The sequence below is a fragment of the Protopterus annectens genome, chromosome 16.part0 (assembly GCF_019279795.1).
Source record: "Protopterus annectens isolate FY-2018-M chromosome 16.part0, PAN1.0, whole genome shotgun sequence".
Lineage (NCBI taxonomy): Eukaryota > Metazoa > Chordata > Ceratodontiformes > Protopteridae > Protopterus > Protopterus annectens.
The window spans coordinates 54,836,829-54,908,917 of record NC_056750.1 but is presented as its reverse complement, the minus strand read 5'-3'; positions in this window follow the sequence as shown (position 1 = coordinate 54,908,917).

Here is a 72,089-nt window from a genome sequence, read left to right as displayed (position 1 = left end):
TTGTTGCAGATGTCTTGAGAGGTACATACCAAATGGGGGGATTGTATTCTATAATGGGTCTAATGAGGGATAAGTACAGTGGGAGAATGACCTTTTTTTTCTGGATGAAAAGCCCTTAGTGATGAGGTGTGCCACATAGAAGGATTTCCTGACTGTTGTGGCAATGTGGTTATCGAAGGTGAGACCACTGTCCACATGTGTCCTTAAGTCTCTTATCACACTTTCAGTGTTTAGTGTACTGCCACCTATGTGGTAATTCATGGGTACATGTTTTTTCCAAAGGGGATAACTATACATTTCTTGGGATTGAGCTTGAGCCCATGGCTCTGGCACCAAGCATATGTTTCTGTAAGACCCTTTTGTAGAGTATCCACATCATTTGGGGATTCAATAATGGCTCCCAGTTTGCAGTCATCTGCGAACTTTGTTAGCCAGAGTCCCTTAGTGTTGGCCTGTACTTCATAGAAGTAGATGCCAAACAAGAGCGGTCCCAGGACTGACCGCTGAGGTACTCCACTTATCACTTGTCTGGAGCTGGATTTGGAGTCAGCTACTTTTACAGTCTGGGTTCTGTCAGTTAGCCAGTTGGCAACCCATCGAGTGACATAGGGATTTATGCCCACCTTAGTAAGTTTATCCATGATTCCAGAGTGGGGCATGGTGTCGAAGGCCTTGGCAAGGTCCAGATAGGATGTGTGGACAGCCTTACCCTCATCCACAGCTCTGTAAACTGATTCAAAGAAGTCAATCAGGTACAGGAGACAAGATCGTCCCTTCCTGAACCCAAACTGGGTGGGATCTAGTGTTTAAAGGTTGTCAATGTCTTTGTTTATAAGTTCCATGATAATGCGTTCCATGCCCTTGAAGATCAGGCTCATCAGACTGATGGGATGTTAGTTCCCATGATCCAAGTTGAATCCCCTCTTGTGGAGTGGGATAACTGTAGCTATGTGCCACTCAGTGGGTATGAAGCCTGAGGTGAGGCTATGATTAATCATGACACTTAGTTGAGGTGCCAGTTAATTTTGTAGTCCATGTAGTACATAGTCCAGGATGTCATCTGGTCCCATGGATGCTGTATTCTTAGCTTTGGAGAGTGTGGTTTCTACCTGTGTGGCCATGATTACCAGAATTTGGCAATCTTTTGGTATTGAGATGGGCCCTTTTAGGGGTGAAGTTGACATTAAATCGATCTGCCAGGATATTGACAATATCCTTGGGATCACTATATTTAATGCCATTCTGTTGTAGCTGAGAGCAGATCTGAGCCTTGCCATTTAGATTTTTGACATAACTATATAATGCTTTGCGGTTGCCTTTGTAATCTTTGGCAATTTTATTTTTGTAACTAGCTTTTGAGGATTCTTACTTCTTACTGAGGCTGGTAAGGGAGTTTGTTGCTTCCTGCTATTTTCCTCTTTTCTGCAACAGTTTCTTCCTTCTGTTGTATAGATTATTTATGGCAGAGGCCACCAGATTGGCTTCCTTTTTTTGGAGGAGAGCATCTTGCTTTGATTTGGGATGGCACCATTCATGCACAAGTGGATGTGCTTGTACAGTGCCTTAGTGTAGGATTCAGCAGTCGAACTTTCAGATCCCATCTGCATGGGTGTCATGAAGTTTGTCGCTTCTGACTTGTGTAGCGTGAAGTTAGCTTTGGAGACATTTTTTACGGAGGCTTCCTTACAGGGGGTAGGGTGGGATGTGGATGTCAAGGGTGATTTGCTTATGGTCAGACCTGAACAATGAGGGGGTGACCACTTCTGTGGAGCATCTATCTCCCATGTTGCTAATGACCAGGTCTAGGATATTGGAGCCTCTGGTGGGACAATGGATTAGTTAATCCAGGGCATTAGAATTTATGAATTCTAAGAACCATTTGGAAAAGGTGTTGGTACCCAAGTAGTTTTCCCAATTAATGGCAGGGTAGTTGAAGCCACCCAGTATTAGGGTGTTTGGATTTGCCTTAATATTTTCCAGTATGTTTAGAAAGATGTAGTGAGAATCTTGGGGCATGGTGGGGGATCTGTAGCAAGCTACAATTTGGATTGGAGTCTTAACTAGTGTTAGTTGCACCTGGAGAATTTCTGATGCATTGTATTGAGCAACTAGCCTGTAGGTGTGAATATCCTTGGTGAATATGGACACTCCTCCATCTTTAGTGTTTCGGTCTTGGTTTGCTGGCCTAAAAGTGTGGTAAAAGTTGTAGCTTGGTATTGCAGGGGGTGCTCTCTGGAGCTTTGAACCAGGTCTCAGTACTGCACAGATATCAATGTTCTCCATTTTTAAGAGTGCCTCGAGAGAGTTCATTTTGAGGTTTAGACTTCTAGCATTGAGTAGCATTACCTTCAGATTTTGCATGCTTGTATCTGTTACAGTGGTGGTTTTGTCCTTTGAACCTTGCCTAAAAAAGCACTATAGGGGTGGCAAGAGGTTTAGCCAATAACCTGAATCCCAGGGGTGACAGATGCAGACCATCTATGGCAAAGCATTGTGGCTTGTCGATCATGTCTTCCCAGGCAGACAGATACTGGATCCCCTTTGAATGACACCAGAAGCTTAGCCAGTTGTTGAAGTCACTCATTTTGTCCTTATACTGTGGTATCATTCTGGGCAAAAGCTGGATGCTACTCAGGGCAAGAGTCTTACGTGCCTGGGGCACATGATCCGAGAACTCTTCCATGTCTCTTTTCATGTAGTCCAGGGAGGTATGTCTCAAGTCATTCACTCCAACATGGACAATGACAGAGTCATATTTGTACTTGTGGAGTGACTTGAGTGCATGCGTTATGCGGCAGATCCTGTCACCCGACAGGCAGCTCTCTGTAATTTTCTCCTTGTTCAGCCTGGTGAGTGGGACATCAGTGTGCTTGACTATAGAGTTACCTATGACTAAAGTGTTGGCTTCATTGTCTTGCCTTAGGGGCTGTTGTTGGGTGGCACACTGGTGTTGTGAGCTATGTGTCACTTTGGCTGTGACTGGTGCTTGTTTGCATTTCAGCTTCGGAAGTCCTTGTTGCTTGGGCAGGTTAAGGGCCTCCACATATGTGGGCATAGTGTTGCTATGTGTGGGTGTTGATGATGTGGGTTTTGAAGGGCTATGTGTTCCTTGAGGTGTAGTGCAGGTGTTAACCTTCTCCTCGTGACTGTCTAGCACAATCTTGGCTGGAGAAAGCTTTGCTTCCAGTTTGGCTATGTAAGTGCATCTCTTGCAGGTTGTATTGTTGGGTGTTAGGAGGAGAGGGTTGTCTGTGCACATGAGGCAGTTGCCGCATTGCCCCAGTATGCCCAGATTTACCAGGTGGACAGGAAAAATCATCGGAAGCTGACCCTTGGACATGCCTGTTTAGGTGCTTTTTTTGTAAAGTACAAGAGCTGTTTTCCCTTACCTTTGCAAGGTACTTTGCAATTATAGGCCGTTTAGTGCCTACGATTAATTTCTCCTTATTGACAAGGAGAGTTGAGTGCTTGTATCAGTTTCAGGCTTTCTAGTGCTTTCCAGGAGGTTCTACAGCAAGTGCTAGTCACAGTGGTAAAGATTTTAGTGCTACTACTGGGAAACCAGCTAGTTCTAAGGGAAAATTTGAAGAACGGACTTTCTAGCACCTGGAATACTTTAAACGTAGTCCTGCATTGCTGCACAATGTGAAACATGGGCAAACACATGCATTTTTAAGCCAGAAAGTAGAAAGGGATAGAATTTAGCCCAAAAAGGCTAATAAAATTACAATTTTAGAGCTGAAAACCACTCGTCTAGTGTTAGATAGGCAGTACACGTACCTATCCCATCTCATTACTACTGTGTATTACACTGATACATGTACCTATCCCATCTCATCACTACTATGTATTACACTGACACATTGATACATGTACCTATCCCATCTCATGACTATTCTGTATTACACCACTGAATTGATACACGTACCGATCCCATCTCATGGTTACTATGAATTACAATGATACAACGATACATGTACATCTCATCACTACTATGTATTACACTGATACATTGATACACATACCTATTCCATCTCATCACTACTATGTATTACACTGATACATTGATACATCTACCTATCCCATCTGACTACTATGTATTACACTAATACATTGATATATGTACATATCCCTTCTCATGAGTACTGTGTATGACACTGTTACATTGATACATGTACATATCCCATCTCATGACTACCATGTATTACACTGATACATCGATACACGTACCTATCCCATGCTATCCCTACTATGTATTATACTGATACACATACATATTCCAGCTCATGACTACTATGTATTACACAGAAACATCTCATGACTATCTATTACACTGATAAATCAATATAGGTACCTATTCCATCTCATCACTTCTATGTATTACACTTATACAGTGATACATGTACCTATCCCATCTCATTACTACCATGTATTACACTGATACATTGACAAATGTACCTATGCCATCTCATCACTGCTATGTATTACACTGATAAATTGATACATGTACTTATCCCATCTCATGACTACTATGTATTACACTGATCCATAAATACATGTACCTATCAGATCTCATCAGTACTATGTGTTACACTGATACATTGATACATGCATCTATTCCATCTCCTGACTACTCTCTATTGCACATATGCATTGATACCCATACTGATCTCATCTCATGGCTACTATGTATTACACTGATACATCGATACATGTACTTATCCCATCTCATCACTATTATGTATTACACTGATACATTGATACACGTACATATTCCAGCTCATGACTACTATGTATTACACTGATACATTGATACATGTACCTATCCCATCTCATCACTACTATGTATTACACTGATACATTGATACATGTACCTATCCCATCTCATGACTATGTATTACACTGATACATTGATACATGTACCTATCCCATCTCATCACTACTATGTATTACACTGATACATTGATACATGTATGTATCCCATCTCATGACTACTATGTATTACACTGATGCAGTGATACATGTACCTATCCCATCTCATGACTGCTGTCTATTACACTGATACATTGATACATGTACCTATCTCATCTCATGACTACTATGTACTGATGCATTGATACATGTACCTATCCCATCTCATGACTATGTATTACACTGATAAATTGATACATGTACCTATCCCATCTCATGACTACTATGTATTACACTGATACACTGATAAATGAAAGTTTCCCATCTCATGACTACGGTGTATTACACTAATACATTGATACATGTACCTATCCCATTTCATGACTACTATGTATTACACTGATACATTGATACATGTACCTATCCCATCTCATGACTATGTATTACACTGATACACTGATACATGTATGTTTCCCATCTCATGACTACTGTGTATTACACTGATGCAGTGATACATGTACCTATCCCATCTCATGATTAAGATGATATACACTGATACATTGACACATGTATCTATCCCATCTCATGACTACTATGTATTACACCGGTACATCAATACAGGTATCTATCCCACTTCATCACTAGTATGTATTACACTCATTATTTGATACATGCACCTATCCTATCTCTTGACTATGTATTGTAGTCATACATTGATACATGTACCTATCCCATCTCATGACTACTATGTATTACACTGATACATTGATACATGTACCTATCCCATCTCATGACTATGTATTACACTGATAAATTGATACATGTACCTATCCCATCTCATGACTATGTATTACACTGATACATTGATACATGTACCTATCCCATCTCATCACTACAATGTATTACACTGATACATTGATACATGTACCTATCCCATCTCATGACAATGTATTACACTGATAAATTGATACATGTACCTATCCCATCTCATGATTACTATGCATTATATTGATACATTGCTACACAAACATATTCCAGTTCATGACTACTATGTATTACACTGATACATTGATACATGTACCTATTCCATCTCATGACTACTATGTATTACACTGATACATTGATACATGTACCTATCCCATCTTATGACTACTATGTATTACACTGATACATTGACACATGTACCTATCCCATCTCATGACAATGTATTACACTGATAAATTGATACATGTACCTATCCCATTTCATGACTATGTATTACACTGATACATTGATACATGTACATATCCCATCTCATGACTATGTATTACACTAATACATTGATAAATGTATCTATCCCATCTCATCACTACTATGTTTACACTGATATATTGATATATGAACCTATCCCATCTCATGACTGTATTACACTGATAAACTGATACATGTACCTATCCCATCTCATTACTACAATGTATTACACTGATACATTGACAAATGTACCTATGCCATCTCATCACTGCTATGTATTATTCTCATACATCGATACATGTACATATCCCATGTCTTCCCTACTATGTGTTACACTGATATATTGATACACGTAAATATTCCAGCTCAAGACTAATATGTATATCACTGATACATTCACATGTACCTATCCCATCTCATGACTACTATGTATTACATTGATACAGTCATACATGTACCTATCCTATCTTATGACTACGTATTACTCATTAATGTATTACTCATTAATACATGTGCCTATCCCATCTCATGACTACAATGTATTACACTTATACAGTGATACCTGTGCCTATCCCATCTTATTGCTACCATGTATTACACTGATACGTGCCTATGCCATCTTATCACTGCTATGTATTACACTGATAAATTGATACATGTACCTATCCTATCTCATGACTACTATGTATTACACTGATACATTGATACATGTACCTATCCCATCTCATGACTACTGTGTATTACACTGACACATGTACCTATCCCATCTCATCACTACTATGTATTACATTGATACATTCATACATGTGCCTATCCCATCTCATGACTACGTATTACTCATTAATGTATTACTCATTAATACATGTACCTATCCCATCTCATGACTACAATGTATTACACTTATACAGTGATACATGTACCTATCCCATCTTATTGCTACCATGTATTACACTGATACGTGCCTATGCCATCTTATCACTGCTATGTATTACACTGATAAATTGATACATGTACCTATCCTATCTCATGACTACTATGTATTACACTGATACATTGATACATGTACCTATCCCATCTCATGACTACTGTGTATTACACTGACACATGTACCTATCCCATCTCATCACTACTATGTATTACACTGATACATTGATACATGTACCTATCCCATCTCATGACTACTATGTATTACACTGATACATTGATACACATACCTATCCCATCTCATGGCTACTATGTATTACACTGATACATTGACACATGTACCTATTCCATCTCATGACTACTATGTATTACACTGATACATTGATATATGTACATATCCCATCTCATGAGTACTGTGTATTACACTGATACATTGATACATGTACATATCCCATCTCATGACTACTATGTATTACACTGATACATTGATACATGTACCTATCCCATCTCATGACTACTATGTATTACACTGATACATTGATACATGTACCTATCCCATCTCATCACTACTATGTATTACACTGATACATTGATACTGATTCTAAAGACAACCACAAAGCATTCTGTAGCTATATCAAGAATCTCAATGGGAACACTCAGATCTGCTCTGAGTTACAGCACAATGGCACTAAATATACAGAACCAACTGATATTGCCAACATCCTGGCAGATAGGTTAAATGCTAACTACTACCTCCTCACCCCGTAAAGGACCCATCTCTATACCGGAAGAATGCAAAGTACCTGTAACCAAGGCTGCACAGTTAAAAAACACACTCTCCAAAGCCAAGAGCACAGCATCCATGGGACCTGACAACATCCCAGGCTGCGTTTTACATGAACTATGGAATGAACTGGCACTAAGTACCATGTTCAGTCATAGCGTCACCTCAGTCCTTGTGCCCACTGAATGGCGCACAGCAACGGTTATCACACTCCACAAATGGGGAGCCACCATGGACCCCAGGAACTACCGCCCCATTAGCCTGATGAGCCTGGTCTGCAAGGCTATGGAGCATATCATCATGGAACTTATAAACAATGACATTAGTAATCTCCAAACTCTGGACCCTACCCAGTTCGGGTTTGTAAAAGGCAGAGCATGTCCCCTAAACCTGATAGACTTCTTTGAAGTGGTCACCAAAGCTGTAGATGAGGGTAAGGTGGTACACACAGCCTATCTAGAGCTCGCCAAGGCTTTTGAAACCATCCCCCACTCTGGAATTATACGCAAACTCACTAAACTAGGTATAAATCCCTATGTCACAAAATGAGTTGCCAACTGGCTCACTAACTGAACCCACATTGTGAAAGTAGCTGACTATAAATCCAACTTCAGACCAGTGACAAGTGGAGTACTTAATAAAAACAGCAACACAAGCCCCCGGACACAGTAGAATCCACTCACGGCTTTTAATAAATCTTCAGAAAGTAAACTTAAAGCACTTTTCATCTGCTCTCAAAGCAGACTTCATCAGAAGTGTTTTTTACAAAAACAATTCACAATTTAAATAGTCTTTAGCACCAAAAACACGGGATAATTAAGACATTAAAGAAACACTACATAATTAATCAGGAAACATACTCTAAGCTGAAAGTGTATACAAACTTACTCAAATGTAAAAATATGTACTATGATTCAAAATAAAAAATTAAAAATTACTTATATGTGTACACAAAAACATTCCCCAACATATTACTACATTTACATATTTTTTGTGAATTGACAATTTTGGCCAAAACAGTTTGAATTATTATTAGTGGTATTTTTAAATTAGAGAGTCTGCTTCAGACAAATAGCATATCTTTTAAGGTTGTACCTTATTGGGGAATGTTTTACTTTGCGAGCAGATGAAAAGTGCTTTATGTTTACTTTCTAAAGATTTATTAAAAGCCGTGAGTGGATTCTACTGTGTCCGGGGACTTGTGTTGCTGTTTTTATTAAGTTATTTGTGCTTTCATTTATGACAAGTGAAGTACCACAGGGTTCAGTCCTTGGTCCTCTCCTGTTTGGTACATACTTCTCTGAAGTGCAGGCTAACACAGAAGGTCTTTGGCTAACAAAGTTCGCAGATGACTGCAAACTAGGAGCCATAATCAAATCTCCTAACGATGTGGACATCTTACAAAATGGCCTCACTGAAACAGATGCCTGGTGTCAAAGCCATGGCCTTAAGCTCAATGTCAAAAAGTGCATTGACATCCCTTTTGGAAAAAACTCTGTACCCATGAATTACCACATTGGCGGTAGTGTACTTAACACTGAAAGTGTGATAAGAGACCTTGGGACACAGGTGTACAATAGTCTCTCCTTTGATAATCACATTGCCACAGTAGTCAGGAAATCCTTCTACATGGCACACCTCATCACTAAAGGTTTCTCATCAAGGAAAAAAGAGGTCATTGTTCCCCTCTACTCATCACTCATTAGACCCATTATAGAGTACAACGCCCCTTTTGGTATGTACCTCACAAGACATCTACAACAACTGGAAAGGCCACAGAAATACCTCACAAAGAGGATTACCAGCCTCAAACAGATGCTCTATGCAGACCGTCTCAAAAAACTCCAGCTTTACTCTGTCGCATATCACCTACTCAGAGGCAATCTCTGCCTAACATACAAAGCTATGTCAAACCCAGAGCTGTTGGACATGCTCCACGTAAAGAAATCCCAATCCCTCTGAGCTACACACTCTAGGGACATAAACCTTGTCACCACAATAAATAGAACATGCTGTATGGATAGATTCCTGTCTCAGAGATTTCACATACTCTGGAACAAACTACCTATCTATATCAAACAAAGCTCCTCATTAGCACTCTTCAAGAAAAATATTGATGATTGGATGGGAGGTAGGAAATTCACCCCGGAGATCACTTCTGTGGTGCTGCTTAACAGGGGCAAAGGAAAATAATTTTCTTGGGTGGCAAAAGCCAGGGTACCATTTGGCTAGGCTTATGTAGGCCCTATGGCCAATAGCCTAGTACCTCCCTATGAACCTATGAACCTATGTGCCTATACCAACATGACTACTATGTATTACACTTATACAGTGATACATGTACCTATCACATCTCATTACTACTATGTATTGCACTGAAACATTGACAAATATACCTATGCCATCTCATCACTGCTATGTATTACACTGATAAATTGATACATGTACTTATCCCATCTCATGACTACTATGTATTACACTGATACATTGATACATGCACCTAAACATCTCATCACTACCATGTATTACACTGATACATTGGTACATGTACCTATCCCATCTCCCGACTACTCTGTATTACACTGATGCACTGATAAACATACCAATCCCATCTCATGGCTACTATGTACTACACTGATACATTGATACATGTACCTATACCATCTCATCACTACTATGTATTACACTGATACATCGATACATGTACCTCTCTGATGTCATCCCTAGTATGTATTATACTGATACATTGATACACATATATATTCCAGCTCATGACTATGTATTACACTGAAATATTAATACGTGTACCTATCTCATCTCATGACTATGTATTACACTGATAAATTGATACATGTACCTATCCCATCTCATCACTAGTATGTGTTACACTGATACATTGATATATGTATGTATCCTATATTATGACTACTATGTATTACACTGATGCAGTGATACATGTAGCTATCCCATCTCATGACTGCTGTCTATAACACTGATACATTGGTACATGTACCTATCTCATCTCGTGACTAGCATGTATTGCACTGATACATTGATACATGTACCTATCCAATCCCTTGACAACTATATATTTCATTGATACATGTATATTTCCCTCCTCATCACTACTATGTATTACACTGATACAGTGATAAATGTACATATCCCATCTCATGGCTACTCTGTATTACAGTGATGCAGTGATACATGTACTATCCCATCTCATGATTGAGGTGTATTACACTGATACACTGACACAGGTAACCATGCCATCTCATGAATGCTATGTATTACACCAGTACTTCGATACATAGATCTATCCCATTTCATCACTACTATGTATTACACTGATACAACGTATCAATACAACAATACGATCTTAACTGATACAACCGATGCCATTTTCTTCAGTCTTTCTTGCCGTGCATTGCCGAAAGCAGAAGCAGTTCACAAGTGCCAGTTGGCCGACTCCTGAAATTTTCGTGTTCGAGTTTCAGATCTGAAGTCTTCAATAAAGCTAAGTACCCCATTGGGGAAACTTTTTTCTTGCTCCAGACTGATGTCAGAAAAAGTTAATAATTGTATTTCTTGTGGAAAGCAAATACCTCATAAGGACTTTCACTCTTACTGTATTCCTTGCCTAGGCCCTGATCACAACATTTCAGGTTGTCAGTTTTGTGCTAGATTTAACCAATGCACTGTTAAGCATCGGTATGATTTTGCATTAAACTATTTTGGATGCAGGTTTAATTATCCAGAAATGTTGTCAGATAGCCATCTGACTACCGGTGTTCACAAAAAACACAAAGAAAAGGAGAAAGATAAACAACCAAGGCCCAAAACCGATGAAGAAACTTCTCCTAAGCCAGTCGCTGGTTCACTGGTTTGGTGGTTCTCAGTGAGGTGCTTTCACAGCCCCTGATGTCCGCTACTTTAGAGTTGCAGGCCACTACCTACTCCCACATGGAATCAGCTATGCCACTGAAAACTCAAGATATTGGAGCCTCGGACACTGTTCCCTCAGATGGGTCCAGAGCCACTGAGCAGGCACTGGCTTCTGAGGGTGTATTTAGACCTAAACAACTTTATATCAAACCGACTTCAGCTTCAAAGGCTAAGACTAAAGCACCTTCTAAAACAAAGAAGCAAACTCAAGAGCCACATGGACAGGCCTCTATGCTCAAATAACAAATGCTGAAAATGGCCGAAGACTTGATTACCTTGATCAGTGGTTCCCACCCCCCTCCTGATAAGATGCCTAGGCAAGAGACAGACTATGAATCTTCAGATCAGGTTTCTATTTCTTCTGATTCCTCTTCTGATCAGGAATATTCTCTTCCCCCCTATGAGGATTCTGATGCTGAAGAATCTATACCTTCAGCTTCTTCTCCTGAGGACTATTCTTTTGGGGAAAACTTGCATACCATGAGGGAGCATTTCCACTGGGAGAGCCAAGATTTTTCAGAATCTAAAAAGAGGCTCAGGGACTTCCTTTTACTACCTCAACACAGGCCTCTAGCCATTCCACCTGTGTTAGATATTGTAGATGATGTGTTTTCAGAGTCTAGTCTGACCCCTGAGTCCTTACCTCCAGCTCCTGTTAAGCCTGACAGATACTATAGGGTTCCTGACTATCATAAATTCCTTTTCAAAAACCCTGCTGCAGACCCAGAAACTCTTTCACAGGGTCCCAAAGGAGCTAAGGCTTCCACTGCAAAAAACCCTACCCCCACTGACAGAAATTCTAGGGCACTGGATAGATGAAGAAAAAAGGTTTGCACATCTGCTACATTGGTTATAAGGGCCTTAAACTGTCAGTTGCATATGCTCAAATATCAGCAACATGTCATGGCATTGCTTAAACTGAAAATGTTGCTAAACTCTGAATGTGCAGAAAACAAAGAAATGCAGGATTTATTGCATGCAGCTGAACAAGTTGGAAAGCATACTTTGCAATGTGGGTTTGAGTCTTTGGAGGCCTCCTGCAGGGCCGCAGTTATGGGTTCTGTAATTAGGAGACATGCTTGGTTAAAGGAACAAAATCTGCCTGATCATGTCAAAGTTAAATTATTAGATGCCCCTTTACAGCCTTTACAGCATGATACTTTGTTTGGTGTTAAGGCAGAAGAGGTGTTAAAGAAAATGGATGACAAAGCTAAATCTATGCAAACTGTCAAAGATTTTTTACAAGTACAGCCTCCTAGGTTTAGTAAACACTGGCCTACAAAGAATTGGTCCTTTCCTGTGTCAGACAGGCCTCAAAGGGGCAGATCCAGATGCCCTAGAGGCAGATCCCAGGTGCAAGGTTCATACAGGTCAAAGCAATGTGGTGCTTCTACCTCCAATGTTGGAGAAGATAAATCACAACCATACAGGAAACAGTCCCAATGACTTCCCCCTGCCTGCACCAAGCACTTATCTCCTGGCAGCACCCTTAGGGGGGAAAAATAGCACATTTTTTCTCAAATTTGGCACATTATAACCCAGGACAAGAGGGTTCTAAACATAGTGTCACAAGGCTACAAGTTCCACTTCCATACCCTGCCAAAGGCAAACGGATGGCCAGATCTGCCAAAAAATCAATGGGCAGAGGCACAAAAACAAGTCTCATTCCTCATGGACATGGGGGCCATTCAACAAGTACCACAGCAAGAGCAGGGACAAGGATTTTACTCAGGACTGTTCTTGGTACCAAGAAAGGACAAGGCCTGGAGATCTGTACTGAACCTATCTATTCTAAACACATTCCTGGATATACCAAAATTCAAAATGTTGACTTTGCAGCAGCTTCTGCCCATGCTGGGCAAGAAGGCTTGGCTTGTGACTTTAGACCTAAAAGAGGCATACCTGCATGTACCAATCAAACAATCATGCAGAATATACCTCAGATTCAAGGCTGGCTCAATGCATTACCAATTCTCTGCACTGCCCTTTGGCTTATCTACTGTGCCCAGGGTCTTTACAAAGTGCCTGGCACCAGTAATTGCATTCTGCAGACAAAGAGGAATACAAATATATCCTTACTTGGATGACTGCCTAATTCAAGCAGAGAACAAGGACATTCTTCTACAGCATCTGGCATTTGTGAAAAGACTTCTAACATGCCTAGGTTACACAGTCAATGAAAAGAAATCAAAACTAGTACCCTCTCAAGAGATAATATTCCTGGGTGCAAGCTTGAATACAACTGCCAAGATGGTTTATCTCACGCCAGACAAACAAAGGCAACTGACTACCTATTTCAAAATATTGGCAACAAATGCCCAGTTATCTGCAAGAAACATTCTGCAGGCTTTGGGCTTCATGGCATCCTGCATCCTACTAATTCCATATGCAAGACTGCATATGAGGAAACTTCAATGGTACCTAAAAAGTGTTTGGACTCAACATTGTCACAGCCTGGAAACAATGATTACTCTCATTCCCTGCCTGTAACAGGAGTTTTGATGGTGGGTGAAGGCTTGTCACCAGAACAAGGGACAGCAATTCACATTACCCCCAGCTAGGCAGAACCTAACAACGGATGCATCAGATTATGCCTGGGTGCCCCCATGGCAGGAAGATGCATTCAGGGCACATGGTCCGCAAACCAAATGCATCTACATATTAATCAAAAAGAGATGCTAGCTGTTCAAAATGCCCTGACAGCCTTCAAAGACCTACTTCATCCAGGCCAACTACTGATAAAGACAGACAATACCACGGTCATGTGGTATATAAACAAGCAGGGGGGCACACATTCTTACCCCCTTTGCAGACTAGGCATGGATTTGTGGGACACAGCATTGACTTACCAAGTACATCTGCAGGCTCAATTCCTGCCAGGAAAGGAAAATACTCTGGCAGACGAACTAAGCAGAAACCTCATGGATCCCCACAAGTAGCAGCTGGATCCACAAGTCTTCAGCATGATAACAAGGAAATGGGGATGCCTGGACATAGATCTATTTGCCTCCCCTCACAACTACCAACTAAAAAGATTCTGAAGAAGAACTTATCACAGACAAGCATGGACAATGGACGTCTTATCTTTCTGCTGGAAAAACCTGTCAGTATATGCCTTTCCTCCACTGCCTCTCCTCCCCAAGGTACTCCTAAAGATCAGACAGGAGAAGCCAAAGATGATACTGATTGCCCCAGACTGGCCCCACCAGTACTGGTATCCTATTCTAATGACTTGTCTCAATGCCCAACTTGAACCTTACCTCAAATACCTCATCTACTGTCCCAACAAAACAATCAGATCCTGCACAGCCAACTCAGGACTTTAAACCTGGCAGCATGGCGGATAATGTACATACAAAACACACCTCTCAGTAAATCTGTGATGGGTGTCATTTTGGAAGCCAGAAGGCCTAGTACTAGAAAATCTTATTCTGGAAAATGGAAGAGATTATGTGCTTGGAACCAGGCACAAGGAACTGATACAGCTGTACCAAATATTCCTCAGATTTTGCAATACTTAACTGAGATTCTGGACAAAGGCCTATATTTTTCATCAATTAAAATTCATGCCTCTGCCATTTCAGATCATTACAATACAGACCCACCAATCTTTTCTCATCCTTTATTAAGGCAGTACCTCAGAGGAGCCAAAATTGTAAGGCCTCCAAGGAGATCACCAATATCTGCATGGGACTTCAACTACGTCTTGGAAAAACTCAACCTGCCTCCTTTTGAGCCAGCTGCTACTGCTGACATAAAGTTTTTATCTTGGAAAACAGCTCTGCTCCTAGCAATAACTTCTGCAAGATGAATTTGAGAGCTACAGGCACTCATGGCTATGGAACCTATGATCATTTTTTATCCAGACAGGGTCTCTCTAAGGACAAACCCAACATTTATGCCTAAGGTGGTGTCCAGTGTGGCTTTTAACCAAACTATTCATTTGCCAACTTTTTATCCAAATCCACAGAACAAGGGAGAGAGAATTCTGCATTTTTTTGGATGTACACAGACAGCTTAGATTCTATTTGGACAGAACCAGTGTTTTCAGAAAGACAGAGCAATTACTAGTGGCATATGCTGCAGGATCACAAGGAAAGGCTATCTCAAAGCAAACTATTTCAAAGTGGATAGGCCACTGCATTCATTTCTGCTATTTACAGCATGGCAAGCCAGTGCCTAAGGGCATTAGGTCACATTCAACCAGAGCTGCAGCCACTTCAGCAGCCTTTCTTAGGGGAGTACCAACCAAAGACATTTTAGAGGCTGCTACTTGGAGTTCAGTGCACACCTTTACAAAGCATTATCATTTGCCACTCTACTCTAAATCCAGGGCAGGCTTTGCCACTGCAATTCTGCAGGGCCTCATATCCACTCCTAATGCTGTTTAGCTCCAGCCTCCCAACCATACCTTTGGGACTCTACCCAAATGTAATCACTGCAACAGTGAAACACGAAGAACATAGTACAGTTGTGTACACTTACCATAAATGTAGATGTTCGAGTGTATTCACTGTTGCAGTCCAGGTTACCCACCCGCCATCCCCCTTCTTTCTACTGGAACTTATCTTTCCTACTTTGATTTATACAACCTGTGTGGTGTATTTGCTTGTAGATGAAGGTAAAGTTTATATTGGCGCATGTATTTTTATACATATATAAATTGTGGCTACCCTTTAGGGGGCACCTGACATCTGGGGCAAGAAAAACTGAAGAAAATGGCGTTGGCTGCATCTTTTATACCCCTGACAACCTGATGTCAGGGAAGGGGTGACAGGAACCGATGCAGGACCCAAGACTTTGGAATTCAGGCCGACTGAGGGCAACCTGCCAGCAGGATTTCCCATACATGCACCTATCCAATTTCATGACTATGTATTGCAGTGATACATTGATACATGTACCTCATTACTACTATGAATTACACTGATAAATTGATACATATACCTATCCCATCTCATGATGACTATGTATTACACTCATACATTGATACACGTACCTATCCCATCTCATGACTACTATGTATTACACTGATATATTGATACATGTACCTATCCCATCTCATGACTATGTATTACACTGATACATTGATACATGTACCTATCCATCTCATGACTACTATGTATTACACTGATACATTGATACATGTACCTATCCCATGTCATGACTACTATGTATTACACTGATACATTAATACATGTACCAGTCTTTTCTTATGACTATGTATTACACTGATAAATTGATACATGTACCTATCCCATCTCATGACTACTATGTATTACACTGATACATTGATACATATATGTATCCCATCTCATGACTACTATGTATTACACTGATGCAGTAATACATGTATCTATTCTATTGCATGCCTGCTGTCTATTACACTGATACATTGATACATGTACCTATCTCATCTCATGACTACTATGTATTGCACTGATACATTGATACATGTACCTATCCCATCTCATGACTATGTATTACACTGATGCATTGATACATGTACCTATCCTATCTCATGACTACTATGTATTACACTGATACATCAATACATGTACCTATCCCATGTCATCCCTACTATGTTTTATACTGATACATTGATACACGTACATATTCCAGCTCATGACTACTATATATTACACTGATAAATTGATACATATACCTATCCCATCTCATGATGACTATGTATTACACTGCTACATTGACACATGTACCTATCCAATCTCATGAGAATGTATTACACTGATAAATTGATACATGTACCTATCCCATCTCATGACTACTATGTATTACACTGATACATTGATACATGTACCTATCATATCACATTACTACCATGTATTACATTGATATATTGACAAATGTACATATGCAATCTCATCACTGCTATGTATTACAGTGAAAATTTGATACATGTAGTTATCCCATCTTATGAGCATTATGTATTAAAATGATACATTGATACATGTATCTATCCCATCTCATGACTATGTATTACACTGATAAATTGATACATGTACCTATCCCATCTCTTGACAACTATGTATTACTCTGATACACTGATACATGTACTTTTTCCATCTCATGAGTGCTATGTATTACACTGATACATCGAAACATGTATCTATCCCATTTCATGACTACTATATATTACACTTATACATTGATACATGCACCAATCCCATCTCATGATTAAGTTGTATTACACTGACACATTGACAGTTGTAACTATCCCATCTCATGACTACTATATATTACACCAGTACAGCTATACATATATGTATCCCATTTCATCACTACTATGTATTAAACTGATACTTTGATACATGCACCTATCCCCTCTCATGACTATGTCTTGTACTGATACATTGATACAACTACATATCCAATAGTATTACTACTATAAATTACATTGATACATTGATACATGTACCTATCCCATCTCATGACTATGTATTACACTGATACATTGATACATGTACCTATCCCATCTCATGACTACTATGTATTACACTTATACAGTGATACATGTACCTATCCCTGCTCATGACTAGTATGTATTACATTGATACAGTCATACATGCACCTATCCTATCTCATCACTAGTATGTATTGCACTGATACATTGATACATGTACCTTTCCCATCTCATGAGTACTGTGTATGACAATGTTTCATTGATACATGTACATATCCCATCTCATGACTACTATGTATTACACTGATACATTGATACATGTACCTATCCCATCTCATGACTATGTATTACACTGATAAATTGATACATGTACCTATACCATCTCATGACTACTATGTATTACACTGATACATTGATACATGTACCTATCCCATCTCATCACTACTATGTATTACACTGATATATTGATATATGTACCTATCCCATATCCTGACTACTCGATATTACATTGATACATTGATACATATACCAATCCCATCTCATGACTAGTATGTATTACATTGATACAGTCATACATGCACCTATCCTATCTCATCACTAGTATGTATACATTGATACACATACATATCCCAGCTCATCACTACAATGTGTTACACTGATACATTGATACATGTACCTATCCCATCTCATGACTACTATGTATTACACTGATGCAGTGATACATGTACCTATCCCATCTTATGACTACTATATTTTACACTGATACATTGACACATGTACCTATCCCATCTCATCACTAGTATGTATACATTGATACATTGATACATGTACCTATCCCATCTCATAACTATATATTACACTGATAAATTGATACATATACCTATCCCATCCCTTGACAATTATGTTATACACTGATGCATGTACGTTTCCCATCTCATAGCTACTCTGTATTACACTGATGCAGTGAAACATGTTCCTATCCCATCTCATGATTAGTATGTATTACACTGATACATTGACACGTGTAACTATTTATGACTATATATTACACCGGTACTTCGATACATGTATCTATCCCATTTCATCACTACTATGTATTACACTGATACTTTGATACATGCACCTATCCCATCTCAAGACTATGTATTGCACTGATACATTGATACATGTACCTATTCCATCTCATTACTACTATGAATTACACTGATACATTGATACATGTGCATATTGCATCTCATCACTATGTATTACACTGATAAATTGATACATGCACCTATCCCATCTCATTACTATCATGTATTACACTGATACATTGACAAATGTACCTATGTCATCTCATCACTGCTATGTGTTACACTGCTAAATTGATACATGTAGTTATCCCATCTCATGACTAGTCTGTATTACACTGATACAGTGATATCTATACATAACCCATCTTATCACTGCTATGTATTACACTGATACATTAATACATGTACCTATCCCATCTCATGACTATGTAATACATCTCTTGACAACTATGTATTACTCTGATACACTGATACATGTATTTTTCTCATCTCATGACTACTATGTATTACACTGATAAATTGATACACGTGCCTATCCCATCTCATGACTATAATGTATTGCACTTATACAGTTATACCTGTACCTATTCCATCTCATGACTACTGTGTATTACACTGATGCAGTGATACATGTACCTATACCAACTCATGACTGCTATGTATTACAGTGATATAGTGGTAAATGTACCTATCCCCATCTGATGACTACTGTGCGTTACGCTGATACAGTGATACATGTACCTGCACCATCTCATGACTGCAATATATTACACTGATATATTGGTACATGTACCTATCCCATCTCATGATTATTCTGTATTACAACAATACATTGATAGATGTACCCATCCCCTCTCTTCACTATGATGTATTGCACTGACACAGTGATACATATCTCATTGCCATCACCATCACCATCATCAACCCCCTTTTTCACAGTTTTTTCTACATGGGGTATGGGTGTTACACCGACTGTTAACACCTATCTCAATTCATTTTCACTCTACATTCTTCAACAGTCATACCTGACTTTCTCAGGTCTTCTGTCTTACAGATCATCCATTTCTTAGCAGACATCTTTGCTTCCTCTGCTTTCTTACTGTGTCTCCCAAGAGATATTCTGGTTTCCTGCATATCTGCTTCAACTGTTGTTATCTGTTCTCTTTGATCTTTTCTGCAATTATAGCTACTTTGGTTTCTTTTCTGATGTTCTATTTCTTTGTCTCTTCCATAGTATGCGTCTTACCACCATCTCAGCACTTCATGTCCATTACCTCTAGATTCCTCAACTGTTCGGCCTTTACTGACCAAGTTTCTGTGTCATACTGTAGTACTGTTTGCACCCCTGTTTTGTACACCTTATTTTTCAGCTTCTTTGGCATTGTTCTGTCATCCACTTTACCGGACATTCTAAGCCAGTTGGCTGCAGCCCGTCTGATTCTAGCTTTGACCTTTTAATTCTGACTTCCCTTTTCCTCAACCACCCCTCCCATGTACTTGATGCTGTTAACCTGTTCCACTACTTATCTATCGCAGTCTTCACCTTCTCATAATTTCTTCCATTTGCTGCCATAACAATTATCTTATCTGCACTTAGTTTGATCCCTTGTGCATTCAGTTTTGCATTACATTCCCCTATCTTTTGATATATTTGCTGCTCAAAGTTTGCTTTCAATGCTGCATCATCTGCGTACAACAGCGTTGTTAATCTCTCTCCTATTACTTGTTTGCTGTTGGATGGCACATTGGTGCAGCGGTAGCTTTGCTGTCTCCCAGTGAGAGGTTCTGTGGTTTGATTCTCAGCTGGAGTGCTTTCTGTGCAGAGTCTGCATGTCCTCCCTGCATCCGTGTGGGTTTTTTCCAGGTACACAGGTTTCCTCTCACATTACAAAAAACATGTGTCAGGAGCACTTCTTCCCAGGCCTCTGCTGAAAATTGTCTTTGTTCCAAGTCAGACTTTCCTGGTAAATAGATGTTAAATAATGTAGTCTATCAGCAGTATGAATAACAGTGAGCTCAGACTGAACCTTAGAGTGAATCTACTCCCAATGGGAATTTCCTATGTTAATCCAAAGCCTGTTCTTACTTGTGTCATTGGGTCTGGTTGCATAGTCTGCACTAATTCTTCCGGTGTTTCTAAAACATTAGACTATTTCTTAACTGCCCAAACAAGCCTTTTTGGGAAATTGTCATATGCTTTTTCTAAGTCTAGGAATGCCCCATTGTCCTTTTTCCTCATCTGTACCTTCTTCTCCACCACCTGTCTCACTGCAAACCTTGTGTCAGTTGTGCTGCATTCGAATCTGAATATAAACTGCTTAGTTCCATCTTACTTCCTACTACCTCATTTATCCATCACCCCCTCCAGTGCAGTGTGACAGGACTCTGATACCCCTCTACTGCCTTCAGCTGTGAATGTCCCCTTTCTTCTCATACACAAGTGCTAGAATGTTTATTTCCAGTCATCTCTGATACACCTTTCTTTTTATACTGCTATCAGTACAATCAGGTGACATTTCTCCCCTGATTTACCCAATATCTTGATCAAATCTGCTGTGGTTTCATCCAGGCCTACTGCTTTCACTGATCTCATTTTGCTTAGTGCTGTTCATAGATTCATAGGTAGGTAGTAGGCTGTTTTTATATCTTATAATGTGAGTTCTTCTTCCTTTTTTATCATAGGCTGGGTAAATGGGTGTGGACAAGCACTGCTTCTGTCTGTTTTTTCATTCAGAAGCTGCTGGAAGTGCTATTTACATCTGCCTTTGATGTTTTGTAGGCTGGTAAGCAGATTGTGGCTGCCATTCCACATGAATGGTGTCTGATGACTATCTTCTTTGTCTTTCAGTCTTTGCTTTCCATCTTGAAAGAGTTTCTTTGTACCATCTGCTGAGTCACTTTCTAGAATATGACAAAGTGCCTCTGATGCCTTGTTATTTGCTATTATGAATGCTTTCTTAGACTGTTACCCAACCAGTATTCCTTTTTAGCCTGGTCCATCTTTTGTAGGTCCCAAATTTTCCTGCACTCTTTTCTTTTGATAACTTTCTGTACTTTTGTATTCCACCACCAGCTTTCCTTCTGCACCTTATTGTATACCTGATTTGGCTGCAGAGCTGTTCTATAGTATTCACACATGCTGTTTTGAGATGCTGCTGTTCTTCTTCACCTCCACCTATTTCCACTTTTTCTGAGGTGCTAGAACTCTGTTTCTTGTACTTTCAGTATAGTTAACTTCCTGACCTTAAGCTTAGTCTCCGTGACCTAAAAGTCGTTTCTGGCCACTGCTTGCAGACGATTATGGTCAACAGTGGTTTATGGTTTATTTCTTTTGCATGACTTTTTTCATTGGGACGGCTTTGTGTTCTTTGTTTCTACTCTGGTGCTCTTTCCTTACTTGGATGACGCTACCGGAATTGCATATTCACTAGTCTTGTATGTTAGCCACCATCAAGCCATATCCCAGTGTACATGTCAAGATTCTAACAGCAAGATGTTTTTTATCAAATTAGACATTTGACAAGGTATCTTGGTATGTGTAACAAACAAGCATTAATATTTTACATCTAATATTTGAAATGTTTAAAATAATGTTTGATTTTTCATCTTTGGGGAAGATAAGAGGGGGATTTCAATATAGCCTACATGGAGTGAATTTCCATGTAAGCAGAGTGGCATGGAGCTAACAAAAAAATCAAGCAGATGTGCCATCCAGTAAACAGAGCAGAGGGTCATGCATGAGTGTGTGGACACAGAAGTGTCTGTGGCATACAAATAACCTCATAAGCAGTGAAATACATGCAAATGAGGGTGTTTTGCAATCCAGGAAGCAGATAGGTTTTTGTGCAGAACCCATGTTGGTGTTAGAAGTGTACATGGAAAATTTTCTTGTACAGAAATGTAAAACTTGAGCAGGGCTGTAAAAGCCCAATTAGAAGGTCATAAATGTCATAGTAGGCACAAATATGTGCAAATCCATGCCATGTGAGTCCAAAACCTAATGCAAAATAATATAAAATAATAGTTTTCTATACTACCCATATTACGTTTGCGCGGCACACAGCAACATGCAAACATGCCATTATGCAAAAAAATATATATTAAAATGTTTAAAAAAAACAAAAATAAGACATATGTGAAAATAATCCATTATATGGCCCCACAGTGAAGTATCCAGGTTATGTGCAAGGATCTGTATGCAAATGAGCTGGGGTTACTGAATAGCAAAAATGGACCACTGTGTCTGCAGATAAAACCTGTGTAGTCCAAGAACCATGTTGGTGTCAGCAGAAAAGCTAGCTGAAATGAAAAGGGGGGTGTCACCATATGTTTAAGTGGATTGGAGCGCAGTGGCACCTGTTTGCATGCTGCTCAGCTCAGCTAAGCAGAGGAGGGGTGTCCAGTGCTGCTAAACTTTGTTTACCTGTGGGGAACATGTTTTAGCTGGTTTAAGCTTTGCTGAGTGTGCCAATGCATCGGGGTGTATAAAGACTGCCATGTCACATTGTTTAACAGAGAAGGCAGTAAAAATAAAAAGGAAATAGCCTGGGAAATACGATCATGTATAAATTACTGATAAGCCCTGTTCCACTGACACTGAGCCATTCAATCCCCTCAGTGATGTATCTGGCAGGTGGAATGCATTTTTTTAACCAATCACACAGGCTGCATCTGCAGCAGAGCACTATAAAGTATGCAAACACCCTACAATCTGATTTTTCCCACATACTCTGCACCATAGTAGTTCAGACTTGTTCATTTTAACTCGCTGAATCATAGAGGCTGCTGCTGCTCTGTTACACCTGTATGTACTAGAGGCTGAGGTCAGTGCTGACACTGCTTTTGACAATAGGCCTAAACTGAGATGGAGAAGAGTGTTCAGGCCAAGGGTACCCTTCCAGGAGCTACATGAGCTGGTGATTGTAGAGCACTACAGGGTGGACAGCGACATACTACAAGAACTCATGAATCTCTGCCACCCTCAACTCAGACCCAGATCCAACAGAGGGGACCTCATCTCAATGGAAAGAAAGGTATGTGTAACCCTTAGAATACTAGCTACAGGTACTTATCAAAGACAAAAATGGGGATATGATGGGGTCTTGCAGATATCTGCTTCCAGGGTACTCCACCATTTCCTGGCTGCCATGCAAACAAATGCCAGTAAACACATTTATTTACTACGCACCCCTGAGGAGAGGGCCAGCACTATGCATCTCTTCCACCATGTAGCACACTATCCTGAGGTACTGGGTGCTGTATAAACTTCACTCATGTAGACATCAAAGCACTGCCCGGTGAGGAGGGTAGAGTCTACATCAACCGCAAGGGGTATCACTCAATTAACTGCCAAGTCATGTGCAATGTTCAAGGCATTATCATGAATGTGTTTGCTGGCAGCCCTGGAAGTTATCACAACTCCCATATCTGGCATGCATTACAACTGTACCAGATGTTTGCAAGGGGGGACATTCCATAAGGCCATCTACTGGGGAAGTCTGGCTATGCACTGGAACTGTGGATGATGGCACCCATCAGAAATGCACAAACATCTACTGAAGAACGCCATAATGAGGCACACACAAAAACTAGGAATGTCATAGAGCATGTGTTTTGGCTGCTCAAGTCACAGTTCCGCTGTCCCGATATATCTGGTGGAGCCCTACAGTACTCTGCAGCCACATGTGCACACATGTTCACAGTATATGCCATGCTACACAATAGGATCCTGTGGAAACAGCTGCTGCAAGATCATAACAGGGAAGGGATACACAACCCCCCCCCACCAGTGCCAAGGTCCACACAGTCACACCCACAGGGGGACTCAGAGGAGGAACTCACTGAGGATGTGCCTGTAGGCAGATGTAGGTGTGCCCAGTGGGTCTATGTTAGAACATCGAAGTTTCAAGTCTTTGAATGTTCTAATATCGACACCTACTAACCAAAAGCTGGTAAAACCGAACATTTAGAACATCAAATTTTTTCCTAGGGAAAACATTTGCCGTTCCAAAACACATACATACAACGCAAACACACCAAACACAGAGCAATCCACACACATGCACCTAAAATCTTACATCTAAACCTACAATAAACTGTGCATACACCACTATCTACCCACTTACCTTAACCCAAACCCTAACCCTAAGGTCCATCACTATTGCACACATACCTCACCCACGCCCTAACCCTAACTCACCTATCCCACCCTAACCCTCACGTCCAAACATTCGCACACTTACCTGACCCCGCACCCTAACCCTAACTCACCTATCCCACCTTAACCCTCATGTCCACACAATTGCACACTTACCTAAACCCGACCTTAACTTTCCACTGCAGAGCTGAAAATAGTGAACCAACAATAATGGACAACCAAATTCTTTCCCTAGGAAAGAATTTGGTTATCTAAAAATTCACTGTTTTCAGCTTTTGGTTAGTAGGTGTCAGTATTAGAACATTTGAAGACCTGAAACTTTGAAGTTCTAATATAGACCCTGCCCAGTATGTCCTGGCCTTGGCAAAGATGCAACGCATAGCACATGCACTGTCAACTTAGGGTCCTAGAGACTGGCACCTTACTCCAACTCACACATATAATAAAAGGATGCCAGCCACACCACACAACCTGTACCATACCATGTATTGGCTGTGTACTGCGTGCATTAGACAGAGTCAGCCCTGAAGCACTATCTCAACTGTTGCATTCACAAGGTGAGTCACTCTCCTAAACAAAAAATGTATGGGGTACTAGACTATGGTAGCATATGTATGGACCTGCTTAGAGTGGGCAACTGGGTTACTTGTAGAGAACTAATAGCTATGTGGGACAACAGGTACTCTATCCAATACTGGTTGCCCCATAATATTCACTGCAGTATGTGGAGGAAATGCCAAACTGCGGGCTCATAGGCAAACGCACAACTGTCAATGCTAGTGTCCCCTACCCCAACACAGCTGTGTTCCCATACAGCTACAGTAATAGTATGTTTGCAAGGATATAGCAGCAAACCACACAATCCCAGGGCTGTCCCAATCAACCTGGCTACACATTCTATTTCCACAATATGCAGGGGTCAAAGTGTATGTCTGTCTGCTATTGATAGTGTCAAGAATTAAACTTCACTTTCTGGTGGCTGGTGTGGCACAGTGGGCTAAGTACATTAGCATGGTTGATGATGTTCATGATTCGAAGCTGGCTGCACCTATAACTTTGCATATGAGGTACTCCTATGGTAGGAGTCCCACAGACTGTCAATATGTCACAATCTGTTACTGCAAGAAAGCTGGACAAAGCAAGAGATAATGGAGGGACAGGGGCCCACACCTACTGACATTATGGGTCACTATTAAGTCAGCGAACTCACTAAATTGTGAACGCTGCTTAATCAAACTGACTTACCCGAAATGACAAGATCTCAAGAGCACGGAACAGCGATTTTTTCCTAAGGACTAGCGTCCTCCACAATATTGGCCTCCTTGTCAACAGCTGCTGATGTCATCTATCTTAACAGCACTGGCATACACTGTCAAAACCAATAAGCTCTCTGGAACATGGAATAAATACTTAGTGCAATTGTGTATGCTACTAGATAGGTAGGGATTCTACTCTCATTTAGGGCAAGTGTGTGTGTTCGTGTCCAAATATACCTCTTTCAGCAGTGTGCCTCTCTTAGCTATCTGTGTGCAATGGTTATACATTTTATGGGCCTGTGCCTACATGTCAACCTCCCCACTGGCCTCCTTTGCAAGGCCTGCTGATTTCATCCACCTTAGCACTGGTGGACACTCTCAAAACAGAAAAATTCTGTGGTGCATGCAATAAATACATTTTAAGGCCCTGTGAGTAGCTACTCCCTGGTGTGGGGAAGCCAGAGGCCTAAGCTGCACCAAATAGTTGACATCTTGTGTGTGAGTCAGAAAGGGGTGCTGATCAGATGAGCCATGGAGAGGTGCTGTGTGTGTCTGTTGGTGACCTGCATGTGACAGTGATGTTTGTGTGTGTGTGTGTGTGTGTGTGTGTGTGTGTGTGTGTGTGTGTGTGTGTGTGTGTACATACACAGTCAAACCAGATGCTAGCCCTACACATAGGTATGTTGGACAGCTGTGGACTGTACATGGCAGAACTGGCAGTTCACTATCACTGGCCATGAACACAGGAACTGACTTTGCCAGGAGTGGCACTGGCACCATCATGCCCAGGGTCAGATGTGGTACTAGTCGCTGACAGTGACTGGTGTCTGCTGAGCCCTTGTCCATCACAGGACCACCCAGGGCCACATGCCTATGGTCTGCCACACCATGGTCTGGACAGCACCCTCCCTTCTGTAGTACTGGTGGTAATACCACTACAGGAACGTGAGAGTGCATGGCGATGTGGACTCTCAGTGGATGTTGTTGCTGATATACATCCACATGTCTGATGCCCTACTCCCTCCACATGTTCCAGCAGATACAATGTGTGGTCAAAGGCTGACAATGTCTCACCCCACCGTCTGTACACTACATCAGGGAAATGATGCATGGTGTCACCAATGTGGTGGAGGGAGTCATGGATGTCAGACAGTGATGCATCCATGATCCTAAGATCTGTCTGGTGATGCATTTGGAATGCGCCTGTGCCTCCATGACAGACCGAAACATGTTTCAAGTGAAGCATGATGTGACACCTATGACAAGTGGTGAATGGGCAAGCAGTCGTCCTTTGACAGCCCTGTCAATCTGCCTCTGTGGGTCCTCACTACCTCTGCACTCACTTATGCCATTGATGCCACACTCTGTCTGATATCTGTGGCCACAGGGGACTGGGTATGGATGGACATACTGACTGTGTGCAGGGACAATATGGGACGAAGTGGGATGTCAACCCATGGGACAGATTCAGCCCCCAACAACCCCACTTGTGCCTCACTATGGCCATCATCATCATCAGAGTCCAATGAGACACTGACATCAGGTTATGAGGGGGACACTTTCCAACCCCCCCCCAATGGTCCCCTGTGAGGAGGAAGACAAAATAAGTACATTACTACCTGCACTATTATGTATGGTGATTCACACATGCATACAAGTGAGGAGCCACAACTGCATTACACATACCACGTCTTATTTCTGATCTCATGCACAACACACAAACACACTGCAATATACACAGACAACTCAGGTCTTTATAATATGCACTGCAGCTAAGTCTGGTTAATGGTGCCACTACTATACACCTGTGAGATAAGCAATATATCAGTGTATGTGATAGACCTACATCCAAAACACAGTGCACACATCTTGAGCATGCTATTGCCCCCTGTATAGCAGAATGCATAGACGTTCACAAAAATAAGTGCAAATATGTTACTGCTCCTGCAAATACACTATTATGCTCACCAATTCAATGCATTTCAGTTAACCCCTCCAAAGCTGAACATAAAAGTATTGTACTCCGGCTAAGCATATCAGTTGTGTCCACAGCAAAATGGCAGCCCTTAATATTCTTAGGGTATATATGATCCATAAATAAACAGTATCACACTCATCGGGTACAGGACCTTGGACTCCAGCCACACCTGACATACCTATGGAAATGTGAGAGAGAGGTGTTGTCAACAATACCAAATGTGGCATTGTTACAGCATAATATGTGCGTATATCAATATGTACAGTAGGTAATGTGATACTGCCTACATTACTGACATTCTGAGTATGTGTGTACAACTGCATTAAAAACAACCTCCCCAGTGCAGATAGACCTGACACCCATGTATTGGCATGCAGAGGTTGCCACAATGACTGATAAAGTATTACAGTGATGAACACAAGAGGCTTACCTAGACGCTCCTATTCTGTGGATGCTGTGGCACCCACCTCCATGATATATGGGGAGATGGATGCCTGGGAGCTGATAGTTGATCCCGGGTTCACCAGGAAGTCCTCTGTGGCCGAGAGTGGTTGTTCAGCTGCAGGGTCCCCACCAGTGGCAGTATGGTCCCTGGTGACAGCAGCGGCCCTTTGCCATGCAACATTTACCGTATCTGTTGCCTGATGTTGGACCTGCTCAGAGCTTCTGTCCTGTAGCCCTATATGGCTGGCTGCTGTGATGAAGTCAGTCCACAATGCTGCACGTTGTTCATGATGCTGGTCTCTGCTGGACAGCAGAATGTTGTGATGCAGTCTGAGGCCATCCAGGATAACATTATTTTCAGTGGCTGAAAAAGGCGGGTGCCTCCATCTATACATTCTTTCTAAAAGATGAGAAGAGGGGAACACATCACATGACCACATACATTGCTATCCACTATGTACACACCCTACACATCCAAATTGGCTTGCAGTATCCCCTGCCACCTCCTACATCATACCCCACTGAATTTCTGCTGTAGTGGGTTGCCAGGTATGGTAGCCATATCTCTCATGTGATAAAATACGAATGTTGACAAAACAGTGACCTAGCCAGAGTGCATCAAGGGCAGTCAGAGACACCTTTACAATATCTGAACTATTCCTGTCTAACATTCACAGACTGAGAGGAGCTGAATGACAGTACACCATGTGTTGTTGACAGCTGTGTCCACCCTCACTTACTGTCTCTATGTCTAACACATATTCCAGTAGCATTCTTACAGGACCCGGCCATTGTAGGAGGGAATGAGAGGGCCAGAGCTGTGATTTAAGTCACAGCAGGCACAGTTGAGACAAATGCCTGTGGCTGTTGGAAAGCAGATTATCACCAACATATCATTCCCAGAGATGTACTTCAGGCCAGCTGTTGTATTCCCTGTTCCCCATAACTGCACCCTCCCATCTGTGTCCCATTATATGGGGACTTGTATTACATACCTGGTAGAGTGATGTAATCCTTTTGTGCACAAATCCTCAAGAAAAATGCTTCCAAAATCACAGCCTGTCTTGGTTAAAAAAGTTAAAGACCTGTTTACCATTGGAAGCTGCTTGACTTTTGTAGGTAATATTCATTAACAGGTAATTGCCTGTGCAACAATTTGTGGCTCAGAATTTCTGATTGCATCCAGAACAGCTGGGTTGCACTTTCATTAGCCAATGACATGACACAACAGTGCAATATTTAAAGTATTCATGTAGGCCTTGACTCCTTTTTTAGTCTGTGAGATGGACATTAGTGAGGTGTGGAGACTACAGCATTGCAAAGGGTCGATATAAATACTGTCCACTGTTGAGATTTATGAGTTATGTCCATAGTTTTGCATACTATGTTTGGCCATGGTCAAATGACTTTTTATTATCTGGCAGTTCAGTGTTAAACATTGTGGGTTGAGGTCAGTAAGGGGGAAGAGACGTGAGTGTCAGACATCATACCCATCAGAATATGCATGCTGCTGCAGTAGCTGCTGGTCTATCAGCTCTGAATGTTTGTAGGGGCAGACTGTGTCCCTGACACTTGACCTTTGCCCCGCCAACAGATAGTGTTAAACATTGTGGGTTGAGGTCAGTAAGGGGGAAGAGACGTGAGTGTCAGACATCATACCCATCAGAATATGCATGCTGCTGCAGTACCTGCTGGTCTATCAGCTCTGAATGTTTGTAGGGGCAGAATGTGTCCCTGACACTTGACCTTTGCCCCCACCCCTTTATGTATGGGTGTTGTATGGATCCCTTTTTCTAGGGGATTGTGAGGTATGGTAGGTCTGTAGCAGGTAGCTTAACATACAGCAGCATATGTTGCAGGCTGCAGCTGCTGCTTTTTGCCTAGGACTCATAGTGGGGAGTGTGAACACTTTAGAGAACAGCAAGCTGTATGTGTCACTGAAGGAGCAGTATTAGCTCTGACATTACAGCACAGCCAGGGTGAAGGTACCAATGGCAGTCCAGTTGAGTCATGTTGTTAAGGTACATCTGTTATGTAACACTGCCAGAGAATAGTAGGTGAGATATAAGTAGGCTATAAGAATATGTGCAATGTGTCCCTACCTACAGGCCTTTGACTTGCTAACATGGGTACAGTTATTTCAGTAGCATCAACCTGTTTTGTTGAAAATTGCATGACTTAGTCATTATTTGCTGTATTTACAAGAATGTAACCTAAGTGCAACACACTGGATTCAAACCCAGGACTGTGGGTGGCAAAATGTACTGCATATAAGGCATTTAACAGACTGAGCTACTGAGTCACCACTGCAGCAGGTGTGTTTGCAAGATATATGGGCATGCATATAGTCTGTGGCACCAGAATTGCATTAGCATGTGTTTTCTGATGGATATGAGGTGTGACACTGAAATGTCTGTCATGATATTTTAACCTCAGTCTGTAATGACTTACCAGTAGTTTACCAGACACATATGTTTTTGTGAAAAACATACCAAAACTAGGGGGCACAACTGTGGGCATTCTGCAACAGTCTGTACAGGTGACAGCTATACCTGCTATCCCAGGCCTCACATACATCCATTATTATTTATTTGACTCAGTGGTGGTAGAGTGTCTGCATTACACTCCCATGTACACTGCTAATTTCCCCATTATATGTACTTGCAGTGTGTCAGTGTCCATCAGGATATGTTGGTGGAAACAGCTGTTTTAATTCAGAGCTGAGTGGCCTAGTGGGCTAATGCAATGTGCTGTAGTTGAGAAGGGTCTGCGTTTAAGATGTGGTAGTGGTGATTATTTTGCAGCTGGGCCTAACACTGTCAAAAACACATAAGATGATTAAGGCATTTTTAAACAGTTTTAAACGGGTGTGCATAATGCACTGCATCACTTAGCTCTGCTTAAACATGTGCTAAAATAAAAAAAGAATAGAAAAAGGAGTGCTAGGAAAGTATTAAAATGGGGGCAAGCAGAGGGAAAATCATACTGAAAGGAAGGTAGAGATGTGCAGGATGCGTGTAGGAAAGGACCATAGCTCTCCATTTCTTGTACAGCAAAAGATGTTCAGGTTGTACAGAATTTGGAATTTTGAGCCTCACACCCCAGAGAGAGGGGAGAGGGCAACATAACTGCATTCATTAATTAATGTAATTATTAATTGTGTCCAGTGAATGTGGGTGAAAAATGGAAAACTATGTATGGGGTGATTTTTTTTTTGTGGGACAGGTGCTCTTTTTTTAAGGAGAGGGTAGAATGTTGGGGGAGGGATATAAGTATATGTGAGGAGGTAAATTTGGAACAAGAGGTTGCATTGCAGACAGACAAAACAACCAAGACAACATACAGGGGGAGTGTGTGACACATGAGGGGGGGTAAACACCTTGGAAGGGGAGGGTGTTGTGGAATCAGAGATCCATGTGCCCCCAGACAGAAGCAGTGTGACTGAGCTCCCCACTCATGGCAGTCAACACTGCTCTTTCATTGCCTCAAAGGTGGCTGTGCTGGAAGCTGGGTGCCGGGGGCATCATGCCCCTCCAGGTTGTTGAGTCTGCCCTCAATCTGGCACAGGCAATTCTCATACCCATGATGCAGTATCCTGCACACCATTATCGGTAGCTGATCTTGAGTTACAATCCGTCACTGTCCCTCATGTGGTTCCACGCATAGGTGGTGCAGGGCCAGCACAGGGGGCACCACTGGCTTGGTTCCCAGATTTGCTGGGAACTGGTGTCACGGCTAGCTGAGGTAGAGCAGGTGGATTGCCAGGAATCAGCCTACACAGCTGAGCTATGGTGTTGAGGTATTTCAATGTGTATAGGTTAGTGATGAAGGTGACATTTAGTTAGTTATAACAGCATGCCAGAACATTGCAAATAACCCAGTAAAATAACATTGCATAGTATATGGAACACAATATACTATGCAAGTGAGATAACAGTCAGTATAGTAACAGCATGCCAGTAACAGTTACAGCATAAAAGCAACAACATAGGTAATTCAACAAAATAGGTTAGTATGCAACCATTGTATTACATAACAATAATAAAACACAAGGCCCAAAATAATGTTTAGAGAACAACATTTGTTAATTGTAAACAATAACCAATGTATAACAATAATAAAGTATGATGAAGATAAGGGGTGGGGGGGAGAGATAAATACAGTCCAGTGATACTTGTATAGGATGTATAGTTTGCAACAGTACTGTTAAATACTCTACAGGCCTGCCTTTCCTTTATGCTTAACAGCACCCTATAGCTGCTGTAGCATGTACATATCTCTCAAGATAGCCACATGGGACAGTATGGGTCAAGCAGTAACACCTACAGGTACACAACTACAGAGGACTATTATATGTAAGTGGACCTATATGACTACCAAGGTGTACTGTGGACTGATGTAGTGTGACTGTGCTAGAGACATAATCATGTTGATGATAGATCTGTGACAGAGGGATTAGGTGACAGTGATTACAGTCTGCAACAGCATGACAATTGAGAGACATGTATCATGTACTGTGCAGAGATTAAAAAACTATCATCCCGTCCATGGCAGGCATGGGGTTAGACCATCAGCAAATGTTCACAGATACACCAGACATACAACCATACCAAGATTACACATTTTATATTGTATTGTCTTTCATTAGCATTGCGCTTGTTGCCTTTATTTTCTGACATCTCATCACATTCCTAATCAATGCTGTTAACAGTCTTTTACTTCCGAACACACAAATTATTAACCCATAATAAGGCCTACTGCACCCATTTACCTGTAATTCCTGTGGAGAGAACATCTGTTAACAATACATAACTGATTCAGTAATATTTATTAGTACTTGTCACTGGATTCAAACCCTGGTCTGTGTGTGACAAAATGTACATCAGACACAGTATTTAACACACTGAGCTACTGAGCCACTGCTGACTATGTGCAGCCTGATATTTGCCTAGAGGTCACCTGGAAACAAAATATGACCTGGTAACAGTAGTACAGTTTTATACAAGACTGCAGTGTCAGTTGAACACACATTCATGAGATTTGTGCATGACAGAGTTACTAGGTAAATCAATCAATGCATAGAATGCAGGTATACACAATAAACTCTTAGTGGGTGGAAATATTTGTGATGTATACAAACCATATTGGAGTATTGGGTTGGTTACCTGACCCATATACAGTTGCAGATAGAATATTTGCAGTCTACAGCTATTACAGTTTCATACTTGCCTGCAGTGCCATACCTCAGAGCAGGAATGCATATAGATGAAATGCAATGATTAACACAAGACAATCCTGATATACACAATATACCTTGGGTGGTCCTGGTATTGCTTCAGACATTAGTGCAGAACCAATGTCATAATTTATATATCTTGTAGTACAGCTGTAAATCTACAGTTTAGCATAACATCCTTTCTTAACTAACCTTGAGTTACTTAGTGGCATTCTTTGTGTTTGTATTTCAGAGCAGATGTCATACTTGATTTCATGAACAACAGCCCTACTTACACACATATTGCACAACACAGCTTTATTAGGGGCACCTTCATGCAGTTATTGTTATATTTTTGAGTCTTTATTAAACAACAGTTGATATAACGTAGGTGTTGCAATACAGCTGTAATTCCAACATTATTGCAGTAGAGACTTTATTTCATTAACATTATCATGTTTAATGCTTTAATCTTTATTGAACTATACTTGGCAGTAGTCAGTTTTTGCAGTACAGGCCTACATCCACCTTCATTACAATACATAAAGCTGTACTGTATGTACCTACTGGAAGTGAATGAATTACTCTATCTTGTGTATTAGACTATAGATTGAAAATTAATCTGTACTCACCACACTCATAGCACAACCTGACCAGGCACTCTGCATGGGCCTCTAGGTTACGAGTTATTTTTCCTCTGCAGCTGTATGGAGAGAAGCACACTATTATGCATACCTGTCTATCACACATTCAGATTAGGTATTGGTAAAACAATGCTAACAGTACTTACAGACTTGTGGGGCATTCCTATCCCAAGCATCCTGGACCCGGGTGTCCAGATGTCACCGCTTCTGCCACTTCAGATTGTCATAATGATGATGGACCTACTCACCTGTGCGGGGGATACCTGTTGCACTGGTGAGATCATGTGCCAGCTGGTCCATGGCTTCTCATTTGTACTCCAATCCCTGGTACTGGCCTGCAGCAGCTAGACATCATGGTATTTCACTAGGAGTCCACCCATGACCCTGAAATCCAGAATGCCCCACCACTGCAACTAGAAGTGCACAACGTCTCCAACAGCTGCCATAGTTCCTGCACAGTTCAAACTCCAACAGGTTATGCTATATTCCTACCACTTGCACTTAAACAAGCCTGTTCTCCCACCCTTACACACTATTGGGCCATTTTTAAAAATGTGTCTCATTGCTTGGCACCACACAAACCAGCTTAGCTGAGCTGGGCAATGCTTAAACTGGCAAATGCTTAGCAGTGCTTTACATCACTTAGCAATGTAAAAACCAGCTAAGCAGATGTGCGCAGTGCTAACCACTGCTAAAAAGCTCCTTGTTTCAGCACTGCTTGGCAAGGCTTAGCTGTGCTTAGCATAGCTTAGCTGAATGCAGCAAAGGAGGATTTAAAAATACTTGTCATTATTTGTATTTGCAAAATAAATACTTAATAACCTGTCAGTGTATTCAAACCCTGCACCTATTGCATCTAAGGCTGCCACTCTAGCCATTTGGCTATATGAATATATAGGTCACTGCTATACTTTTACATATACCTCTCAACTATGTTTAAGCAACACTGAGCATCACGCAAACCCACTTAGCTATGCTTAAACTTGACCTTTGCATTCATAATTAAATGTGTCCAGTTTCTATTTTTAGATGTCTGGCATGTGTCGATTGCTATGTGCCATACCGTGCAAACATGACAAAAAATATTTAATACATAAACATACATTGATATATCCAGAAATTTGACAGTGCAGGGGGTGTGTTACTCATCTTTGGACACAGTAACCCACTCCCTACACTGATTCAATAGCCGTGTTACACGTCTCTCCCTCAGTGCCTTCATTAATATGCATGGCGTGCTACTGAGGGGGTACCGCATACATGGCCATGGTACCTTCTGTGTATGCTTTACACTATGCCTACATGGATTTTATTAAATCTGGGGGGGGTGAAATTTATATGTGATGGCTTACAAAAAAGGTTGTTCCTTTTATGAATTTACCTTTTCTGTAGATTGATTTAAAGTAAATTTTCTAAACTTAAATATTATGTATGATAATGACAAATTTATTTATTTTTTATTTATTTTACATTTGTTGACCGGGCTAGTCCAACTGGATGCATGTCCATTTTCAGTGGAGGCCCGGGGAGAAAAGCTCCAGTTTAAAAAAAAACATAGTAAAAAAAACAGTGTAAAACATACTACAAAAACTTACAGTAATATTTGATACAAAAATTAGAAAAGGCATTAGTAAGAAATAAATTCATCTTAGTTTAACAATATTTAAAAAGGAGTAGGAAAAAAATGAGTGGGAGAGTTAAGCGTGATTAAGTAGTACTTGTGAGTGACAGTGTTAGAGATCAAGAAGGAAGGCTAGTATAAAGAAAGATAAATGCAGGATTGTGGTTAAGAAAAATGTGTTTTCAGGGTATCACATAATTAGAGAAAAAAACAGTTAATCAGGATTGGTACAAGAGCAAATGTACATTTGCATCTACTATTTATAGGAAGCCAGTGTTTACTAATAATTATATATATATATTCTGCTAGCACATATCCTACTCATGTAATGGAAAATGCAATTAAAGGGCAAGCTATCTGTCTGTCTAGACTGATTAATGATGACAAGGTTTTTGAAATAGAAATTGAAAAACTAGTTGATTTTTAGTAGATAGAGGATATAAAAAGACTTTGTTGTCAGAATAATAAATGAAGTAAAGAATAATATAAAGCATTTATGGAATCTATTCTGTATAACAATAACAATGACAATGAATTAGACAATGTTAATATTAATAATAAGGATAAAAAGATTTCACATGAGTTTTTCCAGTAATATATAGTGCTGATAGAGTGCTAAATATGGTTAAGGATAACTAGAAAGTTATTCTACAATACCCTGAGATGATGGATAAAATAGGTTTATCTCATATCATTATAGGAAAGAGAGGGCAAAATTTAAAGGGGCTATAATTTATTGGAAAAGGAAAAAAAAACATGGAGAAATATGATATGTATAAGTGGGGTAAGTTTATTTATGAGACCCCAGTTTAATATTTTGAACATTTTTATAAAATTATTCCCATAGACTGGAATTTTAATTTTAGCACCACTTCAGTTGTATACTGAACGACTTGTGTTTCTTGCCCTTGTTTTTATATTACTAAGACTAAGAGAATTCTTGCCGATCACATCAAGTAACATTAGTATGCAATCAGTGTGAAAAGACACAACTAATGCCTTGTATAAACTTAACAAAGACATGTTTGTAATTACGCCTCATATATATACAATATATATATATACACAAACCTGGTGAAAGGCTGGCTAACTGGTAACTGGTATTTTTTTCTATTAGCAAGGTACTTTGAAACAACTAACCACAGTAAATTAACTTACAAACTTAAAATTTCTGGGTTTCCACAGAAGTAACCTCTTGGTTCACCAGTTACATACATAATAAATGTTTCACTGTTGATGGACATAATTCCTTCTCTGAAACAGATGCAGAAATAGTATCATTTTAAGCTTTTCCAATTTTCCTTCATGGTGAGAATCAAATCCTGCACCTCGTGTCTGTGACGTAAACACCTTAACCATTAGGCCATCCCCCAACCCATAAATATCAGCAGTCTGGATTTGGACCCTGCCTTACTTGTGCTCTTTCTCCAAACTCACTACATTTACATATTGTGCCACAGAGAAAAGTATAGTGGTGTCCATAAGGATCTGCCCTTGGGCCTCTAATATTTTCTCACTATATAAAGTCTTTTTTAGGATGCGTCACATTTAAATATCACCATGTTTGCAGATGACATTGTACAAGCAACTGACCACAAATTTCTACAAGATCTAAATGCAGCTTTGCAAAATGTTTTCTTTCTGATCTGGATTCCTATTAATTAAGTGACTATAAATAATGACATCCATTGAGATAGTTTTTATCACTTCAAAAAGTTAGTTAAAATATTGGTGCACTGCATTTATGATTCAAAATGAATATTAATCCTTTATATAAGAGCACAAAATATCTAGACATTATGGATGATACAGTTACCTTTTATACCAATAAAGAACTTATTACTTCTAAAATTGTACAGCAAAGTAAGGTGGCCTGTAGAATCTCACATTCACACTTGTCTGAGGCACAAAGGGCTAAAGTTAACAATATCTAAATTTGCAAATTAGCATATGCCTTTCCCATAACAGCCCACCCATCAGGCCAAAATACAACCATGTTACAAACAACAGAAAATAAGATTTTCAGATTTATACATCATGTCAAAAGAACAGAATATCACTGCCTTTTCATGCAAAAAGCAAATTGGCTGTCATTTATAGCTATAACCTTGTGCAGGTTTAGTACATTTAAATTATTTCAAAGAAAAATACTGTCCACCACTAGTAAACACCATCATAGCTATTCATAATGGCATTTAATGTCTTCTTACCCTTGCCGGTCGTAAATTAAACAGACCCCAGTTCACCATAGCACTTTGGAAAATGTCAGTTAATAAACTAGTTTCTGCATGCTGGAATACATTACAAAGGACATCACTTTATTTGACAATATTTTACCATTTGAAAAAGCTGAAATCTTATCCATCACTTGAATATAAATGCATCAGCTTTTAGGATGATGGAAAAGCTCAAATCTCATCTGTCAGAGGAATATAAATGTACCTCTTTTAGAGATGATTGGTGGCATATTTCTAATTTCAAAGCTATTTTCAGTCTTTGATACTGGTAATGCTGCACATGTGGACTTAGCTTAGTGAAATATCCCTTTGCAGAATGTGAGATCTTATGTATTGTGCCTTGTACTGCATGTCCTGTTGTGTATATGTCAATTTTGTATGCATTTCTATTACAATAGGCAATATTCTATTTGACAACTTAAGGATGCATTTCTGTTGTCATTTGTAACACCATTACTTGTCTCATTTCATGTTATCTTTCTGTGATACTTACTGTCTTTTCCACATGGTCCAGATAGTGACCTAAAAGGTTCTGTGTCAGCCTACTCCCCAAGCTAACAGGAAATAAACAAATATTAAATAAATACATAAAAGAATACACCTCTTTGGTGATGAAAATATTTTTAAACAGGTTCATGTTGAAAAAGGGAACAGGTCTGAATTCTGTCTATCAGCAATGTCATGTGACAAAAGGAAGTAAGAATAGCAGACACATGCCAGAAGTTATGGATTCCATCTGCTTGTCAAAAACAGTACATGTGACAAGGACTTTATACTCTATGCAAAGAAGCTGGTTGATTGATTGATTGATCCCTCTTATTTTGAATTTATTAAGCAAAGTAGAGCACTTGTCCCACTGGACCTGTTTCAGTCTCAGCCTGAGGTAGGCACAATTGATACATGACAATGTATATAGAAGAATGGCAAAATGCAATATATGTATATATTATATACAAAGTGAAGATCATAGTTGGCTCGAAGGTATATAGGCAATAGATAAATCACATTACCTACTGAGTGAGTAAGAAAACAGTTATGTCTGTGGTACAATATGTAAGTGCACCGAGTTCAGAGAAAGAGAATAGATATCACGGGTTTTAATCCAGTTAGGACCAGTCCTGTTCAGAATATACTTCTCTGAAGTTAAGACTGCTGTGGACAGTCTCTGGATGACAACGTTTGCTGATGACTGCAAGCTTTGAGCAATTACTGAACCCCCCAGTGATGAATATATCCTTCTGGAGGGTCTAGACCAGACAAATGAATGGTGCCAGAATCACTGCCTAAAACTAAATGTGAAAAAATGTGTTATCACACCCTTTGAGAAGTCAAATATCTCTGTAAATTGCAACATCAGTAGCACACTCCTAAGAGTAGACTCAGATGAGAGATCTAGGTACAGAAAAAGATAGTAGTCTGAACTTTTACCACCATGTGGGCACAGTTCATAGGTTCATAGGTTGGTGCTAGGCTATCGGCCCTAGGGCCTATACAAGCCTAGCCATAACAATTCCCTGGATATTTCTTCCCACAATATTTACTTCCATGGACCCCTGTCTAGCAGGGTGACTGACGTGATCCTTGGGGTGAATTTCCTATCTCCCATCCAGTCGTCAAGGTTCTTATGGGCAGTGTATTCCAGAGTATGGGGATTCTCTGGGTCTGGAACCTATTCCTCCAGCATGTTTTGTTCATTGTGATAACACCATTTAGATCCGTGGAGTATGTGGCTCTGAGGGATTTTTTTAAGTGGAGCATGTCCAACAGCTCAGGGTTTGACATGGCCTTGTGGCCTTGTATGTTAAGCAGAGATCACCTCTGAGTAGATGATATATCACAGAGTATAGCTGGAGTTTTTTTTAGATGGTCAGCATCTGCTTTAGGCCTGTGATTCTTTTAGTGAGGTATTTCAGCGGCCTTTCCAGCTGTTGCAGTTGTCTTGTGAGGTACATACCAAATGGGGCATTGTACTCTATAATGGGTCTAATGAGGGATGAGTACAGTGGGACAATGACCTCCTTTTTTCTGGATGAAAAGCCCTTAGTGATGAGGTGTGCCACATAGAAGGATTTCCTGACTGTTGTGGTGATCTGGTTATTGAAGGTAAGACCACTGTCCACCTGTGTCCCTAAGTCTCTCATCACACTTTCAGTGTTTAGTGTACTGCCACCTATGTGGTAATTCATGGGTACATGTTTTTTCCCAAAGGGGATAACTATACATTTCTTGGCATTAAGCTTGAGCCCATGGCTCTGGTACCAAGCATCTGTTTCTCTAAGGCCCTTTTGTAGAATATCCACATCATTTGGGGATTCAGTAATGGCTCCCAGTTTGCAGTCATCAGCGAACATTGTTAGCCAGAGTCCCTTGATGTTGGTCTGTACTTTAGAGAAGTAGATGCCAAACAAGAGTGGTCCCATGACTGAACCATAAGGTACTCCACTTGTCACTTGTCTGGAGCTGGATTTGGAGTTGGCTACTTTTACAGTCTGGGTTCTGTCAGTAAGCCAGTTAGCGACCCATTGAGTGATGTAGGGATTTATGCTCAGCTTAGTAAGTTTATCTATGATTCCAGAGTGGGGGATGGGTCGAAGGCTTTGGTGAGGTCCAGATAGGCTGTGTTGTCTGCCTTACCATCATCCACATCTCTGGAGACTGATTTGAGGAAGTCAATCAGGTTCAGGAGACCAGATCAGCCATTCCAGAACCCAAACTGGGTGTGGTCCAGTTTTTGAAGGTTGCCAATGTCTTTGTTTATAAGTTCCATGATAATGCATTCCATGCCCTTGCAGATCAGGCTCATCAGACTGATGGGATGGTAGTTCTCAGGATCCAAGTTGGATCCCCCTTTGCAGAGTGGGATAACTGTAGCTGTGCGTCACTCATTGGCCACAAAGCCTGATGTGAGGCTATGATTAAACATGACACTTAGGTGAGGTGCCGTTTCATTTTGTAGTCCATGTAGTACATAGCCTGGGATGTCATCTGGTCCCATGGATGCTGTATTCTTAGCTTTGGAGAGTGCACTTTTTACCTGTGTGGCCGTGATTACCAGAATTTGGCAATATTTTGGTATTGAGATGGGCCCTTTAGGGGGTGAGAGGGGGGTGAAGTTGGCACTAAATCAATCTGCCAGGATACTGGCAATATCCTTGGGATCAGTATATTTAATGCCATTCTGTTGCAGCTTAGAGCAGATCTGAGCATTTCCATTTAGATTCTTGGCATAACTATAGAATGCCTTGTGGTTGTCTTTGGAATCTTTGGCAATTTTACTTTCGTAACAAGCTTTGGAGGATTTTATGAGGGATCTCAGCTTCTTACTGAGGCTGGTAAGGGAGTTTTTTGCATCCTGGGATTTTCCTCTTTTCTGCAACAGGTTTTTCCTTCTCTTGTATAGTTTGTTTATGGCAGGGCACCACTAGATTGGCTTCCTTTTTTTGGAGGAGAGCATCTTGGTTCTATTTGGGATGGCATGATTCATGCACTAGTGAATGTGCTCATACATTGCCTTAGTGTAGGATTCAGCAGTCGAACTTTCAGCTCCTGTCTGCTTGGGTGTCATGAAGTTTGTCACTTCTGATTTGAGTAGCATGAAGTTGGCTTTGGAGAAGTTTTTTTACGGAGGTTTCCTTACTGGGGATGGGGGTGGGATGTGGATGTCAAGGGTGATTAGCTTATGGTCAGACCCAACCAATGAGGGGATGACCATTGGTGTGGAGCATCTATCTCCCATGTTAGTAATGATTAGGTCTAGGATATTGGAGCCCCTGGTGGGACAACAGATTAGTTGATCAGGATGCTGGAATTTATGAATTCCAAGAATCATTGGGAAAAGGTGTTGGTACCCAAAGAGTTTTCCCAGTTAATGGCAGGGTAGTTGAAATCACCCAGTATTAGGGTGTTTGGTTGTATTTTAATATTTTCCAGTCTGTTTAGAAAGGTGTAGTGAGAATCTTGGGGCATTTTGGGGGATCTATAGCAAGCTACAATTTGGATTGCAGTCTTACCTAGTGTTAGTTGCACCTGGAAAATTTCAGATGCATTGTGTTGGGCAACTAGCCTGGAAGTGTGAATATACTTGTTGAATATGGACACTCCTCCACCTTTAGTGTTTTGGTCTTGGTTTTGTTAGCCGAAAAGTGTGGCAAGAGTTGTAGCCTGGTATTGCAAGGGTGTTCTCTGGAGCCTTGAGCCAGGTCTCAGTTACTGCACAGATATCGATGTTCTCAATTTTTAGGAGTGTCTCGAGAGAGTGCATTTTGAGGTTTAGACTTCTAGCATTGAGTAGCATTACCTTCAGATTTTGCATGCTTGTATCTGTTATGGTGTTGGTTTTGTCCTTTGAGCCTTGCCTAAAAGGGTACTATAGGGGTGGCAAGACCTTTAGCCAGTAACCTGAATCCCAGGGGTGACAGGTGCAGACCATCTCTGGCAAAGCATCGTGGTTTGTTGATCATGTTGTCCCAGGCAGACAGATACTGGATCACCTTTGAATGACACCAGAAGCTTAGACAATTGTTCAAGTCAATCATTTTGTCCTTATACTGTGGTATCATTCTGGGCGAAGGTAGGATGCTACTCAGGGCTAGGGTCATACCTGCCTGGGCCACATGATCCGAGAACTCTTCCATGTCTCATTTCTTTTGTTTTCCAGGGAGGTACGTCTCAAGTCATCCACTCCAACATGGGCAATGACAGAGTCGTATTTGTACTTGTTGTGGAGTGACTTGAGTGCATGCGTTATGTGGTGGATCCTGGCGCCCAACAGGCAGCTGACTGTAATTTTCTTCTTGTTCAGCCTGGTGAGTGGGACATCAGTGTGCCTGACTATAGAGTTACCTATGACTAAAGTGTTGGGTGTGTTGTCTAGCCGTAGGGGCTGTTGTTGGGTGGCACACTGGTGTTGTGAAATATGTGTCACTTTGGTTGTGACTGGTGTTTCTTTGCTTTTCAGCTTTGGAGGTCCTTTTTGCTTGGGTAGGTTAATGTTAAGGCCCTCTGCATATGTGGGTTTAGTGTTGTTATGTATGGGTGTTGATGGTGTGGGTTTTGAAGGGCTATGTGTTGCTTGAGGTGTAGTGCAGGTGTTAACCTCCTCCCCTTGACTGTCTAGCACAATCTTGGCTGGAGAGAGCTTTGCTTCCAGTTTGGCTATGTAAGTGCATCTCTCACAGGTTGTAGTGCTGGGTGGTAGGAGGAGAGGTTTTTCTGTGTTGAGGCAATTGCTGCTGCATTGCCCCAGTATGTCCAGATTCACCAGGTGGACAGGAGAAATCACTGGAAGCTGACTCCTGGACATGCCTGTTTAGGTGCTTTTTTTGTAAAGTACAATAGTTTTTTCCCTTACCTTTGCAAGGTACTTTTCAATTATAGGCTGTTTAGTGCCTATGATTAATTTATCCTTATTAACAAGGAGAGTTGAGTGCTTGTATCAGTTTAAGGCTTCCTAGTGTTTTCCAGCAAGTTCTAAAGCAAGTGCTAGTCACAGGGGTTCAGATTTTAGTGCTACTACTGAGAAACCAGCTAGTTCTAAGGGACAATTTGAAGAGCGGACTTTCTGGCAACTGGAAAAGTTTAACCGTAGCCCCATGGTGCTGCATGATGCAAAAAATGTGCAAACACATGCGTTTTTAAGCTAGAAAGCTGAAAGGGTTAGAACTCAGCCCAAAATGGCTAATAAAATTGCAATTTCAGAGCTGGAAACCACTTCTCTGGTGTTAGATAGGCAGTACAATGCTCACCAGTCCCACTGGTAAGCAGTAGGACTTCCCTCTACCACAGCAAAGTCTGGATAGCTCTGAACACAGAAAATAAATTCCTGACACCAGCAAAGCCCAGGATCTGGACTATACTAGCTATGAAAGGTGGGAAACGAGCAAATAAGCTAGTATTTTTTTTTGTTAAAACAGGCTAAATAATGCAGTAATACAGTAAATAAACACAGAAAAGGCTAACACACTTGAGCGTGTAGTCCTAAACAGTAAATGCAATTAAAAGTCTACAAAATTAGAAATTTAAAACTTTTTAAATGAAGCAAGGCAAGTGCACAACTGAAAAGTGATTTATGAGACAGTAATACAGTAGAATAAGTAGCTAGTCTACATATACAGAAAAGCAGCTAATACAACACTAAAACGATTCAGATGCAGTGCAACCTAGAGCACTTAAGTTGTAGCAATATTAAGGCAAATACATTTTTAATAAATGCACTAAAATATACTCTATATTTCCAAAATGTTTGAGAAGCACAGTCAGAACACAAGGAGATTCAAACAATTTTTGTAAGAAAGGGAGAAAGGAGGAACAGAAGGAAAGAAACTAAGTGGGTTGGCCTTCTCAGATGTTTTCTCTGTATTAGGTAGAATGAACTAATAATACTAGACTGGGAGGAGTGTCCAAGATCAAATTTAGAGTAGGGGTGGGCAACTGCAAGGTAAGGAAGTCCTTCTATGTTGCACAATATATGATTTAAGCTATGGCATCCATATCCAAGGAACTTATATTCCTGTTGTATTCAGCCAACATTAGACCAATAATTGAGTACAGTGCACAATTTGGCATATACTTAACTAGGCACTTACAGCAGCTGGAGTGATCTCAGAGGTTCCTCACAAATAAAATACAGGGTGTAAGCAACATGTCCTATGTGGGTAGACTAAGAGCCCTAACCCTGTACTCTGTCTCCTACCAACTATCAAGGGGTGACCTATGCCTAACTTACAAGGCACTCACAAATTCAGCCCTGATGGAGCTGCTACACATCTACAAGTCGAACAGCCCAAGGGCAATCAAATCTAGGGATCTAAACTAAGCAACTCAATCAAAACATGCTGGCGAAATAGATATGTGTCTCAGAGATTGCCCCTTCTTTGGAACATGCTTCCTGTTCACATTAAGCAGAGCCCTTTCCTGGCCCTCTTCAAATGCAGTTTCTATTAATGGATGGAGAATTGCAAATTCACACTTGGAGTAGCATCTATGTCCCTTATGAACAAGGGATTTGTAAGATACTCAAGGCATAGGCACAAACTGATGCAATCATCTTGCCCCTAGGGGCCATATATTGGGTAAAATTGGATTATATTGACTAGGTTTGTAAGGGCACTTAAGCTATTAGCTTAGTAATCTCCTATGCTCCTATGAACCTATAAACAAAATATACATGCATTATATACAGAGTAGAAATCACAGTTGACCTTGGAGTATAAGACAATAGATAGCTGACATCATATACAGAGTGACTGACAAAGAATAGTGGGAAACAGTGTTGACTTTCTGAAAGAATCACAGTGAAAGTAAAGCCAGAGCAAGCTATGTAGAAGGACACAGAATAGAAAAACATAAGTTATATGACCAGAGAAATGGCAGCTACATTTCACTGGTGTATTGAAATGTGCTTTTATTTCTGATCTGAAAATAGTTTAGTAGGAATGATCTTTAAGAATTGAAGTGTGGATTCCCACAGTGTTGAACCAAAGAGTGAGAAAGCATGACCTGTGAGTGAAGTCTAGATGGGGGTGGTGGAGGACAGGACATGAGTGCTTAAGATTTCTAAGACTGTATGTTGGTGCCTCTGTGAATACTCTGGAGTCTAACTGGGGAAGGTTTCATTCTTGATAAGTTTAAATAGTTGAGAGGTAAGTAGAAAGTTATCACGTTGTTTCATAGGTAGCCTGTTAGCTTTTCCAGTGGTTTTGCAGTGGTGGTCACTTCTTTTGGAGAGAGTGACAAAGCTGCAAATGGTGTTTGAGATGCACTGAATGTTCTATACATTTCTTTTAGAGGCTGCAGCAATTAGAGGGAGACAATATTCTAGCTTAGGCAGTAAGATGCCTTTACCTATGGCATTTCAGCCAGGCTAAAGACAGAAAAGAGGAGATCATATCAGCCCAAAATAAAAAAAGAGTTTATTTTTTGTGTGTATAGTCAAGGTGGAGTTGGAAATTTAAGAAGAGGTTCAACCAAATCCTTGAGTATTTGAATGAAGTGACATTTTTTATAGTGTTAAGATAATAGATGATTTTTAGAGTTCTAAAGATAGCACTTTGATTTTTGAAAAGTGCTTTACTACTACTAATTCTAGATATTTCCAGTGTTGTATAAAGGCTAATATAATATTTAATATGACTTCAATTATTTTTTGCTTTAGTTTCCTGCTCATATATTGAGAGTGATCTTCTAGCTTGCTTTCATAACTGCTATTACTTAACAGTTTGTAGATGTGAATTGCTTTATGAATAAAAGTCCTGGTTGTATTTCATCTAAAACTATCAAGAAGCCCCCATGTTTTTAGTACAAAGACCTCCCCATCTAGGGATACATTCTCCACCTGTCAGTGGTACAGCAGGTTCTAGGGACAAGAAGCTATCAAGGTGGAAATAGTAATGTGGTATTACCTTGATGAAAGGACTCAGTAATTTTTGGCCACAATATGTTATGTTGTGTGACCCACTGAGGAAGTTAGCAAAATTAGGATGATGAAAAGTAAAGCCTGCCAGCTGAAGGTCAGACTGACTCTGCTCATAATTGCTACTTGCACATATAGTGCGCTAGGATGGATAGATTTTGTGGCTAACATGCTATATCTTGTGAGGATTCTGTTCTATTCGGTTACACTCCCTTACATTCAGCTTCTCATAATTGCTACTTGCATTGATAGGGCACTAGGATGGATAGATTTTGTAGCTAACATGCTATATCTTGTGAGGATTTTGTTCTATTCGGTTACACTCCCTTACATTCAGCTTCTCATAATTGCTACTTGCATTGATAGGGCACTAGGATGGATAGATTTTGGGGCTAATATGCTATATCTTGTGAGGATTCTGTTTTATTCAGTTACACTCCCTTACATTCAGCTTCTCATAATTACTACTTGCACATATATTGCACTAGGATGGATAGATTTTGTGGCTAACATGCTATATCTTGTGAGAATTCTCTTCTATTCAGTTACACTCCCTTACATTCAGCTTCTCATAATTACTACTTGCACATATAGTGCACTAGGATGGATAGATTTTGTGGCTAACATGCTATATCTTGTGAGAATTCTCTTCTATTCAGTTACACTCCCTTACATTCAGATTCTTGACTGATTCCTTATTGCAAGTACAGTCCAGGACAAGATTTATTGCAGCATCCTTCAAATAAGATGTTAAACTGAATCCCAATCTGCTTAGTTGGTGATAGCACATGTGGATGTAAAAGATCAAACAACATCCATCAAGAAAAATAGGGATCATTTATTTATACACAAAAGAACTGTTATTTACAAAATATTTACATATTTACAAATATTTGCAAATGTACAAATATATAGCCATACAAATCTGTTTACACATATTCAGAATTTCTTATAAATTAAATTATGGTGAATTTATAACCAAACAATTTGAGTAATTTTGATAAAGTTTTTCTCTGAAAGTGTTACCACACATCTTAGTGTTACTAAGTTCAGCGACTGTTTAATGTGAATGATCATTTCCCTCCATGAACTGACTGCTTTGCATGTGAGATTACCTTCATGAACTTTCATTGGCTAATTAAGAATGGCTTTACTGTTATTGGTCAACCCTACCCACTGACTCATCAAGGTAGGCCCACCATTACATCATGGGTAACTCAATAAAGGTCAATACCCCCCAACCAACCCACTTGATGATAATTGGTACCCTGCACTGGCACACCGACTTTTTTGTCAATATAGTAAATGTCTGGAGCTAAGCTCCTAAGTACAATAAGTAGCATTCAATTGCTCTATAAATAAAAGTTTTTTTTTTAAACTGACTGAGTACTGAGAATTGTTTTGAAGGAGACTGCATAGATTGATACACTGAGAAGCCTGGGTAGCCTAACCCTACTAATCCTCCAAAGTGCTCTAGCCTGACATATGTTCTGGCACCGTGTTTCGATGTTTATCATGCCCAGTTAGATTGGCTTGCTTTTTGGCTTTTGGGGGTTTCATCAACACCACCTCTGTAAGTCTCTCTAGTGTTCCCCTCCACTGGAAACCTATCATCTGAGGCCAAACTTCTTCTTCTAGAAAATATAAACATATTATATCACTTTTCTTTTTATATGGCATATTTCATTTTACTGGTAATTTATCTATTACCAGTCTCCATAAAAAAATCTCAATATTCTACTTTCTGATTACACCATTTGCTTTTTATTTGTATAGCTTTACTTTCTCATCTGTTAGATTTGTCCCACAGTTTTACATAGTAATGGTTTATCATTACATTCTTATACCATATGTTTCTATCTTTTTCTATATCCTCAGTTTTTATTTTCCACAAAAATATTTTTATGGTAACAGTTTATTTCTTCATTTATACACTCTTTTTCTCTTTTACTCTTTTTATCATACCCCTAAATTTATCATACTTACATTTATACAAATTTACTAGTAAGCTCTCACCTTTTTCATATATCCACTTTAACACATTGAGCAAATTAAATGAAGCAGCTTATTCCACTGGGTTAATTAACCCTAAACCTCCTTCTTCTTTATTTACATACAGCTCTCTTCTTTTTGCTGGGCTTAGTCAAGAACCTCATACGGGTGGCCGTGGTGGTGCAGTGGTTAGTGTTGCCACCTCACAGCAAGAGGTTCTCTGGCTCGATCCTCGGCTGGGCTGCCTTCTGTGTGGAGTCTGCATGTCATCCCTGTGGTCATGTGGGTTTGCTCTGGCTTCCTCCCACATCCCAAAGACATGCTGTAGGTTGATTGGACACTCTAAATTGGCCCTAGGTGTGAGTGTGTGTGAGTGTATGCCTTCTGTGGAAGGTTGGGCACCAGGCTGGCAACTCGACACTGTAAAAACTCCACTGCCAAAAATGAGTGGACAGAAGATCTGCTGAGGCAACCCCTAACCGGGAAAAAGCCAAAAGAAGAAGATTGTAGAAATTGTAAAATATCTACACCCTATCTTTACATCACCTAAGCCTTTACTTTTCTCTTTATTTAAAGCCATTCCTATCATCTCTAAACACTTATTTCTGTACATTATTGTCTTTTATCCAAATTTTGTTTTTTGCAACTTTTATAATGTCATCTGCATACTTTAACAGAACTGGAATTCTTAACCCTTCAGGTGTTATATACCCTGCCTCCTTCATTTTGTAATTTATTTTACATACTATCACATTTATAACTAAATGCAAAGAATATGCAACGTATTGGACATCCCTACCTTATGCCACTCTTCATCTGTACCTCTTGGTTTAACCAGCCATTTAGAAGCATTCTTACTTTATTATTACTATATGTTGACATACATAATTTCTTAACTTTTTCACTTGCATTATAGTCCATAAGATGTCATGTCCAGCTGTGTCAAATTCCTTAATAAGGTCTCCTGTTATATTTGCTTCTTCTTTTCTATTCATAATATCCACAGTTTCTTTATCATTAATAATTCTTGACTGCCCTTCCCCTTTATATGATATATACTATCTTTGATAATATTTTCCATTTCGTTTTAAGTCTCTTTTTATTATTCTCTTAAAGACCTTATAATCATTTTTATTCAGTACTATCAATCTTTTTTAACTGAGTTCTATTTCCTTCTTCCATATGAATTTAAGCATTCCGCTACATAATTTTGTAGATAAGTTCTTCATTTAAATATTTATTCAAAATCTTTAAATTTTTTTTTCCCAATCCTGTACATTTTTATACATTCTGTACCTTATTCCACCTGGTTCTGAAGCTGAATCTGTATTCACTTGTCATAATACTTTATCTAGCTCATTTAAAAAATATCCTTTTCCAACTCTTTTTTTCTCTTTTTCTGTTAATTTTTTTACTTTCCAAATTTTTTCATTGCCTTCTTTTTCTTTAAACATTTTTGTACATATTGTACTATTTATAACCTGTTTTGAGGTCTTTCTAGTTCTCCTTTTACATTTTTATTTCTCTATTTGCACTACCATCTTCCTTTACTAATTTGCTTAAGTAATGGAATACTTTTTGTTTTCCTTGTAAAAACTATTTTTGCTAATATAATAATTCTTGTATTTTTCTTGATTTCTTTCACATATATTTATATGTTATTTTATATAATTTCATTTTTGACTTCTCTCACATAATATTGCCACTAAAAACAAAAACATTTTTATATTTTCCTTAAATATCATCCACAATTCAGACCACTTTTTATAAAATGTTCTCACAGTAATTTGATCTTTGATAGATTGCAGTAGGGAGAATCTAAAAAAAAGGGGAGGGATAGTCAGAAGAAGGCTTATGAGATTAGTGCGCATGCCAGAACCACAAAATATGAATTAGGAGATAAATTATTTAAATTAAGTGAAAGAGTTTGTGTTAAAGAGATGTACATTGAGCACTCGAGATTTAGAAGGTTTCTTTTTGTCATTTATATACCACAAAGGTAGTACTCTGGTCAGGTCTTTTTCTGGGAGGGAGGAGTGGAAAACAGTGATTCTTCTGTTTGGGGTAGATTGAGCACTGAATTTAGCAGGTTTCTTTTCGTCTCTTGTATACAAAAAAGACGATAATCCAATAAGGTCTTTTTCTGGGAGGGAGGAGTGGAAAATAGTGATTCTTCTGTTTAAGGAAGCGGCAAGCACACTATTTCTCAGGAGCAGAAACATATGGTTGCTACACAGTCTGAAACTAATGCAATTAATATGGTAATCTGCAGGGACATCACCTTTGCCTAAGGGGGAGGTAATGCATTTTTTGCATTGAGTTTAAGACCATGACTTTGGCACCAATCATTGGTTTGTATAAGTCCTTCTTGTAGAATGTTGACATCATTTGGGGACTCAATGTCTGCTCCCAGTTTGTAGTCATCAGCAAAATTTGTCAGCCACAGACCTTTTGTTTTTGCCAGTACTTCTGAGAAGTACATTCCAAACAATAGGAGCCCCAGCACTGATCCCTGTGGAAAACCATCAGTAATGGGTCTTCTGGTGGAGGTGGAGTCCATTATTTTGACTGTATGTGTTCTGTCGGTGAGCCAGTTTGCAACCCACCTAACAATATAGGTTCATAGGTTCATACTAGGCTATCTGCCCTAGGGCATTTATAAGCCTAGCCAGAATGTGTTTGGCTTTCGCCACCCATTTTAAATTTATTTTGCTATGCCCTTTTTTGAGGTTAGTATACTGTGCCTATGTCTAATAGTGACACAGAAGTGATACCCGGGGTAAACCTACGATCTCCCACCCACTCATTAAGATTCCTCTTGAAGAGAGTCAGTGAGGGACTTTGCCTAACCTGGACTGGGATTTTATTCCAGAGTGAAGGGAGCCTCTGGGTTATGAATCTGTCCCTCCAGCATGTCCTGTTTATTTCAGTGCTGAGGTTCAAATCTCGAGCCAGAGTTCGATGGGATTTGGATTTTCTGAGGTGCAGAATGTCCATTAATTCCGGGTTGGACATGGCTTTATACGTCAGGCACAGATCACCTCTGAACAGGTGGTATGCCACTGAGTAGAGCTGGAGTTTCTTTAACCGGGCAGCATATGGCATCTGTTTGAGCCCTTTGATCCTCTTGGTGAGGTACTTTTGGGGTCTTTCCAGTTGCTGCAGGTGTCTGGTAAGGTACATCCCAAAAGGGGCATTGTACCAATTATGGGCCTGATGAGGGATGAGTAAAGAGGCACAATGACCTCCCCTGATCTAGATGTGAATCCCTTCATAATTAGGTGGGCTATATAAAATGTTTTTCTAACCAGTTTGGCCACGTGGTTGTCAAATGAGATTGCTATCAACTTGGGTCACCAGGTCCCTAATTACTTCTTCTGTACTTAATGGATTACCACCTATGTGGTAATTTGTGGGCACTTTGTTTTTGCCAAAGGGGATGACTATTCACTTTTTGGCATTTAGCTTGAGGCCATGGCTCTGGCACCAGTTGTCTGTTTCTATGAGGCCCTTTTGGAGGATGCTTGTGTCGGCTGGAGAGTCGATTATGGTGCCCAGTTTGCAGTCATCTGCGGACTTGGTCAGCTACAGTCCTTCCGTGTTGGTCTGTACCTCCGAGAAATATATACCGAACAAGAGAAATCCCAGGACTGAGCCTTGTGGGACACCACTTGTAACTGGTTTGGAGTCTGACATGGCTCCAGCAATTCTAACCATGTGGGTTCTGTCCTTGAGCCAGTTTGCAATCCATCTAGTGACATAGGGGTTTATATTTAAGCTGGTGAGCTTATCTATAATTCCTGAGTGGGGTATTGTATCGAAGGCTTTTGCGAGGTCCAGGTAGGCTGTGTGGACCACCTTCCCCTCGTCAATGGCCTTGGTGACTGTTTCAAAGAAATCAACCAGGTTTAAGAGGCAGGATCTGCCCTTAACAAAGCTGAACTGGGTAGGATCCAGTGTCTGTAGGTCCCCAATATCTTTATTTATGAGGTCCATGATGATCCTTTCCATAGCTTTGCAGACCAAGCTAGTCAGGCTTATGGGGTGATAGTTTCCAGGATCCGTTGAGGCAACACTTTTATGGAGAGGGACCACTGTTGCTGTACGCCACTTTTTGGCCACATATCCTGTAGTAAGGCTGAGACTGAACAGTAGTTTTATGTTTGGGTTTAGTTCTTCTTGGAGTTCATGTAGGACGCAGCCCAGGACACCATCTGGTCCCATTGATGCTGTGTTTTTTGCTTTGGAGAAGGCGTCTCTTACCTGAGCATCTGAGATGTCAGGGGGGCAGCACTCTGTGGGTATAGATATTTGCCCTGTTGGTGGGGAGGGGGGGGAGAAATTTGCGCTGAACCTGTCAGCTAGGATGTTGGCAATGTCTGTGGGTTCAGTGTATTTTTTGTCATTTTGGACTAATTCTGAGCATATCTGGGAATTACCACCCAGGTTCCTAACATAACTAAAGAAAGCCTTGTGATTATCCTTAGTGCCCTGTGCAATTTTTCTCTCGAAGCTGGCCTTAGACAATTTTATGAGTGCCCGTAGTTTTTTGCTAATACTGATCAGTGATGCCTTCCCTTTTTGGGATTTCGCTCTAACATTTAGTAGCTTCCTATTTCTATTGTATAGTTTGTTTATGGCTGGGGTCCACCAGACAGGACATCTGCCTTTGGAGGATTGGGTCTTGATTTTATTAGGGATCGCATGATCCATGCATTCCTGAAGGTGTTCATAGAATGTGTTTATAAAGGATTCTGCAGTCTGGGCCGTATTTTCCACAGGCCCGAGGGCTTTGAAGGATTACACCTCGGTTTTGAGGAGTGTGAAATTTGCTTTAGAGAAGTTTTTCACTGTGGTTTTCTGGGCATGGGGTGGGGTTGGGATGTGAATATCCAGTGAGATTAGTTTATGGTCTGATCTTACCAGTGAGGGATACACTTCTGGTCTGTAGCATAGCGTCCCCATGTTGGTGATGATCAGGTCCAGTATGTTTTCCCCTTATGTGGGAGTGGTAACAAGTTGTTCCATAGCATTTGAGTTTATAAATTCTAGGAACCTTTGGGCTAGGGTGTTGGAGCTAGAGTAATGCTCCCAGTCTATGTTTGGGTAGTTGAAGTTGCCCAATATAATGGTGTTTGGAGAGACCTTCGTATTTTCCAGTGTTCTCAGGAAGGCCGAGTGGGGTTCCTGGGTTTGGGAGGGTGGTCTGTAGCAGGCTATAAACTGGAAGGCAGTTTTACCCACTGGATAGTCTCTGATGCTTCATGCTTTGCCACCAACCTGGAGGTGTGGGTATCTTTGATGAATATCGATACTCCCCCTCCTTTTGTGGTTCGGTCCAAGTTTTGGGGCCGAAAAGCATGGTATGAGGTATAACCTGGTAGTGCTGGGGTGCTCTTGGGAGCCCTGAACCAGGTTTCTGTTACTGCACAGATACTGATGTTCTCCATGCTAAGGAGAGTTTCGAATGCATCTTGAGGTTTAGACTTCATGCTGAGTAGCATTACTCTTAGTTTTTATCCCTTGTGATACCTATGGAGGTGGGTTTGTCTTTGAGCCTTGCCTAAAAAGGCACTATGGGGTAGCAAGAGCCTTTGCCAATATCTGAAAGCCCAGGGTGATAGGTGCAAGTCAGTCCCTAGCGAACCATCGTGGCTTGTCGAGCATATCATCCCAAGCTGACAGGCATTGGATCCCCTTTGAATGACACCAGTACTTAAGCCAATTGTTGAAATTGATCATCTTGTCTTCATATTGTAGTATCATTCTTGGTGAGGGTAGATGCTACTCAAGGTCAGGGTCATACCGTCCTGGGCTACATGCTCAGAGAGCTCCTTTATGTCTCTTTCATGTAGTCCAGGGAGGTCGTCTCAGGTCATTCACACCAGCATGGACAATGACTGAGTCATATTTGTACTTGCCTTGGAGTGACCTGAGTGCTTGTGTTATGTGGCGGATCCTAGCGCTCAACAGGCTGCTCACCGTGACCTCTCCTTGTTCAGCCTGGTGAGCGGGACATCAGTGTGCCTGACGATAGAGTCACCTATTACAAGTGTATCAGGTGTGTTGTTTAGTCTTAAGGGCTTTGACTGTTCGGCACACTGGCTTTGTGAGATATGTGTTGCACGTGTTTTGTTTTGGGGTAGCGGTTGCTTGGGTGTCTGCTTTGGAGGTCTCTGCTGCTTAGGCAGATCTTTATTTAGAGCCTCCGAGTATGTTTTTGTGTGATTATGTGTTTGGTTTGCTGTCGTGATAGGTCTATGTGAGACTGCAATTGTAGTGAGTGTGGTTTCCTTCTCCTCCTGACTGGTTATGCCAGTACTGAGCTGAGAGAGCTTAGCCTCCAGTTTGGCTATATGGTTGCATCTCTCACGTGTTGGAATTTGTTGGGAGGAGGAGGAGAGGGTTGTCTGCGTACATGAGGCAGTTGTAACATTGCCTCAAGATTCCCAGATTCATCAGCTGGACCGGAGAGGAGATTGACAACTGACCTTTGGACATGCTAGAATAATATTGGGAATTACTTAATAATTGAAAACAAGGGCCAGTGGGGAGTGAGGGTGTAGTGCTTTTAATTTTTAGTGCTGACTTATATAATTGCTTTAGTGAGCAAGTGCCAGGTAACTTAAGTGCAATGTGTTACAGGTAACTTAAATGCAAAAACGACAAACAGTAACTTTCTTCCAAGTGAAACAAGGAAATAAGTACAGTAAGCAATGTAGATATCAATAGTGATCCACAGAAGCACTGAGAAGCACAGATTAGGTGGAATTAGCTCCAGGGAAATAACAAGCAAACAAACAACAAGAATATAAACAAAGCTAGATTCAGCAGGCCTGGATATAGTCTATGCTACAGCAAACAAGGTGTACCAATATAGGTTCATAGCTTCATACTAAGGCTATCTGCCCGAGGGCATTTACAAGCCCTAGCCAGGAATGTGTTTGGCTTTAGCATCACCCATTTTAAATTTATTTTTTGCTATGCCCTTTTTTGAGGTTAGTATACTGTGCCTATATGTCTAATAGTGACACAGAAGTGATACCGGGGGTAAACCTACGATCTCCCACCCACTCATTAAGATTCCTCTTGAGAGAGGAGTCAGTGAGGGACTTTTGCCTAACCTGGACTGGGATTTTATTCCCAGAGTGAAGGGAGCCTCCTGGGTTATGAATCCTGTCCCTCCAGCATGTCCTGTTTATTTCAGTGCTGAGGTTCAAAATCTCAGTAGCCGGTAGCTGGGCGATGGGATTGGATTTTCCTGAGTGCAGAATGTCCATTAATTCCGGGGTTGGACATGGCTTTTGCTCGTCCAGGGCACAGATCCTTGCCTCTGAACAGGTGGTATGCCACTGAGTAGAGCTGGAGTTTTATTTTAACCCGGGCGGCATATGGCATCTGTTTTGAGCCTTTGGCGTGATCCTCTTGGTGAGGGTACTTTTGGGGTCTTTCCAGTTGCTGCAGGTGTCCTGGTAAGGTACATCCCAAAGGGGCATTTATTGTACTCAATTGCTTATGGGCCTGATGAGGGATGAGTAAAGAGGCACAATGACCTCCCTGATCTAGATGTGAATCCCTTCATGGTGGGTGGAGCTATATAAAATGTTTTTCTAACCAGTTTATGTACGTGGTTCCATCCAAATGAGAGAGATTGCTATCAACTTAGCATTCACCCAGGTCCTAATTACTTCTTCTGTACTTATGGGATTACCACCTATGTGGTAATTTGTGGAGCACTTTGTTTTTGCCAAAGGGGATGACTATTCACTTTTTGGCATTTAGCTTGAAGACCCATGGCTCTGGCACCAGTTGTCTGTTTCTATGAGGAGGCCCTTTTGGAGGATGCTTTGTGTCGTGGACGTGGAGTCGATTAGCTGGTGCCCAGTTTGCAGTCATCCTGCCCGGACTTGGTCAGCTACAATCCTTCCGTGTTGGTCTGTACCTCGAGAAATATATACCGAACAAAGGAGAATCCCAGGACGCTGAGCCTTGTTAGGACACCACTTATGTAACTTGGTTTGGAGTCTGACATGGCTCCAAGCAGATTCCTAACCATGTGGGTTCTGTCCTTGGCAGCCAGTTTACGAAATCCATCTAGTGACATAGGGGTTTATAATATTTAAGCTGGTGAAAGCTTATCTATAATAATTCTGAGTGGGAGTATTGTCGAAGGCGAAGCACTGCTTGAGGTCAGAGGTAGGCTGTGTGGACCACCTTCCCTCGTCCAATGGCCTTGGTGACTGTTTCAAAGAAATCAACCAGGTTTAAGAGGCAGGATCTGCCCTTAACAAAGCTGAACTGGGTAGGATCCAGTGTCTGTGAGTCCCCAATATCTTTATTTATATGAGGGTCCATGATGATCCCTTTCCATAGCTTTGCAGAATGGCCAAGCTAGTCAGGCTTATGGGGTGATAGTGGTTTCCAGGATCCGTTGAGGCAACTTACTTTTTTATGGAGAGAGGACCACTGTTGCTGCAATACGCATACTTTTTTGCAGCCACATATCCACCTGTGAAAAGTAAGGCTGCTGAGACTGAACAGTAGTTTTATGTTTTGGGTTTAAAGTTCTTCTTACTTGGAGTTCATGGCGGAGGGGCCTTGACCAGGACACCATCGGGTCAGTCCCATTGATGCTGTGTTTTTGCTTTGGAGAGAAGGCGTCTCTTACCTGAGCATCTGAAAGGATGTCAGAGGGCAGCACTCTGCTGGGATAGATATTTGCCCTTTTTGGTGGGGAGGGGAGAAATTTCGCTGAACCACAATGTCAGCTGAGGATGTTGGCAATGTCTGTGGGTTCAGTGTATTTTTTGTCATTTTGGACTAATTCTGGGCATATCTGGGAATTACCACTTGGGTTCCTAACATGCCAACTAAAAGAAAGCCTTGTGATTATCCTTAGTGCCCTGTGCAATTTTTTCTCTCGAAGCCCTGGCCTTAGACAATTTTATGAGAGTGCCAGTAGTTTTTTGCTAATGCTCACTTTGATCAGTGATGCCTTCCCTTTTTGGGATTTAGGCTCCTAACATTTTAGTAGCTTCCTATTTCTATTGTATAGTTTGTTTTGTGGCTGGGAGTCCACCAGATGGGACAGGACATCTGCCTTTGGAGGATTGGGTCTTGATTTTATTAGGGATAGCATGATCCATGCATTCCCTGAAAGGTGTTTCATTAGAATGTGTTTATAAAGGATTCATGCAGTCTGGGCGTATTTTCCACAGGCCGAGGGGCCTGAAGGATTACCTCCCCGGTTTTGAGGGAGTGTGAAATTTGCTTTAGAGAAGTTTTTTCACTGTGGTTTTCTGGGCATGGGGTGGGGTTGGGATGTGAATATCCAGTGAGATTAGTTTATGGTCTGAAGTCTTACCAGTGAGGGATACAGCGCTTCTGGTCTGTAGCATAAGCGTCCCCATGTTAAGTGATGATCCAGGTCCAGTATGTTTTCCCTTATGTGGGGTAAATTGTAACAAGTTGTTCCATAGCATTTGAGTTTTATAAATTCTAGGAACCTTTGGGCTAGGGGTGTTGGAGCTAAGTAATGCTCCCAGTCTATGTTTGGGTAGTTGAAGTTGCCCAATATAATGGTGTTTGGAGAGATAGCCATTATTTTCCAGTGTTCTCAGGAAGGCGAGTGGGGTTCCTGGGTTTTGGGAAGGAGTGGTCTGTAGCAGGCTGCCTAAACTGGAAGGCAGTTTTACCCACTGGATAGTCTCTGATGCTTCATGCTTTGCCACCACCAACCTGGAGGTGTGGGTATCTTTGCAGTGAATATCGATACTCCCCTCCTTTTGTGGTTAGAGTCCAAGTTTTGGGATAGCGAAAAGCATCAGGCAATTATGAGTGCCAACCACAAGTAGTGCTGGGGGTGCTCTTGGGAGCCCTGAACCAGGAGTTTCTGTTACTGCACAGATACTGATGTTCTCCATGCTAAGGAGAGTTTCGAATGTAAGTGCATCTTGAGAGTTTTAGACTACAGTTGAGTAAGCATTTCACTCTTAGTTTTTTATCCCTTGTGATACCCTATGGAGGGTGGGTTTGTCTTTTGAGCCCCATACAAAGGCACTATGGGGAAGTAGCAAGAGCCTTTGCCAATATCTGAAAGCCCAGGGGGGTGATAGGGTTGCAAGCTTGCGTCCCTAGCAGCGACCAACCATCGTGGCTTGTCAGGCATATCATCCCAAGCTGACAGGCATTAGGGATCCCCTTTGAATGACTTTCCAGTACTTAAGCCAATTCGGCAGGGAATTGAAGTCATCTTAAACTTCAGTATTGTAGTATCATTCTTGGTGAGGGGTAAGATGCTACTCCAAGGTCAGGGGTCATACCGATCCCTGGGCTACATGCTCAGAGAGCTCCTTTAAAAATAATCTCTCTTTCATGTAGGAGTCAGGGAGGTGCACGTCTCAGGTGCATTCACACCAGCATGGACAATGACTGGAGTCATATTTGTACTTGCCTTGGAGTGACCTGAGTGCTTGTGTTATGTGGCCCGGATCCCTAGCGCTCAACTGGAGGCTGCTCACAGTGACCTCTCTCCTTGTTCCAGCCCTGGTGGCCCAGGACATCCAGTGTGGTACACCACAACTGATAGAGTCACCTATTACAAGTGCCCATCCAAGGTGTATTTGTTGTTTTAGTCTTAAGGGCTTTGACTGTTCGGCACACTGGCTTTGTGAGATATGTGTTGCCGCGTGTTTTGTTTTGGGGTGGCGATTTGCTTGGGTGTCTGCTTTGAGGTCTCTCTGCTGCTTAGGCGCAGATCTTTATTTAGAGCCTCAGAGGTATGTTTTTGTTAATGATTATGTGTTTGGTTTGCTGTGTGATGATAGGTCTATGTGAGACTGCAATTGTAGTGAGTGTGGTTTCCTTCTCCTCCTGACTGGTTATGCCAGTTGCTAGCAGGCTGAGAGAGCTTAGCCTCCAGTTTGGCTATATGGTTTGCATCTCTCCGGTGTTGGAATTTGTTGGGAGGAGGAGGGAGAGGGTAAATCTCGTGCATGAGGCAGTTGTAACATTGCCTCAAGATTCTGAATTCATCGAGCTGGACCGGAGAGGAGATTGACAACTGACCTTTGGACATGCTAGAATAATATTAGGAATTACTTAATAATTGAAACAAGGGCCAGTGGGGGTGAGGGGTGTAGTGCTTTTAATTTTTTAGTGCTGGCTTATATAATTGCTTTAGTGAGCAAGTGCCAGGTAACTTAAGGTGCAATGTGTTTACAGGTAACTTAAATGCAAAAGCGACAAACAGTAACTTTCTTCCAAAATTGAGAACAAGGAAATAAGTTACAATTAGTAATGTAGATATCAATGAGTGATCCACAGAAGCACTGAGAAGCCGCGTATTAGGTGGAATTAGCGTTCCAGGGAAATAACAAGCAAACAAACAACAAGAATATAAACAAAGCTAGATTCAGCAGGCCTGGATATAGTCTATGCTACAGCAAACAAGGTGTACCAATATATGGGTTGACTCCCAGCTGGGTGAGTTTTTCAATTATGCCCTACTGGTGAATTGTGTCAAAGGCCTTGGTCAAGTCTAGGTAGGCCGTATGCACAAATTTGCCTTCACCCAGGGTTTTAGTGACAGTCTTGAAGAACTCCACAAGGTTCAACAGGCAGGATCTCTCTTTAACAACACCAAACTGGGTTGGTCAAGTGTTTAAACATCTCCTATATCCTTGTTGATAAGGTTCACATTGATTCTCTCCATGGCCTTGCGGATAATGCTGATTAGGATGATGGGTCCGTAATTACCAGCGTTGGTGGATGCATCCCTCATTGTGCAAGGGGATGATGGCAGCTTTGAGTAAATTATACACTGTCATATGTACTAGCATTCCAAAACGGAAAAAAACACAGGCTCCGATCTGGCTAGAATAACTCCAAAAAAGTTTAATGTGAAGTGCTTTTCATTTTCCACCTTTGGAAGACTTCATCAAACAAAAGAAAAAAAATTCATACACAGTTTTAAAATGAAAAAGGTGCCAAAGCAAGGCACAGTAATTAGATTCAGCCATTATTCAATTTACTAATTAAATACTAAGTTAAATAATTAAACGTATTCTGCATCAAAAACCGTTTTCTTGTGTTAAAAAGCTCATGTCAGCAAAATAAAATCATTCATTTAAAACTTCTGTTAAAAACATTCATTTTAGAAAAAACAAAATGCATAAAACTACATTTTCCTACATTTATGCTTTTCATTCCAGTATTTCTGTACTTTATGTTTGAATTACAGTTTTGCATTTTGTTTTTTCTACAATTAATGTTTTAACAGAAAGTTTTTAAATTAACTCATTTTATTTTACTTGTTTTATAACTGCTTACGAAAAAGGTTGCAATCTGATAGAATCACTAATTTTGGCAACTTGAAGTATTTAATAAATTAATTGAATGATGGCTGAATCTAATTACTATAACTGCTGAAACTCCTTCATTTAAAGCCAATGTATGAAGTTTTTTTCTTTTGTCCTGATGAGAATCTCATCCAAAAAGGTGGAAGGCTGCTTCACATCAACTTTTGGAGGTTATTCTATCAAATCCCGAGCCTGTCATTTTTTCATTTAGAAAGTTTGTTGTTCCATTTATTTTCAAGCATATGTACTAGCATGTCTGGCTAAGAGTTTTTGTACATAATTTCAGATTAACCTGTACATTATATGCCAACATGACTAGCTATGATAATATAAAATAAGTTCTTACATGTTGATTTATAGTCTGTTTGTACAGAGTGTTTTAAAATACTTGAACAGTGTTTTCTTTTACATTTTGTAACTGCATATATTTATGAAGAATAATTCTAAATGCAGACTGTCTCAAAATCAGCTGATCTGTAGATGATGTAATGGGAATGTTGACAATTGTTATGTGTTACTGTCAGGGGCTGAAAGACATGAAGGAACTTTAGTAAACAGCTGTTGGTTGATTTTCAAAAGTATGAAATGAAAATTAGAATTGGAACAGTTGTGACGAAAGTTAAAACTAGTCTATAAAAGAGCCCGCTGAGAGACAGTTTAGAAGTCAATTATTATCAGTTAACAGCCAGTTACAGTTGTCAGTTGTTCACAGATATATTGTGTTGTAAGATAACAAATGGACTCATCAAGAACTGTAAGCCTGCTTTTGCTCTGTTGGAAATAATTTAGTTTTAGATCAGGGGCAGTGTTTTTTAGTCAGATAGGAAAATTATAACTAATCAGTAAGTTTTTCTAAATGTTTAGGATTTCTATACTTTAGTATTCATTTTGTTTCCCTGGTGATTGAGTTCTGTTTGTTTTAATGGAAATTATTGTTTTATATTTATAATCATTTTACTCATTATGAAATATTTTATTAACTTTTCATTGTGGCTGGTCAATCAGTGTTTTCTTTAGTGATTTAGAGAGGCGGCTAATACCTACTTAAGATTACTTCCTGGGCCCACTCTGAGATCCTGGCTTCTTTAGGTTATTTGCTATCATTTGTTTTAATATCAAAGTTTTATAATTGGACATGGTGGACACCCCTTTAAAAGGGCATGTAGGCTATCTGATTGGTGGCAACATGTTACTGTATTATTTTGGGGAAGGGGCTCAGCTGGAAATCTGTGTCAGCTTGTCCAGAAGTGTTTGGATGTGTGATATTTAATTTATTCAAGTGTGAGTGTATCAGAGGTCTTAAACTGGGACAAATTGCTGTTAAATATGTAATAAGGAGTTACATTAAGGGTGGAAAGAAGTATACAGTCCAGTCCCAGGATATAGTGTTCCTGTTGTGTTCTTAGGAGAACTGTGAAATTGTATTCCTGTTTAATTTACAGTTTCACATTAGAGTTAGTAATGAGGATTAAAGCTCCTTAGTTACTGGTCCAGGATAGTAGGGGATGTCACATAATTGTTGTCCGTCCGGTGGGATATTATCCGGACTTTAAAAGTAAGGGGCTTGAAAAGGAATTGGAACGGGGTAAAAGGGTTTTTTATGTTTGGGTTTTGGGGGCCTCTTCCCCTTTTGGGGGGTTTCAATGGGTAGGACGGGGCTTTTTTTGCCCGGAAAAACCCCATCTGGTCCCATTGATGCTGTGTTTTTGCTTTGGAGAGGCGCTCTTACCTGAGCATCTGAGATGTCAGGGGCAGCACTCTGCTGGGATAGATATTTGCCCTTTTGGTGGGGAGGGGGGGAGAAATTTGCGCTGAACCTGTCAGCTAGGATGTTGGCAATGTCTGTGGGTTCAGTGTATTTTTTGTCATTTTGGACTAATTCTGAGCATATCTGGGAATTACCACCCAGGTTCCTAACATAACTAAAGAAAGCCTTGTGATTATCCTTAGTGTCCTGTGCAATTTTTCTCTCGAACCTGGCCTTAGACAATTTTATGAGTGCCCGTAGTTTTTTGCTAATACTGATCAGTGATGCCTTCCCTTTTTGGGATTTTGCTCTATCATTTAGTAGCTTCCTCCTTCTATTGTATAGTTTGTTTATGGCTGGGGTCCACCAGACAGGACATCTGCCTTTGGAGGATTGGGTCTTGGTTTTATTTGGGATCGTATGATCCATGCATTCCTGAAGGTGTTCATAGAATGTGTTTATAAAGGATTCTGCAGTCTGGGCCGTATTTTCCACAGGCCCGGGGGCTTTGAAGGATTCCACCTCGGTTTTGAGGAGTGTGAAATTTGCTTTAGAGAAGTTTTTCACTGTGGTTTTCTGGGCAGGGGGTGGGGTTGGGATGTGAATATCCAGTGAGATTAGTTTATGGTCTGATCTTACCAGTGAGGGATACACTTCTGGTCTGGAGCATAGAGTCCCCATGTTGGTGATGATCAGGTCCAGTATGTTTTCCCTCTTGTGGGAGTGGTAACAAGTTGTTCCATAGCATTTGAGTTTATAAATTCTAGGAACCTTTGGGCTAGGTGTTGGAGCTAGAGTAATGGTCCCAGTCTATGTTTGGGTAGTTGAAGTTGCCCAATATAATGGTGTTTGGAGAGACCTTCATATTTTCCAGTGTTCTCAGGAAGGCCGAGTGGGGTTCCTGGGTTTGGGAGGGTGGTCTGTAGCAGGCTATAAACTGGAAGGCAGTTTTACCCACTGTTAGTTGCACATGGATAGTCTCTGATGCTTCATGCTTTGCCACCAACCTGGAGGTGTGGGTATCTTTGATGAATATCGATACTCCTCCTTTTGTGGTTCGGTCCAAGTTTTGGGGCGAAAAGCATGGTATGAGGTATAACCTGGTAGTGCTGGGGTGCTCTCGGAAGCCCTGAACCAGGTTTCTGTTACTGCACAGATATCGATGTTCTCCATGCTAAGGAGAGATTCAGCATGCATCTTGAGGTTTAGACTTCTGTCATTGTGTAGCATTACTCTTAGTTTCTTATCCCTTGTGATACCTATGGAGGTGGGTTTGTTTTTGAGCCTTGCCTAAAAAAGGCACTATGGGGGTAGCAAGAGCCTTTGCCAATATCTGAAAGCCCAGGGGTGACAGGTGCAAGCCGTCCCTAGCTAAGCATCGTGGCTTGTCGAGCATATCATCCCAAGCTGACAGGCATTGGATCCCCTTTGAATGACACCAGTACTTAAGCCAATTGTTGAAATTGATCATCTTGTCTTCATATTGTGGCATCATTCTTGGTGAGGGTAAGATGCTACTCAAGGTCAGGGTCATACCGGCCTGGGCTACATGCTCAGAGAGCTCCTTTATGTCTCTTTTCATGTAGTCCAGGGAGGTACGTCTCAGGTCATTCACACCAGCATGGACAATGACTGAGTCATATTTGTACTTGCCTTGGAGTGACCTGAGTGCTTGTGTTATGTGGCGGATCCTAGCACCGAACAGGCTGCTCACCGTGACCCTCTCCTTGTTCAGCCTGGTGAGCGGGACATCAGTGTGCCTGACGATAGAGTCACCTATTACAAGTGTATCAGGTGTGTTGTTTAGTCTTAAGGGCTGTGACTGTTCGGCACACTGGCTTTGTGAGATATGTGTTGCACGTGTTTTGTTTTGGGGTAGCGGTTGCTTGGGTGTCTGCTTTGAGGTCTCTGCTGCTTAGGCAGATCTTTATTTAGAGCCTCCGGGTATGTTTTTGTGTGATTATGTGTTTGGTTTGCTGTCGGTAGGGCTATGTGAGACTGGAATTGTAGTGAGTGTGGTTTCCTTCTCCTCCTGACTGGTTATGCCAGTACTGAGTTGAGAGAGCTTAGCCTCCAGTTTGGCTATATGGTTGCATCTCTCACATGTGTTGGAATTTGTTGGGAGGAGGAGGAGAGGGTTGTCTGTGTACATGAGGCAGTTGTAACATTGCCTCAAGATTCCCAGATTCACCAGCTGGACCGGAGGAGATTGACAACTGACCTTTGGACATGCTAGAATAATATTGGGAATTACTTAATAATTGAAAACAAGGGCCAGTGGGGAGTGAGGGTGTAGTGCTTTTAATTTTTAGTGCTGACTTATATAATTGCTTTAGTGAGCAAGTGCCAGGTAACTTAAGTGCAATGTGTTACAGGTAACTTAAATGCAAAAACGACAAACAGTAACTTTCTTCCAAGTGAAACAAGGAAATAAGTACAGTAAGCAATGTAGATATCAATAGTGATCCACAGAAGCACTGAGAAGCCGCGTATTAGGTGGAATTAGCGTTCCAGGGAAATAACAAGCAAACAAACAACAAGAATATAAACAAAGCTAGATTCAGCAGGCCTGGATATAGTCTATGCTACAGCAAACAAGGTGTACCAATATATGGGTTGACTCCCAGCTGGGTGAGTTTTCACACCATGCCCACCAGAATTCACACAGTCAAAGGGCCTTGGTCAAGTCTAGGTAGGCCGTATGCACAAATTTGCCTTCACCCAGGGTTTTAGTGACAGTCTTGAAGAACTCCACAAGGTTCAACAGGCAGGATCTCTCTTTAACAACACCAAACTGGGTTGGTCAAGTGTTTAAACATCTCCTATATCCTTGTTGATAAGGTTCACATTGATTCTCTCCATGGCCTTGCGGATAATGATTAGATGACGTGGGTCCGTAATTACCTTTCAGCTACAGGATGCATCCCAGCAAGGGATGATGGCAGCTTTGAGCAAATTATAACACTGTCATATACCAAGACTTAACGGGAACATTAGCCGAGCCTGGTTAGAATACTGTGTGCTGACGTGATACTTGAGTTATTCTTTATCAACAAAAGAAAAATTTTTAAAATGAAAGACAGTATTAGATTCAGCTAATATTCAATTGACACTGAACACTAAGTTAAATACTAACGGATTCTGCATCAAAACCGCTTTTGTAGTTAAAAGCCTCATGTCAGCAAAATAAAATCAATTATCTAAAAACTCTGTTAAAAACATTCATTTTAGAAAAAATGCTAATAAAACCTACTTCCTACATTTATGCTTTTCATTCAGTATTTCTTACTTATGTTGGAGTACAGTTTTGCATTTTGTTTTTCTACAATTAATGTTTAACAGAAGTTCTTAAATTAATGATTTTATTTTATTGACATGAGCTTTTAACACACGAAAAGGTTTTGATGCAGATCACTTTTAATTTTTAACTTAGCATTTAATAAGTTAATTGAATGATGGCTGAATCTAATTACTGTGTTTTGCTTTGGCTCCTTTTCACTTTTGAAAATCTGTGTATGAAGTTTTTCTTTTGTTCGATGAAGTCATCCAAAAGGTGGAAGACGAAAAGCACTTCTCACATCAAACTTTTTTGAGTTATTCTATCCAGATCGAGCCTGTGTTTTTCATTTTGGAGAGTTTGTTGGTTCCATTTATTTTCAAGCATATGTACCTAGCATGTCTACAAAGTTTTGCACATAATTTCAGATTAACCTGTACATTATATGCCAACATGACTAGCTATGATATTATAAATGTTCTATATTAAGTTGATTTAGTCTGTTTGTACAGAGTAGTTTAAATACTTGAACAGTGTTTCTTTACATTTGTAACTGCATATATTTATGAAGAATATCTAAATGCAGACTGTCTCAAAATCAGCTGATCTGTAGATGATGTAATGGGAATGTTGGGATAATTGTTATGTGTTACTGTCAGAGGCTGGAAAGACATGAAGGAACTTTAGTAGCTGTTGGTTGATTTTCAAAATATGAAATGAAAATTAGAATTGGGAACAGTTGTGACAGTTAAACTAGTCTTATAAAGAGCCCGCTGAAGACAGTTGAAGTCAATTATTATCAGTTACTGTTAAATACAGCTGTCAGTTGTTCAAAGAGACAGGTTGTGGATAACCAAATGGACTCCATCAAGAACTGTAAGCCTGTTTTTCTTGCTCTGTTGAAATAATTTATTTAGATCAGGGGCAGTGTTTTTATCGATAGGAAAATTATAACTAATCAGTGTCAAATGTTGGATTTCTATACTTTAGCATTCATTTTGTTTCCTGGTGATTGAGTTCTCATTTTGCTTAACACGAAATTATTGTTTTATATTTATAACTACCTACCATTATGAAATACTTATTAACTTTCATTGTGGCTGGTCACTGAATCAAGTACTTTTAGCAGATTTGAGAGGCCATTACCTACTTAGATTACTTCCTACCACTCTGAGATCCTGGCTTCTTTAGGTTATTTGCTATCATTTGTCTTTTACATCCAAGTTTTATAATTGACATAATTGACACCTTTAAAGGCATGGTGGCTATCTGGATTGGTGGCAACATTACTGTATTATTTTGGGGAAGGCTCAGCTGGAAATCTGTGTCATTGTCCAGAAGTGTTTGGATGTGTGATATTTAATTTATTCAAGTGTGAGTGTATCAGAGGTCTTAAACTGGGACAAATTGCTGTTAAATATGTAATAAGGAGTTATGATTAAGGGTGAAAGAAGTATACAGTCCAGTCCCAGGATATAGTGTTCCTTGTTGTGTTCTAGGAGAACTGTGAAATTACCTGTTTCTAATTTACAGTCGGCATTTAGGAGCGAGTACGAGGATTAAAGCTCCTTAGTTACTGGTCCAGGATAGTAGGGGATGTCACATAATTGTTGTCCGTCCGGTGGGATATTATCCAGATGGGATATTATCCAGATGTCATAGTAGCTTGTTGATTTCAGCAGTGACAAAACCAGCGCTTAGGCTAGCTGCTAATGAAAAGAGTACCCAGTGCTGCTAACTCCTATTTTAAAACCAGCTTGATAAATGCCCTGATGTTACCAGGCGTTGCATTTTGGCCCCGGAGAGAGTGGTTAAGACCTGCTCTTCAAGGATACTAGTGGAGAGAGCAAGTGGCAGAACAAGCTTTTGGGCATATGGTGAGGACATGGGAAGATTTCACCGAACCTGTCCACCAGTTAGTATTGGCTATTTCACTGGTTCAGTATATGGTACCATCTACTCAACAGTCTGTAGCTCAAATCTAGGTTTTTCCTTTGTTTCAGGTACAAAGAATGCCTTGTATGGTTATCCTAGCTATGGATGCTAATTCCAGATTCATAGTTAGCTTTAAACACTTTGCAAGATGTCTTATTTGTTTGTTCAAGCTGAGCACAGTGTTTCCAAGTTACAGGATCATTCCTACTTGCTTCCTTTCCCTTCTAGGTCCACCAATACTTCCTTATTATTTCAAATTTGGTTCCAGTCCCAACCTTTATATAATATTCCTTGTTGAAAGATGATTATTTCTGCCAAAATGCTGTTAATCTCCATAACAGTAGTTTTAAATGGTATATAAATACATGCCAGTATAATCTCCTTCAATAACCCCTTATTACAAGAAATCTACCATTGTTGTCTTTCTTTTCCTGTTCTATAACCATTTGAGTTCCACACACAGTCAGTATCATTACTCCATGTCCTTTATATCTTACACTTTGCTGAATACACATTCTGAAATCCATTCTTCAATTTCACATACTCATTTCTATTAAATGGGTCTCATGTAACATTGCGATGTACAAACTGCACTTCTTAAAATAATTTAGTACTTGTTGCTTTTTGTCTGTACCCGAACTGTTATTGACATTCCATGACATAATTAATAAATCAGTCATTCTGTCTGAGTTCATGCTGCTCGGCATGGCTTCCAGGCTGACAACACTGCTGCTGGACACAAAATGTCCTTTCTGTCTGTGTAAAACTGATGCATGTCATGCATATGCAATCAGCACTGCTGCTCATAATGCAAATATGTAAATGCCATGTAGGCTTGGCTCAATGCAAACATGTAAATGCCATGTAGGCTTTGCTCAAAGTCTACACAGAGTTTACTGAATCCCTGGGGTTGTTTTCTTATGCAATACTCTGTGCACAAACTTGTAAATTAATCCTTCAAATAACAGTGTTATGGTTTGAAAAATATCAGTTTAATGTTTTATAGAGAAAGTGATGCAAGCATTTGTTAAGTGGGGTGGTTGGGCAAAATTTCCATTATTCAAATGGCAGGTGTTTTGTGTGGCATCAGTAAGACCACATGATTACAACATTATATTGTCTGCCTACACCCCAGGGTTCAACACACTGGTGAGGTCATTGATTTGCAAGTGAACTAAAGATATTTAAATGTCAGACTTCCCCTGTGGTGTTTGTATGATGTACACTATTATCTAGAATGTACAACTAGAAAGAATGTTCACATACAGCAGTGCTTAACTTCTACAAGTGTGACTGTTAATGAAGCTATAATAGATTTAAACAGATTGGCAGTGGCAACTTTTACAACTTAACAAACAATGTTATTTTTCATTTTGAAGACTTCATCAAACAAAAGAAAAATTCATAAGTTAAAATAAAAGCAGATTATTCATCATTTTCTAATTAAATACTAAGTTAAATAATTAAGTATTCTGCAAAACGTTGTGTTAGCTCAGCAAAATAAAATCATTCATTTAAAACTTCTGTTAAAAACATTCATTTTAGGAAAAACAAAATGCATAAAACTACGTTTTCCTACATTTATGCTTTTCATTCAGTATTTCTGTACTTTATGTTGCAGTACAGTTTTGCATTTTGTTTTTTCTACAATTAATGTTTTAACAGAAGTTTTAAATTAATGATTTTATTTTGCTGACATGAGCTTTTTAACACAAAAGGTTTTTGATGCAGATCACAATTTTTAACTTAGTATTTAAAGTTAATTGAATGATGGCTGAATCTAATTACTGTGCTTTGCTGGCTCCTTTTTCATTTTAAAATTGTGTATGAAGTTTTTTCTTTGTCTGATGAAGTCATCCAAAGGTGGAAGACAAAAGCACTACATCAAACTTTTTTGGAGTTATTCTATCCAGATCGGAGCCTGTGTTTTTTTCATTTTGGAGAGTTTGTTGTTCCATTTATTTTCAAGCATATGTACTAGCATGTCTGGCTAAAGTTTTTGTACATAATTTCAGATTAACCTGTACATTATATGCCAACATGACTAGCTATGATATTATAAATAAGTTCTTACATGTTGATTTATAGTCTGTTTGTACAGAGTGTTTAAATACTTGAACAGTGTTTCTTTACATTTGTAACTGCATATATTTATGAAGAATATTCTAAATGCAGACTGTCTCAAAATCAGCTGATCTGTAGATGATGTAATGGGAATGTTGACAATTGTTATGTGTTACTGTCAGAGGCTGAAAGACATGAAGGAACTTTAGTAAACAGCTGTTGGTTGATTTTCAAAATATGAAATGAAAATTAGAATTGGAACAGTTGTGACAGTTAAACTAGTCTATAAAAGAGCCCGCTGAAGACAGTTGAAGTCAATTATTATCAGTTAACAGCCAGTTACAGTTGTCAGTTGTTCACAGATATATTGTGTTGTGGATAACCAAATGGACTCATCAAGAACTGTAAGCCTGCTTTTGCTCTGTTGAAATAATTTAGTTTAGATCAGGGGCAGTGTTTTTAGTCAGATAGGAAAATTATAACTAATCAGTAAGTTTTTCTAAATGTTGGATTTCTATACTTTAGTATTCATTTTGTTTCCCTGGTGATTGAGTTCTGTTTGTTTAATGGAAATTATTGTTTTATATTTATAATCATTTTACTCATTATGAAATATTTTATTAACTTTCATTGTGGCTGGTCAATCAGTGTTTTCTTTAGTGATTTGAGAGGGCTAATACCTACTTAGATTACTTCCTGGGCCACTCTGAGATCCTGGCTTCTTTAGGTTATTTGCTATCATTTGTTTTAATATCCAAGTTTTATAATTGGACATAATTGGACACCCCTTTAAAAGGGCATGTAGGCTATCTGATTGGTGGCAACATGTTACTGTATTATTTTGGGGAAGGGGCTCAGCTGGAAATCTGTGTCAGCTTGTCCAGAAGTGTTTGGATGTGTGATGTTTAATTTATTCAAGTGTGAGTGTATCAGAGGTCTTAAACTGGGACAAATTGCTCTTAAGTGTGTAATAAGGAGTTACATTAAGGGTGGAAAGAAGTATACAGTCCAGTCCCAGGATATAGTGTGTTCCTGTTGTGTTCTTAGGGGAAATTGTGAAATTGTATTCCTGTTTAAATTACAGTTTCACATTAGAGTTAGTAATGAGGATTAAAGCTCCTTAGTTACTGGTCCAGGATAGTAGGGGATGTCACATAATTGTTGTCCGTCCGGTGGGATATTATCCAGATGTCATAGTAGCTGTTTCATTTCAGCAGTGACAAAACCAGTGCTTAGGCTGCGAATGAAAAGAGTACCCAGTGTGTTGCTAACTCCTATTTTAAACCATTGAGAATGCACCCTGGGATGTTACCAGGTGCCATAGATGCTGTATTTTGGCCCTGGAGAGAGTGGTTAAGACCTGCTCTTTAAGGATACTAGGTGGAGAGTAAGTGGTAGGAATGTTTTTGGGGTATATGTGGTGAGGACATGGGGAGAAGATTTCACTGAACCTGTCCACTAGCAG